This window comes from Zea mays, chromosome 5 (assembly GCF_902167145.1).
Source record: "Zea mays cultivar B73 chromosome 5, Zm-B73-REFERENCE-NAM-5.0, whole genome shotgun sequence".
Taxonomy (NCBI): domain Eukaryota; kingdom Viridiplantae; phylum Streptophyta; class Magnoliopsida; order Poales; family Poaceae; genus Zea; species Zea mays.
The window spans coordinates 14053661-14110025 of record NC_050100.1 but is presented as its reverse complement, the minus strand read 5'-3'; the positions used below and the strand labels follow the sequence as shown (position 1 = coordinate 14110025).

General features: G+C 42.9%; 4 protein-coding genes, 1 long non-coding RNA gene and 1 pseudogene across 7 annotated transcripts; 1 reads left to right on the top strand and 5 right to left on the bottom strand.

Annotated features, from left to right (window-relative positions):
- Nucleotides 1–2094: 2094 nt before the first annotated feature.
- LOC103625986 (E3 ubiquitin-protein ligase UPL7) lies at nt 2095–17484 on the bottom strand. Of its 3 annotated transcripts, none has more exons than XM_008646381.3 (14): nt 17239–17484; nt 17033–17155; nt 14326–14566; nt 12581–13164; nt 10937–11914; nt 10533–10852; nt 5507–5785; nt 5131–5383; nt 4448–4618; nt 4273–4365; nt 3569–3676; nt 2957–3073; nt 2428–2517; nt 2095–2340 (listed from the first exon to the last, which is right to left on the bottom strand). In XM_008646381.3, the coding sequence occupies exons 1-14, from the start codon at nt 17266–17268 to the stop codon at nt 2257–2259; spliced, it is 3471 nt and encodes a 1156-aa protein (XP_008644603.1). In that variant the 5' UTR covers nt 17269–17484; the 3' UTR covers nt 2095–2256. The 3 variants fall into 3 exon arrangements, 2 of the variants coding, with proteins under 2 accessions (XP_008644603.1, XP_008644602.1); XM_008646380.2 differs by having other exon boundaries at nt 15962–17155; nt 17239–17348; XR_552649.4 differs by lacking the exons at nt 17033–17155; nt 17239–17484 and adding an exon at nt 15962–16262 and having other exon boundaries at nt 4273–4382.
- On the top strand, nt 6131–6895 carry LOC118471987 (serine/threonine-protein phosphatase PP2A-1 catalytic subunit-like). Its single transcript, XM_035958952.1, has one exon. It carries the CDS (start codon nt 6539–6541, stop codon nt 6851–6853), a length of 315 nt encoding a protein of 104 aa, XP_035814845.1. The 5' UTR covers nt 6131–6538; the 3' UTR covers nt 6854–6895.
- A 3211-nt stretch (nt 17485–20695) lies between the features above and the next one.
- Nucleotides 20696–22370, bottom strand: LOC109939617 (polyadenylate-binding protein-interacting protein 7-like; annotated as a pseudogene).
- Nucleotides 22371–24562: 2192 nt separating this feature from the next.
- Nucleotides 24563–27756, bottom strand: LOC103625984 (uncharacterized). The gene is made up of 12 exons (XM_035958951.1): nt 27558–27756; nt 27314–27468; nt 27006–27218; nt 26800–26925; nt 26586–26719; nt 26436–26511; nt 25936–26351; nt 25655–25853; nt 25455–25571; nt 25122–25378; nt 24959–25031; nt 24563–24861 (listed from the first exon to the last, which is right to left on the bottom strand). Exons 1-12 carry the CDS (start codon nt 27655–27657, stop codon nt 24739–24741), a joined length of 1989 nt encoding a protein of 662 aa, XP_035814844.1. The 5' UTR covers nt 27658–27756; the 3' UTR covers nt 24563–24738.
- Nucleotides 27757–33171: 5415 nt separating this feature from the next.
- Nucleotides 33172–33621, bottom strand: LOC103625982 (uncharacterized). The gene is made up of 3 exons (XR_002261881.1): nt 33523–33621; nt 33372–33425; nt 33172–33266 (listed from the first exon to the last, which is right to left on the bottom strand). It is a non-coding gene; the product is annotated as an uncharacterized lncRNA (long non-coding RNA).
- A 2314-nt stretch (nt 33622–35935) lies between these two features.
- LOC103628019 (uncharacterized) lies at nt 35936–36923 on the bottom strand. Its single transcript, XM_023300133.1, has 4 exons — nt 36730–36923; nt 36510–36651; nt 36149–36425; nt 35936–36060 (listed from the first exon to the last, which is right to left on the bottom strand). Exons 1-4 carry the CDS (start codon nt 36789–36791, stop codon nt 35936–35938), a joined length of 606 nt encoding a protein of 201 aa, XP_023155901.1. The 5' UTR covers nt 36792–36923.
- Between the last annotated feature and the right edge of the window lie 19442 nt (nt 36924–56365).

The window sequence follows — 56365 nt, the reverse complement described above, 5'->3', positions numbered from 1 at the left end:
GTAGCGCCAATTGAAGAAAAGTTTATTGAACACCGGTTGAGATGGTTTGGGCATGTCCACCGGAGACCCGAGACACCGGTGCATAGAGGCATTATAAGACGGGACAATAATGTGAAGAGAGTGAAAGGTCGACCAAACTTGACATGGGAGGAGGCAATCAAAAGGACTTGAAGGAATGGAATATCCCAATGAAGTTGTGTTTGGATAGAAGTGCTTGTAAAGAAGCTATCCACGTGTCCGAACCGTGATTATGTCTTTTTCCTTTTAGTGCTCTCAAAAGCTTTTCTCCTCCCCTTTCTCTCTCTTTCTCTTTTTTGTGACATCTTGTCGGGTTTCAACTCTAGCCTACCCCAACTTGCTTGGGACTAAAAGGCTACGTTGATGTTGATGAATAATAGATATAAGTGTGATATTGATCAAACCGAACCAGACAAGTGATTGAATAGAATGATTTATAAATGGGGTTTAGTAGCTTGCTAGCAAGCTACGTTCTTGTTGTAGTGATTTCAAGCTAGATAGTTCACACGTTAATTGGGATCACAAGTCAAGCATATAATAAGGACGTTGTAAGCATCACACTAGAGAGATGTTTCGACAAGTCATAATCTTCGACGGTGAACGAGCACAACAATCCCTCACAATCAATTGTTAGAGCTGATAACAATCTTCAATAGCCACTCAATGTTCCCAAAAACTTCAAACAGTCTAGACGACAATAGTCGCCAAGAGTAATAAGAGTATCATCATCTTAAGTCACTTAATTAGTGTCACAAGATACAATAACTATATATGATGTACTAGAAGCTTTCCAACCTCATCCAAACGATGATTCACAAGGTGTAGGTGAGTGGAGTGTATTTCTCCCAAGTGGTGTTCAAAGTATATGAAGTGTAAGGATGTCAGCCAAGATCGGACAAGAGGTCTCCTTATGAAGTCCAATTGCTATGTCTTGGTGGACTAAAATCGAGAGTAACATGTTCGGTGCTCTGCTCTCCTAACGGCTACAATTCCAACGGTTATAAACTAGCTGTTACCATCTTTCAAATATCCGGTGCACATACAGATTCACATTTTATATGCTCTCTCATAGCATCTTCAATAGTTATGTAAATTCAGCACCCTAAAACTATATATTTAAGAAGTTGCTAAAATATTTTATGGAGTAGAAAAATGCATGTGCTCCAACAATTCCCTATTTATTGGTTGCTAGTTTTGAAAGTTGTCTACAACAAAAATTAAGCGAGCATGCTTTCTATTTTTAATTAAGCTGACGGTAGAAATCAATATCATAACTTTCCTGATGTCTTGAGAGGTCGAAGTTATTGATAGAAGACCATATGGTCACGGCGATAGCGTGAAGACATTACAGGATATGCTCTGACGATGACTCGGCATAAGAGAGGTTGTTTAGCAGTGACGTCATCAAGACATCTGGACACTGAAGATGGATTTGTGATCAACATGACAGTGGGACGACACAAAACAGTGGCAAAAGTATAATTTAGTACCAACCAATGATGATTTAGAGAGCCCAACAAGGTTGATAAATGTAGGGATAAAATTAGATTTTGTAGAGAGTTTGTAAATTTAGGAAACTGATTTACATAACTATTAGAGATGAGTTTTTCTCGAAAACTTGTTAAATTCATAGTTAGAAACTTGTTTACGTAACTATTGAAGATGCTCTGCCTTATCCAATGACCTTTAGGGCAAATGACAAAATTACATACTTTCTGAGTTCCATATGATGTGCGTCATCCGGTGTTGCATCAGCCACACCCATCCGATGTACACGAGACTATTGTGGTAGCCTAAAAACTCTCTCTCTCTCTCTCTCTCTCTCTCTCTCTCTCTCTCTCTTTCTCTCTCTCTCTCTCTCTCTCTCTCTCTCTCTCTCTCTCTCTCTCTCTCTCTCTCTCTCCTCCCTCACTCTCTCTCTATCTCCCTCTCCCTCCCCCCCTCCCTCTCTCTCTCTCTCTCTCTCTCTCTCTCTCTCAGCACAATCAATAGAAACACACGTATGGCTGTTTGAATTGCAAACCGGCCTGGTGAACGGAGCTCCCCAGGCGTCGGATTTTGCCTGGGATCGATCCAAACGGCCCCGCCGGCCAAACAAACATTTTTTATGCATTGCGCTACCTTCATAGAAGCTGTTACTCCGATTAATCAAGATGCAATTGTACATCCGATCGAATTTTGCTATACCTCTATTCACAGCAAAACCAAAGCAGGGTTACAAAACCACTGAATATACCTCTACGAGAGTTCAAATCCAGTATTTGAGCTTATGGCGTAAAGCAGCTTGCTCCTTAGCGTGCTTGACCGCTTGTATGTAGGAAGCTGAAGGTAACAGAAAGGATTAGAAAAGGTTAGAAGAGAGCATAAACGACAGTATGAATGTCACTGGTCAGTGCTATACGGTTATACCTTGAGCGTATTGTAGCATGTGGAAGCAGATGGAAGACGATCTACATCTTGGCCTCCAATTGATGCCCAAAGTGTTACATCACATGGAACCTACATCAAGTAACAACGTTAATTATCGTTCTTGCATAAACAAATTTAGAGCACATTATGAGTCTCAAGTTGATATCACTGTAGAAAAACCAAGAACGGAACACTTCAGCCCACATCCTCTTTATCATCTTAAATAGTACTCCCTCCGTCCCAAATTAAAATTCGTTTTGGTTAATTAATGGGTTCGTACAATACTTAATGTATATGCTTTATATATGTGTCTAGTTTCATCTTCATCCATTTGAATACAGACATAAAAACTAAGATCTAAAATGACTACTATTTTGGGACGGAGGGAGTATATTATTTCACATGCAATGGTCTCTTCTCAACTATGCAAGGGCTGAAAAGTTGGTGCACATAAGTAATGCCCTACGTCACCTTAGTCAATCTGTCACATATCAACAAAACAGAAAAAGTTCTTGGAATTTGCTCAAACCTTATGAATTGTGAAAGAAGGTTGCAAGTACTTGAATCCAAGCAGTGGAGCTCGTGAACAGCTTGTCACAAACTTTAAGAGCAAACAACGCTCTGTTGGCTTAAATGCTTTGATGACCTGCATAACGAGTAAAAATGTGTGAACCATACTAATATTTATATTTGCTGTTGGTGAACAAAAATAGTTATTTCACCATCACCAAAATTGGCTGAAATGACAGAGGCAAACAGAAAATCGTTTATATAGCATAGAAAATGAGTGGGCAAGTGCATGCTACACAAGCAAATAGGCCAGAAATGCAGTGCAAGTATGGCATGAGTGTATAAGGCAAGTTTCATCCGTGAGCATGTCAGGATCACAATTCATAATTATATTACAGAAAATCAAATGATATTTTTTCAAAAGTTATTATCACCAGATAAGAAAATACATGAACAACTGCACTGCTCCAGACATTTCCAAATTGGGTATGTAATTGATTGAATATAGGTAACCAAGCTGGTAATCCTAGGACCTTACCAAGTTACATGCACCCCAAAATATATAATGCAAAACAGGAAATAGCAAGAAACCATTAATGCAAAATGAGCAAAACTGTACAGATACATATACCTCCCAGAAGAGTTTAACAGTTCGACTTGACTCAGTATAACCACCAGTATACTTGGTGTTGTTCCGCAAATCATCAACGTCAAAATCCTGTAGTCCGCCTGAAAGTAACTGCATGTGGCCATGATAAATTAGCAGGATTTGAAACAGTGAGTTAACACAGATTCAGCTTTGACATGTTACATGCACTACACTAGTTAATACATTGTATACACTATACAGAACGTTTCTTGAGCTAGTCAAATATTGTTTAATCTGCTCTTCTTAGTGAAATACCGTGGAAGTGGTCTTTCCGTCACTGGTCGAGTTTTTTTTTTAAAAAAATATTGATTAATCTGTTAAGGGAATGCTTGGGTGGTTAGCCATCTATTATTGATTCTCTTCTTTACAAAGAAGTGTGCTGTGGTATCATTATTTTCTGAGGGATCAATGTGGTCTTATTATTCACAAACACAATTCAAATTTCAATTTCTCTTCATTTCAATCACTTACATCACAGTCTCGTTTTAAATTTTTATCAAGAAAATTTTAAGATAGATTTTTCCTTAATTTTAAATATCTGCATTCATTCAAAGTTTTACACATTTATTACTGTTAGATCAAAGCTCATTTCCCACAGTATACCTAGCGTGATGCCAGTTTCAATAGTATAAAAATGGAAAAGAGAATCCTCTAAAGGAAAAATGCAAAAAGGAGAGGGGAGTTACCTGATTAAATTCATTTGCATTAAACAGGCTCAGCCAATATGGTGAAATGAGATCGCTGAGTCCTCTATAAAATGCGTTTGCAAATGGAAGTATCTGCAAGGACAATGGTGCTAACAAAAAACTTTACTGGTACCGAACAAAACCTAGTAAATCAAGAGAAAACAGTGTCACGAACCTGTCGGTTAAGTTTGAAATCTGCCATTGCATGAACATAGTGTAACTTGTTTTCGTTCGTCACTGATATATTTTTACCACCAGGTCTAAGCTCATGGACGATTCTTTTACCACCCAACTCTTCAGTTACAGTAAAATCCAAAAATAGATCCTCAACATCTCCATCATAGTGCTGTTTGGTAGAAAGACAGTGCATCTTATTGTCATAAATCGGTAATAGCATCAAAATTCAAAATGTTACTGTCTTATCATGTTAATGCTAGTAGGAAAAATAAAAGCCAAAATGGTACCATATGCAGTTTTACAGAGGTAGCTGATGAAAAAGCTAACATCAAATATAATCACTACACAGAGAAACGTGATCAATCCCAAAAGTACAATCAGTTTTAACAATGCTTAAAAAATGGCAAGATCCTCTAGAAATTATGAGCAAAAATAGATGCATAAGATTAACTCCTAGTGTCATTGCTAACCTGCGAACACTACAAACGAAGAACATACATTGAAAGATTAATAAGACATCACATATTCATGAATAATATCTCAGGAGAATATATTACAACAAAGGGGTTAAATAATAGCCATCCACCCATCTTATGATCTTTTCAATAGAAAAGATTTTTAAGCAGTAGTTTAACTTGCTTGTATCTGGGAAACTAAACCAAAGCAAAAAATCTGTAGTACCTTTAGTTGCATAAGATTTCTATAAAGCTCGGGATCAAGAGTTGATAGTTCATCCAGAAAATTATACCGTCCAAGAAGTTTCTGCACAAATACTGGTGAGAAAGAATAGTCCAACAGAATCCCCTCATAGAGTGCTTTGCCGACAACTCGACCAAGAAATTCAATCATATCAATTCCGTTATCCAGAAGCTTAGCAGAATTGCTGGGAATTAAGCTAGTATCAGATGCTGATGTTTGTGAAAATAGTCCATACCTATTGAGTGTTGTCAGAAATAGAAGAAAATATTCAGCAAAATCGCCTTCATGAATGAAAGTACTCTCCAGTCTTCATTTTTGATAAAAGATTTAAAAGCTAAAAGTTTAACGGTATGCTTACTCTGGACTAAAAGCGGACTTTGAGAGATCTGTTAGGAACTCTTTTGACAGACCACCATAGTCCAAACCAGCTTCAGGAAGACCGCATTCACTCACAAATGACACGTGAATGCAAGATTTCAACTTTGATCTTAGGCAGTTCAACTGCCTGTATCCATCATCAATTATATGGCCTCGACGAATAACTATCTCAATCGATCCCGGGCCTGGCCCAGAAACTTCACCAGTAACCCTTCTCGATGCTTTGTCTGACTCAATAAATTCTCTAAACATTTGCACTCTGTGTAAAAGCCATAATATGATGTCAAGAAAATTAACACTGCTAGAAATGCTTAAGTAATAAAAAGGTGTGCAGCTTGTTAAAGGAAACTATATGCTACTATAGATCAAACTCATCAACCAAACAAAAAAGTGAACAGAAACTACTGAGATATGTGTCTGTCACACTATAGCAACATAACAAGCGCGTACACAACTACACAAGCAGTGTCACAGTATGACCACTACATGAGTTCCTCCAGCGGATAATGTATGTGTACCATTTCTCTACTAACTATTAAGTACCTATTGTAGACTGCCCCCGCCTCTACGCCCGCCCGCCTGCCTACGCCCGTCCGCCCGCCATCCAGCCGCACGCCGCAATCCCGCCGCGAACGCCGCGAACCGCCATCCCGCCCGCACGCAATCCCAGCCGTGAGAAACTGCGTCCGCTTCCTACGCCCATTTCCTGCTCTCTCCATCCACGAATCGCGTCTGGCGCAATCCTCTCCATCGGCGAATCACGTCCGCTTCCCTGCTCTCCAAGGTTTTCTTCGCCCTCCGCCGGGATCCACAGATTCCCCATCTGCCCTCCACTCGGATCGACAGACGCAATCCGTGCTCTCTCCTCGCCCTCCGCCCGGATCCACAAGTTCCCATCCGCGTCTGTGTCGCGCTCCTCCTCCTCGACTGTTCTGGCTGGGGTTGCGGCGGAGGGAACTAGGTAAGGGGGTAGGAAAGGGGAGGTTTGAGGGAGAGCGCAGCGGCAGCGGCGATGCCATCGCACGCGGATCTGGACCGCCAGATCTCGCAGCTGTGGGATTGCAAGTTCCTGCCTGAGGCGGAGGTCAAAACGCTATGCGAGCAGGCCAAGGCGATCCTCATGGAGGAGTGGAACGTGCAGCCCGTGTGCTGCCCCGTCACTGTCTGCGGCGACATCCACTGCCAGTTCTACGACCTCATCGAGTTCTTCCGCATCGGTCAGTCCCTCCCGCCTATCCTAGCCCCTCTCGACTCGTTCTTGGTTCCGGTCGATCTGTTAATTTGTATGGTGGTTCAATCTGTTTCTCTGGAGATTGTTATTAGCTAGGAGTATTGGTTTCAATATATCGTGCTTGTGAACTGAGGCGCTCAAGCTGATTATGGCTCAGTGGACGGGGTTATTGATGCTAAATGGATTGTTCAAGCTGATTATGCTAAATGGACTGTTCAAGCTGATTATGGCTTCCTCACTATTGCTTTATGGATCACAAAGATTCTTTCTGGCGTTATTACATGATAAGTTTGTTGCTTTATAATAAGTGACTTAAAAACTTCTGCAGACTAGCAATTATTGAATGTTTGTAGTTATTGTATATAAGAAATTGGAAACGTGAACCTTTTTAAATTTTATGGCATAGATATGGATGGTCTACTGATTGTACACTACACTATTGCTCACATTGATTGTACACGTAAAACATTCTTGAAAATTTATAGATGAACTTATGTGCTCATTTTGGAAATGTAGCGGGTCAAAATCTGTGATCGACTGTAGCGCACTTGAAATGCCTAAAATAATTGTAAACCTTTTTGTGTCAATCTGTAAATAATAACAAATTAGTACTACAAACAGTAATAACATAACGAAGATGCAATGTCACTGTTTATTTAAAGATTTTGGCTAATTTAGCCGGTACAATTGTAGAGCATATGAGCAATTTTGGAATTAGAGACCATTGTAGCACTGTAAGGATCATGCACAATAGATGAGTAGAAGATGCTAAAGGGTGTTGCATGAATATGCTAGAAATGCTAATAGGACTAGCAAAATTGTGTTTTATTTTAATAATTGAGAATGATAATGATCTGTTGTTACTTAGCCTGTAAACCTTCCTTGCGCCACTCTATAAATAACAAGACATTAGTACTACAAACATCTTTATCATTTGGTTTTGCTGCAAAGCAATCATTATGAAGTTTTTAAAACGTGCTTCCATCCACATGTTTGATCCTCAAATTGGACTATTGACTGGTTATTTAGGAAGTGCTTAGAGAAGGCCATTTGCATAAGGCTCGTTTTTTCTAGGTAAATCTCAAATACACTCATGCTATGATGGTGTTTTGCTCTTCCCTGATAGTGTGTATATATCATTTTGCTTAATCTGCAAGAGTATGGCGATGTTTGGTTACAAGGCTATATGAATGGTCGAATGGAGTTGTTGATTTATGATAAAAACTAAGGCTTCATGCTTCTATTTCAGTTCAAGGAGCTAGCTCAGGCTTATGAGGTCCTCAGCGACCCTGAAAAGCGAGAGATCTATGACCAGTATGGGGAGGATGCCCTCAAGGAGGGAATGGGAGGCGGTGGTGGGATGCATGATCCCTTCGACATATTCCAGTCATTCTTTGGTGGTGGAAGCCCTTTTGGAGGTATGTTACAAAACAAAAAAACCGATGCAATGCCATTTGATCAAGAATTGCCTACATAGTGGCTCACCCTGTTTGTACTTGTGCAAAGGTGGCAGCAGTAGGGGCAGAATGCTCAAGGTACCATGCCAACAGAATGCTTAGCTTTTACGCACCAGGTGTGTTCTCTTTAGGATTTGAAACTGTCTTGTGATTTCTTTTCAATGAACAAAATTTTGATTTTTCAGACTTCTTTTCTGGATGCTAAGTTGTACATAGAGTAGTTTAGTGCTCGCATGTGTGGTTAATCATACAACATAGGTTCTTCAAGCTCATATTCTGGATGCATGCTATTGTTACTTTGTTAGTGTGTTTCACAGATTTTGTGTTCAGTTGTGCAAATAACCACCTCATAGCCTTATGCCATGCCACACCTGTTTTAGAGAACCTGAAGATAGCTTGCCTCACTTCACAGACTTGTAGATGTTCATAAGCGTAATGTTTTACCCCTAAGTCGTTGTTTGTCTAAACTATTGCTTAGATGTTTTATGCATGTCTATTGGATATCTCAGCTTTTATGACTGGAATAATGGAATCACAATCATGTGTGCTCGCTAGAAACATTCTGTAGCTGTTTAACTAGATGCTGGTTTCTTGCAAAAGTTGTGGTCTGTGTACATATAGAAGTCACTGATGTTTCCTATTTTTCAGGGTCAATGTTATATATTTATTATTAAGAATTGTTCGATGTTTATAATCTTCCTGTTTTTTTACTGTCAAGCGTGTGACGCCATGTGGGAGAAAAGTTGGGAAAATGGATATTGGCGGTGGTCCAGAGGTTTGTGTCTCTGTCTCACACTTAACCCTGTGTGCTCCTGAATGGATTTTTTGTGTGTTTGGCGTATAACCTCCCATTGTGATTATTCCTAATTTCAGTAGTTATCAGTAGCCCCATGATTATATTATTGAATTTGTTGTGTTCAAGTGTACTCCAAATAGTATATCATGATAGAAATTTAAAGCTTGTGCAGTATGTTTCAGTCCTATGGTAGTTATATTTTGCACCAAACCATTTCACCATTTTTCTTTGCTTCATGATATGACTCCCACTCTCTTCGGTCTTTGCTAATTGTTTGACTCAAAAGTGACCCTATGGTTTGGGTGAACTTGTGATGTTGTTCTTTGTTTCAGCTTTCTAATTTCTGTTGTGATTGGTTTGGTATGTCATTTATGCTTTCGTTATTAAACATGCTGCTATCTGAATGATGTTTCCTTTCAGGTCACTCTTATTGGCAGTCTAGAAATGCCAAAGGATGACATATGGCTTGTCACAGCTATCCTATCTGGTCTGATTGAATAATGTGCGAAGATATATGTCACGTAAGTGATTTAATTTATAATACCCAACAAAAAATCACAACAGCTGGTCTTGCTGATTCATGGAAGCAGTGGCTATCAATTTCTGTGAATCAGATCTTTCTTGGCCTCCCATCTTCGTCTCAGGCAGCTGGGAGTGGTTTTATACTCGCTGATGACATCAAGTCTTATGTGCTTCCATTGATCAATAACCCAGGGAATATGGAGGGATCATGATGTGGTTCAAGTACTATGATGATCAAGATGGCTACATTTCTTCAGTGAAGAGTGATGTTTAGGTTGTTGTCTGTGGTGTGTCACAATATCTGTGTGTTACTTGTGTGTATGTGAGAAATTATGTGACTCTGGAGTCTGGATAGTGCAATAAGTATTACTCAAGTATATGATTGAATCTTCTGTCATACTATTCAAATTATGTCATATTATATCTTTTAAGGTATGTAAATATCCACTTTTAGCGATGCTAACAAAAGAATAGAACAACAATTAGTGTTTTTATATAATATATTTTATCATATTAATCCGTAGCAACGCACGGGTATATACCTAGTTTATTCAATAAATCTCAAGATGAAAACGGGTTGAACTTTTATGCCAATTTAAACATTTTCCAAAAAAAAGGTGGATTTTTTGCCATTTGTAAAGGAGTGCACGTGTACCAAATTTTCCTCGACCATCAGACAGAATTACCATGTAAGTTTTGTGAATATCATGTTTCAACAATCAGTGATAACAGCTAAGAAGTATAAGTTTTTGATCCACCAAGAAAAATCAGCACTAAGTGTATCATGGTGTGCAAGTATCTCTTTAGTGGATTTCTACGTGAGAAAAATAACGACAATCAAAGATCCTAATGATAACCAGATACACTGAAAACACAAAATCCACTGCAAGAAGGAGCACATGAAAAAAAGAGAGAAAAAGTTTAAAACATCATTTTTATTAAGTTCACGATGTCAAATTAAAACTATTGGGATTGTTTCGACCTAAATACAGTGAGGTACCTCTCTTCAAATGGATATACATGTGGTAATGTGGTAAGTACAGAGCTCCGATGAGGAATCCCTGGAAAAATACCAAATGCTGCCTCATGAGACCTGGCAGCAGCAGCAATTGGAATTCGGCCATTTCTAGCAGGTGCCAACCACAAGGAAATAGGACAAAACTTATGCCTACTGTCCCTTTCATAGAGTAGATTAAGACATCTGACAGCTACATCCACAAGAGGATTGCTGTAGCTTCCACTATTTTGAATGAAAGAATTGTATACAAATGTATTAAGTGCTGATGCAATCTTCCGCTGCTGCTCTAAAGTAAAAGGAACCTGTGAATTCAGAAGGCAAAGCATGTTATCAAAAATGTGAGTAGACAGAGATATTGAGATGCGTACCGGCACCAAGCATACTACCTGCTTTTCATAAAACTCGATATCATCTAGCACAAGTAATAGGTGTCCATATATAGCACAGAAAAGATACATAATGCACATTAAGTCCTTTCCAATACCCTCAGATGCATGTCTCATGGCTTCAATATCCCATGAAGTTAATGCATCATCATTAGACTCATGAGAAAATAAAATACTATCAGATAAAGTGCCCTCCTCTGAATCATTGGATTTTCCAGTAATCTTCTGGAGCACATTTGACCACCTGTTTGCTGTGTCCTTGGCATTCCTTCTTTGCCTCATGGAGGATACTTGCACACCTGAACTACTTGTAGCCAACTGTTTCTCGTGTCCTGTTTCTTGTGAATTCTGGATAGGTGGACCAAAAATGGGCATTTCTAGTGCCTCCCATAAATCAACTAGAAATCCAGGTGAGAATGCAAGCATGTTGAGAATAGGCATTGCACCGATAGAAGGGTTAAGTGATGAGAAAATTCTAAGCATGTGATAGTAGAAGCATATAACATCTGACAACTTTAGGATTCGAAAGTGAATATTCTTCAAGTTTGGATCATAATCAGTTGCCCTGCGGCATGGAAAATCCTCTTTTGCCAACATCAAAAGTTTTCTAAGGTGCCATTGCTGGTAAATTGGCTTCAGAAGGTCCATAAATAATGTTCTCATTCTGCAGTCGTCATTGGTATCCTCTTCCTCTGCAACAGATGTGTCGGCATGGAAAGTGATATTACCAACATTTTGAGACGTTCCCTTGCTTTTCTCAAAACTTTCCAGTAAGTTTTCAGAAATACAATTAATAACATCAACATATAAGCAGAAATCTAACTCTTGAATGAAACACCCTGAATTGGATAAGTCATCATGATTGGTAGCTAAGTTCACTATATTTCCAAGAGCCCAACCAGAACAAGGAATAATACTAGCTGAAACCTCTGACTGTTCCAGTTTTATTATTTCTTCAAATATTTTATCCTTGGAGATCTGCCGCCACCTGCCATGGCTTGATCAGTTTCACATTTACATATGCCATTGTTAAAGTAATACAACGAGTAAACTGTGATGGTTAAGTAAAATAAAAACCGCTGACTGCTGCAGTAAGTAGCAAAGCAATCAATACGTGCACTACAACACCTAAAGCATATGTAATTTGTCTCCAAGTCATTAAAATCCACAGGCAGCATGTAATTTGTTTGTTTGTTTATTTATTTATTTATTGTCTAAATCTGAAGAAAATAATGAAAAATCTTATAAACACTACAATAACTTGGAGACAAATAGAAAATGGAAGACTAGAATAAGATTGATAGTCTTTTTGTTTACTTACGACTAGGTCATTCCCACAAAATTAGAAAGTTGGTAGCAAGTATTAGTGACAAGGCAGTATCTTGCAATGCTACGCCAACATTTAGAGCAGTATATTGGCACAATCAGTAAAGTAAGATCCTCTGAAAAAACAAACATCACTTTGCAAGTTAACGACTTCAATTACATGAATAAACTCTTGCTATCTTGCCATGTAAACACACAAAGAAAAATTAATATTTGGAAGTTCTGAATCTTTAAAAAGTTACGATTTCATAAAAGTTAATCCAATAACAGGGAAAATACCAGAGAAGATTTTGTCCATATCAACAATAAGACCCTTACCAGTAAAATATTGAGACTCGGTTGCAGCACAGAAAAATGTTTAAGAGCAGGTAACAAAAGAGGTGGCATGCGTTTGCACAGATCTGGTATTGTAAGTATAAGTGTGAAGTATTTCTTTGAAGCACCATTCAGATCAACACCGCCCTTTGCTTTCTTAGAATCGAATGGGCGCAAGGCTAAAGTGACTGCACTAGCAGTAATAAGAAAATCATCATCTGTTGCAGTTGCAGAACTTTTCTTCGCTGAAGTAACATGAGGACCAAGAGACTTTATATATTGCCTAACACAATTATACATGCCACTCTGGCACGTACCAATAAATTCAATCAAACTCTGTACAGAAGCATCTGCAGCGCTAGTGTTCTCACTGTTCAAACTTTTCCATGTTTTGCAATCAGTTAGAGAGACAGCCAATCTCATAGCAATAGCAGTCATGTCGACTATGCTTCCATCCTTGCAACAGGAATGGTCGTACCTGGCAAGAATGGAAGAGCACAGTGAAATCAGCTTTTTGGCCTGATAAAGCCAAATAGATCTCTCTTCTGGTATACCCACAGCAAAGGAGCAGAAGTTTTTCCTTGCATCTACATAAAAAAAGATACAAGTCAGTAAAGGGATGTGTGTTGATCAGAAGAAATAACATGAGGAACCTGCACAACAATTTGGTGTTTTGTTATATGACTAAATCTAATCATGGCTCATAGCCTAATCTATCATATAACTAAGCAAGATTATTGTGGATGGCATCAAATTCCATACTATGATATAATAATGTTCACCTAAGTTTCAACTTTCAAATACTCACAACGGGGATGTTTTTCAAGCCTAGCATGCAGCTGTAGCTGGTTAGACCCATTTCTTCTTCATACAACCAAAATTTGGAATACATATTAACTAAAAGCACTGAACTAAATCAGTTTGAACAATATCATGCAATAAAGTCAGCAGCATAGGAACTGATGCCTGATTGTTAAATTTCATATTAAATATTGTGCAGTACCATAAACAGAATTGCCAAGGTGGGAAATACGATTCAATGTGCCGCTGGCATGTGACCCAGTCTCCACCTGCCAGACTCACGAGTGATGGAACTTCCCAATATAAACATCTTAGTGATAGCACTAAGGTAATTTACTTTATTTAAGAACTCATGCACCATCACTATGGCACCCATAAGGCCAAAACACTTCTGTTATTAGATCACTGACTAGATAGTAGAGTCAAACATATAGTGCCAGAAACAGACCATAAATCATGAGTTGAAGACAAACATTCTAGTCATATGTTTGTTGTCTCATATGGTCACAACTCACAACCATCAGTACCTAAGTACATCAAACAAAACATGTGTGCTCAGTAGTCACCCTGCTAGGCTTTTGTATATTTCTGTTAAAAGTCGGCTAATCTGTTTCTACCATGCTGCTTCAACATAAGCTGCAAACGCTAAGGTTTAATTCCTCTCTTAAGTCTAGAGTGTTGTATTGGCCAAATTCTCGATAGCTTCTTTCTCTTTTCCTTTGCCTCCCTTTGTAACCTTTTTTTAAGATCAAATAAAAGTGTGTTGTAGGGGTTTCCCCTACAGCCTTTCCCCCTCAAAAAAATCTGTTTCTAGCATTCAACCATCTTGTACAGGGTTGAGCAATACGATGATTGCATTCCTAAGAAAGATTGAACCACAAATAATTGAGTAGACCACAAACAACAGAATGGTCAAAGCAAAAGTAATATTACTAGAAAATGCATACCCATTGAATTTATACTATTCAAGATAATCTTGAAGCATGTTAAGATAGATTCCACAGTCTTGCTCCATTGTCCAATATACCAGCTAGAAGGTTGAGTAATGAAGAAAAGAAACGGTCTAAGCATCTTTTTGGATATCCATTGAGTAGTCAAGTCGATGTTAGGCTGGTTCATTAATAGTTCCCAGTCTTCATGGAGCTGTTCTGAAACCATTCTTATCACATGGTACCTTCTCCATATTCGCTGGAACAAAAATATAAAAAGAACAGTGACCACAGTTTGATGAGTGCAAGAAAGCACAACCATTGCACGTTTTCATGCTCATGGAGTTATATAATACATAATTGATATACTCTAGAGTCTAGATCAATAAGTACAGTTTATGCATTAAGTCGTCCAAAAATTGTTTCAAAATTGTTTGAGAAATGATGACCCTCCAAAAATGACATTAAGCCAAGCAAAGGGTCCAAAAATGACATTAAGTCGTCTAGGGGTCTAAACGTGAAATTGTTTCAAAAAAGGACCAAATTGTTTGAGAAATGGTGACCCTCCAATTCTACTTTAAGATCAGTTGTGGCATTTGGAGATTCGTGGAAATTTAAATACTTCATATCTTTGCATTTGAGTATAGAAAAATGTCGCACTATAAAGAAGGATTCAAAGTCATTATCTTGCAGGTGTCCCAATGCTCAAAGAGTAGCCAAATAACTCATTTTAGTTGCCCAAACATCCCTGCAAAAAAGTTCAAGGGATTTTTTTTGTTTTTAAACAGCTAAAACCGGATGTCCGGTTCTGACCGGAGGTCCGGAAAATATCTTTCCACTTTTTCCCAGGCTGGCAGCTCTTACTGGATGTCTAGTGCCATAAACCAGATATCTAGGTTTTATTCAAAATATTTTTTCTAAACACAAATACCTTAACAGGTTGTCCAGTCCGGTTTGCAAACCCGGATGCCCGAGAAATATTCAAATGCTATTTTTTCCTGATCTCGAGCACATGGACCGGATGTCTGATTTCCCAAACCGGATGCCCGATTTCCCAAACCGGATGTCCAGTTCTGCATTAGCCGTTTTCTCGGAACTCTGGTTCCCACTGGATGTCTAGTTTTTGGCATGACTGCTCTCCAATGGTTGAATCTAAGAGGGCGAGTATTTATACTCCTTTCTCCGGCCTTATCTTCTTCACCAACCTCAAGCCGAAAGCACCATGTGCCATTATCCTCCCTCTCTCTCAAACACACTAAACTTTGATTTGAACACTTCTTCTTGTGTGGTTTTGAGAGAGAACTTGCTCAAGACTTGAGATTTGATCCCACGACCTTCACATCCATCCTCTTGAGCAAAAAAATTACAATAATAGCATAAAACAATAAGAACAAGTCGAACACAAGAGACACACGATTTCACCCGAGGTTTTGCCAAACCACAAAGAAATGACTGCGTCCCATTGTTGAGGTGGCCACAAAGGTCAGAGTCTATTTCACCACAGAGGTTGGACATTCAATCCATGTGCTCGGATTCAGGGAAAATAGCTTTTGAATATTCTTGGACATCCGGTTTTGCGAATCAGACATCCGGTCAAGGCGTTCTGGTTCAAAAAAATGTTTTGAATAAAACCTAGATATCCGGTTTAGCGCACCCGACATTCGGTAAGAGTTGTCAATCTGGGTTTGATGTTCAGCGCCATGGCACCACATGATTTATGATGGGTGTAGTGGTCGTGAGAGGATGCTGAATCCAACGTGAAGCCGAGAACCGATGGCTTTGATACCAGGATTAATAGCAACCTCGCAGGAAGAACAGAGGAATAGAGATCAGAGTTCCGGCAGCAGAGTGTCAGTGAGGACATGTTGCGTGTTGGGAAATAAGATAGTTCAGTGTTGGTTACATTTTGCGATTCACGGTCTACTCACTCTCTTTCTGGGTTCTGGCCGACCGGTACATGTTACACACCCGCTCTGGGCGCAGTCCTGGTATGAGCGCTTCTGCAGGCCTTGTCATGGTTGGGTTGGGCTAGAGTGCAAGAAGTGATACAGCAAACACACTAAAATATGAATAACGTTATTTTTAGGGCATCGTATCCTATGCCCAAAGGTGTATGGTGGTCATGTCTACATTTTAAATCTAGGACATTCATCTCGTATCCAATGGTAGCAGATGTGAAGGGTTCTCCATAAAATTTCATATGAATAAGGCTATGAGCAGAACATAGTGCAAAATTGGAACAGAAAAGACATACTCATAATCCATTGCAATCGTCCCTTTCTCTTTAAACAGACATCAAAATCGTGTGTACCATTGAAACGACCCACGAGCTCACAGGCCGATCAAGGCTCTGTTTGAGACTGCTCTACCTCCAGCAAATTTAGTGGAGTTGGTGTCATTCGGTGCTCCATAAAACAGTAGAGCTAAAAGTTGTAGACTTTTAGAAAACATTTACATAAGTCATTTTGTTTATTGTTGAAATTAAGAATATCTTTAAACTATTTAAATTTATATTATAAACTATAGCTCCACAAGCTGAAACGGGAGCAATCCCAGACACTCCCTGAAGTACCCGAAAACTCGAAAGCAAAATCCGTGTTATGCGAGCAAATGGATTTTAGAGCTCAGATAGGAATTGGTAGGTGGCCCGTGGCCGATGGTTAGGTAGGTACACACCGATAGGCGGAGAAAGGGGGTTGGGTGGTGGCGACCTGGTGGGAGGTACCTGGATGGAGAAGGCGGCCGCGGCGGCGCGGCGGAGGTGGCTGCGGAGCTGGCGCTCCTCGGAAACCTTCTGCAGCAGCGCGTCGCGTGTGATCTCCTTCGCGCTCGAGCCCCGCAGGGACACCTGCAGAAGTGAAAAAGGAATAGTGAGCCAGAGTGCGAGCGATGGAGAAGCGGAGGGAGAGGGGAAGGAGACGGGGGAGGTACCTGGCGCTTGCCGGCGGGGGGCACCGACATCGCCGACGGATAGCGGATGCAGGTAGGCGCACGCTTGCGCAGGAAGGGGAGGGCGACGGACGGATCACGGACGCGTCTGCGAGAGCGAGACTGCGACCACGGGCGGGTTGTCGTCACGGCCTCACGGGGCGTGCCGACTGCCGAGTGACCGAGTCGACGCGACTCGCGGAGAGTGGTCAGTGGTCACGCCGGGGCGCCGGGACAAGGAGAATTTTGTCATTACAGACTTTGTTTCGCCGAAATAGAGGCGTACGGAACGGCTTCGACAGTTCGGACACGTAGACAGTGGCGAAGCACGGGTATAAATATGAAAATCACATTAGCTGTTATAGACACCAATTAATCTCCCGCCGTGAGAATAAATGTCCTTGGTCACGCTGTCGTCTTCAACGCATCACCCCAAAAGTGTCGTCGAGATCTCGCTGTCGTCCGCCTGGGAGGAGAGAGCAGACATGTCGGACTCGCCGGCCATGAGTCTCCTCGCTTTTCCTCGACCTACAGCCATGTCATCCTCTGCCCGAAGAACAGCGGTGTGCTCTGCAACCGGTTCATTATTGTCTGGACGAACATAGTGGACTCGACGGGGTTGTTCACGTGGTCGAGGCAGCGGACGCCGCCGGTGGCCGCTTGAGGGGCCGCGAGAAGAAGGTGAATTTCATGACTCCACCTCTACGCTCGGCGGGGCCAGCTTGTTGGCCGCGGCGTGGGAGGCCGCCGCGGGTACTCAGACAGTAGCACGGCGCAATACTCCCATGATACTGCGACAGAAACAGCGTGTCGTCGTCGCCATCGCTATCGGGACAATGCAGCCATGACACAACGTTATTGTCGTCATGGACGAGAAGACCGCCAAGGACACGAGCCTCCACAGCGCTGGGTCGTGGTCCCATAGCAGCTCGACGAGCTCGTTGCCTGGCCCGATCCGGGAGTTCAATCGGGCATTAGCCTCTGGATGGAATCAAGGAGAAAGAGTTGTATTGTGCATTTGGAGATCTCGTGCATTTGGAGAATGAGAGGAGTAGGGGGAAAGAATAGCGCTCGACGACAGAGAGGAGAGAGAGCCAAGAAGAGGAGAACGACGGCACAGCTCCCTGGTACCTCACGGTGTTACCTTAAGCATTTTAATTGGTGTACGCAGTGGCGGAGCTCTATAAAATTAACGTCCCGGGCCACTCTATAAAACTTGAAGGTTACTTTAAGCAGTCCCTAATATATTGTGCGGCTAAATATACCGCTAAAACAATTTATACCTCAAACATAGACTAAGATATTATTTTACTTCAATTCAGCATCTAAAAATACAATAAACTTGATAAAAATATAAAAGTACCTAATTAGAGACGATTTGGTCTTTCCTCGCCTCTAATAACTTCATCAATATTAGTCCATGAATTTGAACCTACACATTGCAAGTTAAATATTTGTATAAAATGAGACATAGAACATGACAATCACAATATAACTAATGAATGCAAAAATGTATAAGTAAGCATAAAAATATACCACTTGAATTTTGTAGAAGTAGTTTTTTTATATAATTCTTCAATTCTTGAAAATGATATAAAATATCATCACTTTGTATTCTTGGAGTGGCCCGAGACGGCGAGACGCAGGGGCTAGCGGCGCTTCCTGCGTGGCTGCAGCACGCAGCAGGCAGCACGACACGCGGCCAGGGGCTCTGGCACGCAGCAGCCAGCAGTGCAGCACGGCACGGGGCACGCCGCACGCGGCCACGCGCGGCTGGCGCCTGGCAGCCTGACAGCACGGGCTGACGGTGCTCGGCAAGGAGTGAGAGTGACCGGTGATTGCAGCCTTGCAGGTAGGGGTGGGCATTCGGGTTACCCGAAAATTTCGGGTCGGGTAATTCGGGTATTTAAAATTTCGGGTTTTGAGAATCGATACCCGAAATTACAACGGGTTTTACAATACCCGAAACTTCGGGTACCCGAAATTTCGGGTTCGGGTTCGGGTATTCCCGAACTACCCGAACTATTGTCTCTACTTCATAAAACACATGCACCCTATTAAATTAGTATAAAAATATAGTTTGAATAATGATATACATGAACATAAAAAACACAAGCAATCTACAATCACAAGTTATGCACAGTTATACATAATTATAGATGCACAAATTAATAATTAAGAATGACATGAGTACATGACACATGAAAGTTCGGGTAATTCGGGTATTTCGGGTACCCGATTATGATACCCGAATTACCCGAAATAATTTCGGGTTTTGCAAGTTGCTACCCGAAATTCTTAAATCAAATTCGGGTTTCGGGTATTTCGGGTTCGGGTTCGGGTATTCCGGGTTCAGGTTTCGGGTTACGGGTTTTTTGCCCACCCCTACTTGCAGGAAGGAAACTGGATGCTGGACGCAGGATTGCAGGAAGGAAGCAAGATGGCACGGCAAGACGGCTCTGCTCTCGTTCCTGGCGGCTGGCGGCTCAGACGGACGCAGGAAGCAGGAAGCAGGAAGCAGAACGGCAGAAGGCTGTTAGGTTTTTTTTCTCAAAATATATACTATACTAGGTGAGTGCCCGTGCGTTGCAACGGAAACATATAATACTATAATAACTTATATATAAATGTGTGTTATATTGTTATAAGAAAAGGTTTCGTAATCCATTTGTGTTCCTAACCATACATAAATTTTGCTATTTTAATTTAGTTCAATGTAAATGATAACCAACTTTCATTAAACCATTTGTACACCTTAAGCCTCAAGACAACATCAACCGCAAGTTCAGTAAAGTACTCCTTATCTTGGGAAAGTATTTTTCAACTAAGAGTAGTCATAGAAATATTCATGAGATCAACTCTAAGCTTATCTGCAGAAGGAAAAGGATATTTTATCATGTGTGGTTATCGTTGTTATTTGCCAAAACATCTCTTCCCCTTTAGTCAGATCCTAGCTCTACTCCTGCACATATGATCACTCGAGTGCGCTGGCAATATTCACAAACTAAGGTAGTGATTTGGTTCAATTAAGATAAAACAGTGACAGATCACTCCGTCCAAATGATTTTAGAGAACCAAATGATTCGGCATTTAAACGTAATTTTCCTTTTGAGTCATTTTATCCTATATTGAATCAATCTAAACAATAATAAATTAGAAACAGAGTGACTCAGTCCTATTATACTCTAGAACCAAACACTACCTCAGGGTTTTTTTATAGCACCTACAGAGGTACTGTAAACTAATTTTTTTAGAGCTACTCTATTGAATTTTGGAACACAGTTTCGGTGGAGTGAAGGCCAACGAAAAAAAGGAATGAAGATGCAGCAGCTGTAGTTCAGTAGCCACAAATGACCCCCAAATGCATCTCGTGTTCAGCAACAAACAATTTTTTTTGTGTGTGTTTTTCTTACAGGGGGGTCCTTTTTCTCTCTCTCCTTGGTGTCTTACCTAAGAGATGTTAGTACAGCATCACTTGGAGCAGACCCGGCTGAGGCTGCGTGTACTGGAGGCCTTCATCTAGGAGGAACTGCTCCACAACGAGAGGCAACCTCGCAGTGCGAGAGCCCCTGGTGTGGTGGCCTGTTCCAATGCAAACCATGACTTGCATCCTCTTCCCTACTGCCCTCGCTGTGCTCTTCAAGGCACTGAGCTCACCCTTCAGGATGTGGATTGCTTCGTTCACATGCAAGCCATGTAAATCAATCAGGCGGTCACCCCCACGTTGCGAAGAAACAAGATTCCTGCACATAAGAAAACGATAGGTAGGAAACTAAATTAGACTTCAAAAAATATATTACACTATCTCCATCCTTAAATAACTGTCTTTCTCCCTTCCGAAAACTCAAACATATTTCAACTTTGACCAAATATATAAAAAATAGTAATATCTACAATGCATAATTAGTATCATTAGATAGATCTTTGGATATGTCTTCATAATAAACTTATTTAGAGAGAGATGTAAATGTTACTAATATTTTATATGAACCTAGTCAAACTTTAAAATTTTTTGACCAATTAACAAGGGACAGATGGAGTAAGCTGCAACAACCAAAAGTCAACATGTAAAAACAGCAATCAGACCTTTGCCGGTAAATAGCTTCTCTAGCTTTCTCATGAGCTGCTTTCATTTGCACATTGTATGTCTGCCCCTTCATGCTCAATTCCGTCGCAACAGCCTTGTTGCCAACCAAGTAAGCCTGTCTAGCCCGTCAAGGGTTTCCTTATGTGAAAACCTTAGCAATTCGTAAGATACCGAACTTTAAAAAAAGTATGTTGCAGATAGTGATCTCTATTCATGAAAAAAATTGAATCTTACTCGAACAAGCAAAATAAATTGCAAGTGTAGGCTTCAGTAACCATATGCGATATTGCTTACCTGCTCAAAACACGCATTTCGAACCCTAGCAAAATCACGGGCTTCTTCCCTTGATTCTGAGTACATACTTGCTGGTGGATTGCATATACAGAGATAAATTAATCAGCAGATAATTGAAGCATAGTAAAGGACCTCAAATGGTAGCATAATTCTCTCTGATTTCTAGCCATTCACGATTTTCACTAAATGAAGGGGGAAAAAAGCAAGAGCAATCCTCATCCAAACATGAAACATAGAGGAGAGAACTGTGCAATAGGGACCAGGAAGACTTCAGAGTATCAGATGAGTATTACCCACTGCATCTCTGGTCTGAAGCCATGGAGCAACTCTTGCACTGCTGATGCTTTGAAACTTGTTCCCAGATGATTGTTTAGTGCCAGAACTGTACTATTTGGGTACAGAAAGAGCTGAAACACCATTACCATATTCAGGACCTTTTTTAAACTTCCACTGGCCAGAATTCTGTGACGCAAATTTGCAAACAGCTGAAACAAAATGACCAGCTCCAGTAGTCATTTCGGATGAGCCGCGCACATTGAACATGCCAAGTACATCCACATTACCCTTATTGAAACCATTTTGGTCCTCGACTGTTGGAAGTGCAGGGAAATCCCCAGTGCTAAAGATCGGTGTGCTCTGGGCCAGATTCACTGTGTGATTGGGTGTAGCATCAACTTGCATCTGAAAAATCGGGAAAAACGTAATTACGGAATATGGATAGTGCCAAAATGTTCTTGATGTACACCAAGCATTTTGAAATCGAATTGCAATTGAAGATGTGAGGATTCAAATTGTCTTTTCATGTAGCATTACTGCTTTAGTAAAGAGTACTCATAAACAGCAGGGTAACAATGTTGTGCAACCAGTCCATGGCATGCTTCATGAGCTCCACAAAAAATCTTATGCTAGTATATGGTTCTTGTCTAACAGGTGGCAACAAGTAACATTTTGATTGACATGGTGGATGATGCATTCCGTTGCGCATCACAATAAAATCTTGCTCTGTTTAACATGGGAAAAATGAGAAGCCTCAAGCTCTAAACAAGAAATTGTCATGTTCAGCAGACCACACAAACATGTGAGGCCTAGCTGTCCTGAGCCTCTCTATTTTGAGACATTTGCTGTAAGTAAATGATGGTATATGTAAAGGGCAGGCAGAAGCAACTCAATGAATAGCATGTCATAACAACTAATGGTTGTTCTTTAAAAGTAAAAACAGATTACTATTTTTCTTCTGCTCAGTTGACAGCAGCGGCTGGTGTTTCCCGTTTCACACATTTATCTCCTGCACACCCTTGGAGCCTAAAGAGGTCTCCCACTCTCCCATTTGAGGCTCAGCTCACTGCAACATGCGGCAAAAGATGGCAACATCCTTTGCAAGACAATTAATTAAAAAAATCAATTCGTTGTTTTAGTTACAACAGAGCAAAATCGCCAAATCGGACTTTCAATTTATGTTTTGTCAAGCATAGGCTTCAAGAATTTCATGTGAATTAGTATTGCAAAGAGTATGATTCCTAACATATAGTGTTCCAATATAGTCAGATCGAGGTTGTGTGTAAATTAAGAAGTGACTTTGAGCTTTTCGATATGGAAGACATGGTTGACAATCCTCCGGTGTGTGGCCCAGAGAATAGAGCTTCTACTTCCCAACACTGGTTATCGTAGCAGATGAACTGCTGCATTAGCCCCACCATGTCTAGGTTATGTACTACTGATGAAAGTCTTTACATTCCATGGTTAACTAATGTGCTGTGTGGATTGTGAATTATAAGTGGAAATATGTATAGTTATGGAGCACTGAACTACAATATAGAACAACTAAACCAACAATGAGCTTATAATTACCAGAAATGTTTAGGTAGGGCTTAACAAAACACTTCTGCTCATCAACATATGTCACATAGAATTGGCAAATGAGCAAGGTAGAAAACCGAACCAATATTATGCCAACCAAATTGAAGAAGAAAAGAAAAACAACAGTCCATGCATAAGCAGTTCACTTAGTAATGACATACCTAGATATCTGTTGTAGTCCACTATATGAGGCTTTGATGAATGATAGTCTGCTGCCAGCTCACAGAAATGTTAGCAATGTCATATGCAACTGGGTTGAACTTGTAATAGTATATTAAGTGTAAACCATACACAAGCAGTGATAAAAAATGGGTGCTCTCAGGATCGAGATAAAATATGACACCCTTTTAGCAGAATAGACAACTCAAATTCACCATAATCTATTGTGACGTTATTTGCATAAAACTAAGGGTTAGAAACCTTAGCACAAGAATCAAACTCAGTTTTAAAATTCCAGTGGGAAAATGTAGAAACAGAAACAAACTGTAGTAGAATTCCTAAATGTATCGGAACTTACTTTTATTCAATGGCTGCAGTAAACTATGTTGGTATTGTTCGTCACTTAGAAATGTTCTTGAGTAATCCAGACAAGGAACCACAGTGTGTTGATTTGTACTCACACTGCTCACAACATGTCTGAAGTAACTGAATATACTTCAGGCTCCATCCACGGAGATGCTTACCTGTGAAGTGATCAGACACAGTGATTAATATATGATACCCAACAGTACCATGGTAAGCATGGTGCCCTTAATATAGCGTGCACCACATTATTTTCTCAACTGGAGCTGAATCTGAAAATTTTGGCCATTATTTTTAAAACTGTCCAAAGTAGGGTTCAAATGGTTGATATCTTGTGCATTGAAATAAACAAGCAGTGGTACACAGTAACTAATAGTAATCCCTCACCTCAACATGTCGTGGCAAGCGGGCCACAACATATGGTTTATGTATAACAACAGAAGCTGGTGTGTCTGACCAAATAATTCTGCCATCGAGAATAAGTTTACCATTTTGATCAACGAATACCCCAATGTTATCCTAAATAAACATACAGTACTATAAAGAACTAACTGAAACTAAATAAGAAAACAAGAATCCTTCAAGAAGCTAGTTAAGTGTTGGGAATCTCAATGGCTTCAAAAGAGATTCATATAAAAACTATTTCATTCAATATCATAGTTTGCACTGATATATTGGAAAACATTATCAATATCACACAAATTAGTTACAGACAAATGTGTCGACAACTGTTCACTAATCAGCTAATCCTTTCTAGCGATATCGACAAGTCTTTGTTGTATGTTTGCAGGGATGGCATATCGGCACGAATTGTCCTCATAACTTAAAAGATCAATCACAAAGTTTCTTCGAAGAGTTTTTGCATCCTACAGACAAAGAGATAAGAGAACAAAATATATTATATTGTAGAACGAGATAGCTAGAATGTAAGTTTTGAACATAAAACAAACGTACTACACTCACCCCAACAAATTTCAGTCGTCTGTCATTCCCCCACATGGCCATAGCTTGTAGAACGAGGTAGCTGGTATTAAACCTATATAATAATATTTGGGCAACTATGTTTTATACAATGATTATCATAGAAAAAATTTAAACTGATGAGAAGGTGGTACGAAGAAAATACCCTCTTAAGTCAATTGGAACACCAGTCTGAATTGTATGTTCCCACTTAAAGATATCCTCCGTCCATCCAGAACGTTTCTTGCTGTAAGCAATCTTATATTTTTTTGAGGCCATGATAATCGCTTCCGCGAACCTCTTGTATGGCATGTGTTTACACCAATCTTGAGTCGGTGTAAAATCGATAAAAGTCACATGCTTTTTAACATGATCTATTACGAAAAGGGCGTGACATCCATTGAATTTCCATGGCATGAGAACCTGCAAAATATCAGTCATTAGGATCCTACAACAGAAGTGTCCTTTATAAATACATTCGAAATGAACACATACTTACATATCTACAACCCGTGATATAATAATTCATTGATGGCCAACAATCTAGTGTTTTGGCCAACTCTTCTGTTGTAGGATCCTGATGGTACTTTGGTATTTTACCAAAACCAACCATTCTCTGGACAGTATATATACATGTACACATGATGATTAGATGTAGATACTATATATTAATACATTAATGATTTGAAACAAACTTACCCAAAAACGCATGTCCATATAATGCTTTCTATTATTTATGATTTCTTCTTTCGGTTTACGTGACTCTTTATTGGCAAGCAGCCGAACAGCCATATCAAAACATCTTAGAATCATATCTTGAGTTGTCGTTAATATGTTTTGCAGGTCTTTGACAGATATTTCTATCTTAAAAGGATTGAAACTTCGCACCCATGTTCTCCTGTAATGTAGCATGACGAAACTCTATATCAAGAATCTAAGTAGTCGATATACATAAAATAAATAAATCAATGAGCACTTACTCTAGTGTCGTATCGTCTTCTATTGCCATGATATAATCACATAAAACATCTATTGAATCGGCTTTGGTCACTGGCATGTCCTTTGTGGAAAGACCAACCATTAAAAAGTCATTGGTGCAACCATCGTTAGAGACTTTTACAGGAGCTCTTTTATCCCAATCATCAACAAACCACCTTTGCAAGTCTGCTTGAGTAATAGGGCCTTCCTCATCTTCAAACACTACTTCGCTATCATCAAGCACGTGGAGTAGTTTCCTCTTATTAGAATCTGTTGGGTTTTCTAATATCTCAACATCAGATGGGCTTCCAGAGTCAACTTCTTTTTCATTTTTGTATAACAGACACCCCCTTCTCTTATTCAGGTCTGAAGATAGTAATATAGCAGCCATTTTTTTCCTAAAGTGTGACATGCCATCCTACAAATAAGAAACAATTATTTAGCATTATATATGTAACACCGACTGTAGATGTCCATATATGTCATAGTAGTAATAATATACCTGGGTAAAACTGTCAGACAGTTCATCCCCTGTCCAGTATTCGATATAGTTCAAAAGAAAGAGGCCACATGAAGAGCTACAATATACATTAATACCAACATAAACATTAGTATGAATGAAGAAATTGGTAAAGAAGATCTTAGGACGTACCTATCTGTCTGCTTTGCATATCCCATGTCTATTTCTCTGAGCGGCCAAGAAGCAACTTGGAGGTCTGGCCACCTGTGGTCTTTTAACTCCTTACGTTGAGATATCATATCTATTTGTCTTTGCAGTCCTTTAATCTTTATATATGGTAAAATAAAATTAGAGATTGGGATAAGTTAATATTGAATTCATAATTGTTTAGTTTGTGCATACTCACAGAGTCAGTGAGGTCTTTGCGGTCTTGTGAAGTACCAAGTGAATCGAGCACTTGTATCTCCATATTTCTTGCATGGATCACAGCAAGATACCAATGCGTCTCTCGGATGTTTATCGGAATAAACACCTACGAAACAATTATAAATACTTGCATAAGAATAAAATACATATAAACACTAACTGTTCAGATTGCAAACTCATATGTACCATGTCATGGTCTAGGTAAAGTAACACCCTTCGTTCAGCGCTACATATGTGTGTCATGTCTTTAATTGGATATAGCTCCTCTGTTTTAATTTCAAGATCACCATCTCGCTTCAGGAAATTGAACTGGAAAGCATTTTCTATGTAAACGCGACCTCCAGATCGGCACTTTAGATGCTTTTGAGCTTTTATCAAATTTATGTAACAGTCTATAACCTGCAAGTGTGTAAGTTGTGGTTAAAAATACCAGGATGAGTAAAAAAACTTATACATAACAACGTCGCCAAATATAAAAACTAAGCATGCATTACCTCGTCACCTAAATATGCGCTCGGCTGAAATAAACACTCCATCCACTTCCTTTCAACAAAGGCATCATCAATAAGAACGACTTCTACCCTTGGTTCACAAGGGATTTCCTTGATAAAATCGATGAGAGCAAGATCACCTTGCGTGCAAATATAGTCTAGGAGCAACCAGTCATGAGATAAAACTAAAATTAGTTATTACAAAAAATACAAATTGATCCATACAGAACTATGAAAATTTTAATACCTTCTCGAACTATTGCGGTTGCCACCGATTTTTTTGGCTTGTTATGAGACAAGCCTACAAATAGAGATTCCATTCTCGCAGGACAAAAACCTACATTCATAACAAATTGTTAGATGCATAAAAATTATTATTGCTAATTTCACAAATGATCCAAAACTCAACAATACTTTAAGATAGTATGCATGCTCTAATAATACACAAACATGTGTGTCTCTAATAAAAACAATTGTAGCATGCAAACATGACTTGATAATACACCAGACCAATCAAACATAAGACAAACATCATCCTATTAGTTTGTTAGCTGAACATGCAACTCTTACCATGGGTCTAATTTGTTAGGACCTCTTTGTAGACGATGTTCTTGGTATATGTCCCACAATCTACGGTGGGGGTTTTCTTTACACCCTTCCTTAACTTTTTCCTCCCATCGACAGCTGGGATGACAAGAATCTTTATGTTCGATCGGGCCGTCGCTCTAGATAGAGCAACATATAGTTGGCCATGAGAGAACACTGGTTCAGGCAAGTATACACCAACATTGGGAATAGTCTGACCCTGTGCTTTGTTAACCGTCATTGCAAAGCTAAGCCGTACAGGAAACTGCTTTCTTTTGAACTGGAAAGGGAACATCTCTTCATCGGAGGGACACAACGGTATACGCGGTAGGAAAATCCGTTTTCCAACGTGTTGACCCAGTACAATCTCTGCGTCAATGCTATTTCTTTGGAAGCCACGAACGACCAGCCTGGTGCCATTGCAAAGTCCATTTGCAGGGTCTATATTCCGTAGCAATATAACAGGACATCCAATCTTGAGCTTCAAAACATGAGGTGGTAGCCCATTAGGCGTCAATGTGTTTAGGAACTCGGGTGGGTAGTAGTTGTGGGGATCATCCACGGCGCTATCGAAACTATGATACACCATATGCTCCCCTTGAAAACGATCAATCATCTTAACATTTATCATATCAACCCAGTCGTTCCGTGTTGACAGTATCGCCCTTGAAGTGATGTAGGTAGAATCAGACATATTTTCGTTGAGATTTGGGAAAGCAAAGTCTATTAGGTTGTCAAGATCGTTGTCACTCCCACTGTAAGGCACACACACATCATCAGGAAGACGAATGTCGCCGTCACTATTTGTTTCCTCAGTTCCACCGCCTACGCGCAGCAAAAACTCCGCAAACCAAGGGTCGTTTTTTGCTCTCATGTTGCTAACAAGCTTTAAGTGGGACATGGACTCCCATAGGTAAGACATTCGTAGCGAAGACGCGACCACTTGAGCCCTTGACCCTTTACGAACAACAGGCAAGACCTGTCTGAAATCTCCACCGAAGACAATGGTTTTACCACCAAATGGTAGTGCGGGGCGACCCATTATATCGCGCATGCTATTGTCCAGTGCCTCCACGGCTTGTCTCTTAGTCATAGAAGCCTCATCCCAGATAATGAGAGATGCTTTCCGTAGCAACTCTGTTGTTCCACTCTGCTTCGTGAAGCTACATACAGCGCCATCGTCAATAGTGAGTGGTATCTTGAAGCGTGAATGGGCGGTTCTTCCTCCAGGCATTATGGAAGCCGCAACGCCAGATGTAGCTGTTGCCACTGCAATCTTGCCCTGGTTGCGTAGCGTCGCGAGCAGTACTCTGTATAGATAAGTCTTCCCGGTGCCACCAGGTCCATCCACAAAGAATAATCCGCCCTGATCGGTGTCAACGGCAGACATAATCTTATCATAGGCGGCCCTCTGTTCCTCGTTAAGAGAGTCTTTAAGAGCCACATCTTCCACTGTCGGTTGGATACTTTCCTCCTCGTAAACCTCTCGAGCAGTACCAATAGCATCGTCATACGCGTCGATCATAGGAGGTAGAGGGAATGTCTTTATGTCCTTTCCCATTGACTGCAGCATGTTCCTAATGTCAATCAATACCATCTGCTCAACATGAGTTTTGTTCTGACTCTTGTGTTGATAGTCCTCTGACATAGAATCTTTGTGTTTCTGCCAGAGTACAGCCACATCGCTTGGCTCACAGTAAACCAGTATTGTGGCAAAAAGCCGTCGCAGCGACGATGGCATCTGGAAAAGCGCACGTTCAGTGAGACACTCATCTAGTGTGTTGTCCGACTCAAGTAGTCCCCTTCTCTCTGCTGCCTCATGAAAAGTCGGTAGGGTGACACCATCAACTGTCCTTAGATCCACATAGGAGGCGGCGCCAGTCACGTGGTTTAGGAGAACACGAAGATAGTAGCGCTCCCCCTCAGCCGGATGAGCAGAGACTATCCTACCGACTTGTCCACCTGTATCTCGTTTCCTCCGTTGCCATACTTTTCCCTTACCACTCTGCCAAGTGTACCACTCAGGGAAGTCACGATATAGGATGCCACGAGCCTCCTTATTAAACCTATTCGCCTCAAAATATGATGTGAGCATCGACCTATCAACACCTGGACGGTTGACGACTCGCTCGACCATTTGCCGCTCGTGAAACGCCACCATGTGCATGTTTGGAAGATGGAGTTGAAGCTGCATAACAGGTGGAGATATCTGACTAAGCTCAAAGCCGTATATCCTCCACAAGGCTTCCGGAGGAGTCACCCACCTTGCATCTCTATACTGCTTGATCTCATCAACATCATCATCTGCCTTGCTCGCATCTCTCATAACAACAGACGCACGATCATGGCCTTTGTATATGTATTTGAACAGGTATTTAACAGCCTTGATGCTCCCACATGCCTCGACATTGATGTGGCAGTTGAAGAGACGAAGGAGGTATGGGTTATAAGGGACAACCCATCTATTGTCCAGTTCGCACCCTCGGACCTTTTCTTTACGGTCATCGTCACGACGTCTATAAATAGGGTACGAATCCTTCCCTTGCAAGGTTGTGTCACTGAAAGGCCGAGGGTAATGATTCTTGCATGATTTACGACCCTTAGTGCATGGGCAGTTAGGGTTTAGCGACCCACACGGGCCATGCATCATATGCTTGATAACCATCTTTCGTAGTTCAGGGTACTTGTTGCTTGGGATCTCGGCTGAGATCAAAAGGTCGTACTGCTCAGGACATGTGAGCTTGTACTTCCTCTGCATTATAAGTAGAAAATGGGCATGCGGCAAACCCCGCTTCTGAAACTCCACGACATAGACGTAGGCTCGGACCTTACCAAGAATATCCTGTTTAGTCAGCCGATGCTTTAACTCTTGTAGCTTCGCATGAAAGACACACACTACAAGATCCGCACGATCTTGCGGTGTCTGCCCAGGGAGAAGCTCCCTCCTTATCTCATCCCAGTTAGGGTTACATGTCATGGTAAGAAATATGTCTGGTTTACCAAACTTCCGCACCAGAGCCATAGCATCCATATACCGACGTCTCATGTCACGAGGACCGCCAATAAACGACGTCGACAGCACAGTTCGCTTGCCAACCTTCTCTCCTCTAATATCTCCATCTAGCATGCTATCCACCAAGCCCTGGTACAGGTCTGCCCTTAACCGATCCTGATTCTTGCGTATGTAATCTAAACGAGAGTTCTCAATCTTTATGTACGTGTCGACCGCGAACTGCTGAAAAAGTCGCTTTCCATGAAGTATAGGATTGAATACCCCGGGGCGAATCTGGAATTTGTAGCAGTAGTAGTCACGTACAGACACACATAAATGGCTAGGAGATTCTGCATACGCAAGGATTATAAAGTGAGTGATGATGAAAAATAGTTAATAATGCGCAAATATTTCAAAATATAAACAAACAACTAACCCGCATCTTCATCATTTGCATTACTTGCCCTATGTGTCGCACGGTATGCATCCACTTCGTCCATGGATACTCCAACCTTTGGGATATTTCCGTGCCAGCCAAGTTCGCCTCTAGGGAAGAACAATGGATATGATAGTGCATCGTAGCATCCATGGTATGAGCGGATGCAGTGGCTTGAACTGTCCTTCCCATGGAGCATAACACTCTTGCTGAACTGGCCTCGCCCTTTGCTCCCTTCGATCCAGACAGCGGCCACCTCCGAAGTGAGAGGTGTGTTATATGTCTTCTGGTTCAACGTCTGGTCTAGGTTCAACGCGATACGATAGTCATCAAGGTTCTCAACGTGACCCATGGTCCTAAGGTGCTCGGAGTACGGATTTCCACGTAGTATGTCGACTATCTGTCGAATAACCTCTTTGTCTTTCTGTTGATGCTCTTCGCGACACTTACGGTACCGATGCTCGAGAGTGGGATCATCATCATAAAAGTAAAGCTCAAGGTGTTTATGCTCTGCCCCACCATCCCTACCAAATGACTTGATATTGTGATACATCATGCCCTGTGCTCGGAACGTGTATATACCAGAATCCCTTACATTAGTTGTCATACTATCGAGGCAACAGTATAGGGAAGTGAAAGAGAAATGGCCATTAAAAAACCTAATGTTATCACGAAAGTGCCTAGCATCAGAGTCTGCACTATCCCACAACCTCTTGAGTTGGGGAGGGGTCTCCAGTGGGGCTAGCTCAACCTTCCCACCACGACAACAAAAACCAGGTGTCTCATACTCAAACTTCTTCGCGGTGCAATAACCGCAGTTGGGAACAGTCTTTAGCATATGGGTTTCTTTAGGGATGTTGCTATACACCTTGTCGTACGGGTCAGGAACATCAATGGCACTCGATTCATCTTGACTACCATCGATCTCTATATCCTCATCGGTATCCTCATCTGATATTTTTTTGGAAACAATGAGTAAGACATATATGTATTTATATAAGCATTTGTATCATATCATAAAAAGATTGAAATTAGTACATTGCCCAGCGAATAGGTATCCCTCGTTCTCATCAGCATCGTCTTCAAATACGACACCGTCATCGTCATCAACTGGAGGGTGAAAATACAAGCCACATAAAATACCTGGGCATTCAGGATAAAAGGGGGGATAAAAATGATAGTAATTACCATTGTTGTTGATCTTTGCAGTCATATGGGGTTGTGTCCGATCATCCCCTTCCTCGGCGTCACTAATGATATCCTCAGCCACAGTAGCCATGTTCCTTGAAATGGATGCTTCAAATTGCCGGTTTCGACGGGCTAAGATAGCTTGTCTTTCACCACGTGGCACATGTTGTTTACGTCTTAGTGGTCTAGTAGACATACGCAGTGAATCGGCATCCTCGGTCTGTGTTGAAGCTGGTAGGAACGGGTTACTGGCGATATCAGGGATAACCCAGTCGCAGGGGGTAAGAGCGGATCCATTAGGTTCAATTGCATCTGTTGTAGGGTGTACAACCTCAGGGGTATATGTTGGGGACTCCATGGCGATGGACTCCTGACTCAATGTGTCAGCCAACAGTGCTCTACGTTTTCTTATGTACTCTATCTATGACCCTTTCCGCTTTGGTGTATTATTATACAACCTAAGGCGTTCACGATTAAGCTCCCTCTCGGCTGGAGTTAAGTTTTTGTACCGCTCTCTAAAGTAGGCAGTCCTTCCCAAATTATGGTTAGGCGTGTTACCAACAGTTTCATGCACACCGCCTGGAATAAGGCATGTATACGTTAAACCGCATGAAATCAGCTGTTTTGCAAAATTAGTTGAGTGAACAGTCACGTACCTGGTGTCAGAAGGTCTCTTGTTGTGAAAACATCGTCTGACTTGAATGTCTCATTCCTATGCAACCAATCGCTATCATCATCTCGATTCACATTTGGAACTACCAAATCAACAGTGGCAAAATGATTTTCATGGCTACAAATCTGTATTTCTGTATTTATAAAACGATCGGTGGAAAAAATTGTGATAGGTATACCCGCAATACCTTGTGTTGCAAAGTTTGTGAAATCAATTGTGCTACAGCCATCTGAAAGACTAACTATGAAACAAAATGAAAACCAAAATAAGATTAATAGACATTCACTAATCCACAAGAGGATCCATTAAAATAATTAGGAATTTAACTTTTTCATCACCTGTAGATCCCTCTGTTTGTATAGGAGGTCCTTTATTTCGTTGGCTTGCTTCACGACGTTTTCTACTTTTCTCGTTTTTTTGTTCAACGGTCATCGCGGCATGTCTTTCCCTTTCCCTTTGCCTCTTACGTTCCTTAGCATCGACATTTGGACCAAGCCTTTTCGATCCATTTTCATCAGCTACAATATAAAATTTAGTATTAGTGTTACCCTTAGTACTACGTTTCAAACGTTAATCGGCACGCGTGTAATAACCTTTACCTATAGTAATGGTGTTTGAGATGTTTGTCAATGGTGTGCGTCCATCATTATTTTCCATCTGATCTGTTTCTGTTGGTTCTCCGTTCTCCATAAAGAAACCCTATCATGGACAGTGGAATGACTTAGTTAAGTTTTCACACAGTACTTGAGTAAGGTCTGATTTGGTGATCAGGGACTTGTGAGGGGATCCATGGAGAGGAATTCCGCTTGCCATTAAATAGCAAGGAGATTCCTCACACATGGATTTGAAAAGCAAGGGATTCACAGCAGTAAATCAATGACCACGCTGTTGCTACCATACAAATTCAGGTCTCACATACATCCATCCTCAGGCGAGCCGAGTGCTTATATAATCTGAACGGTATTGACCTGTGTCTACCTAACCACATTTTACAAGCAACAAAGTGTAATAGTGCATTTGATCTGGTTGTGATTTGTTCCTTCACCCAATTCAAATATTTCTTTTGGTAACATTTCCTTCTTTGTTTTCCAACTTTTCCGATCAGAATTAAAGAGACAAAGGAATCGGTGGCAATACTCTTGTGTGGGACAAGTGGAGGTGGCAAGAAACAGTGCAAGGGTGAGGGGTATTTCATAAAATTGTTTAGTTTATGTTGTTTTCCGTTATTTAGTTATATCTCATTTCTTGTAGCCACTGATTAAAGTCTTCTTCTGCTGTTACCAAAAGAAAACACATGGAACGATTTGGTGTACGTGCAAAGTACATGACTCTAGATCCAGCAAAGAACAGATACATCAAATACATTCGAAATATTAGAGCTATCCAGGAATACCTATGCAACCGAGCTGACAAGCATCTTGTGCCGAAGATCAACAATACCAATGTTGACCAGAGCGTGGCTGCTATACATGCAACAGTCTTCAGCTGTCTTTGCAGGCGAGCAACAATACCAATCTGTGGTATGTCTCACCGACGACAAAGTGAGAATAATTTGAGTTCTTAATGTCACACAAGCATAAAGAACAGCAAGAACAAAGAAACACAGAATCAGAGAAAAAACAAGAGTTTATATATTCACTGTTCTCTCTTTGTTTCTGGAGTTACATATGTTCTTTTCGTTTTTGAGTGACCTCTGATCTTTTTGTTTATTGAGTTACATCTGTAGTCTGTAGAGAGTGTCCTTTTATTTACAGCAAAGGACGCAAGGGTGAATACACATTACTGTGTGTACTTCTCAGTTTCTCCCCTCTAACTAATTTTGCCACCCTCGGAGTCATCTGTTCACATTTTTTTTTATATACTGATTTTACAACACTCTCAGATAGGGCTGTGGTTAGAATGTTTCAAGAGAATTAAACAAAGGGATATGGTTTAGTCAGAAATAAACTGAAAGTTTAAAGAACAGATAGGGGTGATCAGGATTACCTACAGATTTGGAGACTGTTTGCACAAAATATTACGGGAATTCAAATTTTCGCACAAAATATTTAATTATCATTTGCACGGTCAAAAACTTCACAAAATATCTCTTATTAAACCCATGGCATAGGTATTACAAACAAGATTCATAGACATACAAGTTTGCCTCTTGTTGCGTTTGGTGGCTCAATAACAGTACGACACGTATTCTATCAAATCTCTCTACGCCTAAACATAGTCCCAATTATTGCTCTTTGCGAATTTGTAGAATCTATCTACGCCTTTCTTCTTCAAGAAATGTAACAGCAAACTGACGGTTGTTCAGCGCCACCAAAGCTTTTTGGATTGCTGCAATGAATGCCACAATTAATCACATCTACACGTAGTTCATGATATAATAAAAAGAATCACGATTTAATGTAACTATTTTTTTAGAATATACTTACGTCGACAATGATGGGTGTTGTGATGGAACGGATTGAAGTGTATTGCGGTATGATCCGAAGACTCGAGGCACTCTAGAATTACACATTTAAATCTCCGTTACGAATCATTATAAAGCAAAACCTAGTGACAGATGTTTTGAAAGACGTAAAGACATGCTGTACCTTGTCTTCTGAACCGTCTAAACATAGTCCCAATTATTATGCCATAATCCTCCTTAGCCAACGCCCAGCGGAGTGCATTTTTGTTTAGTAGGTCACCTCAAACTTTAATGATATGTAAATATCCCCTACGACATTAATTTTGGTAAGAATAGGTTAGTAATATTTAGACTTGGATATATAACTCGACAATTAACAGAATATACCTAGCATCCATTATAACAATCTTTCTGAAAGGGCCCCACATTGTGCGATGTATTGTATCCAAGTGGACTACAACAGCCATAATGTCTACAAAAATAACAGTTTATAAATGGATTAATACTGAATTTTGTGTAAACGATATATTAATAATATTAAGAGTTCGATATATTCTTACCGACTAAAGTCCTGTTTGGCAACTCGGCAATATCAGCAAGGTTCAATAGTATTTGTTTTGGGAATGGCGCCATCTGAATTGGAACAGTGTATGGCTCCACGATAGTTTGTTGGTCAAGACACAATTCCATGGGACCATTTAGATGACGAAAATTAAATTCACCCGGATGAAGACTGAACTTCACATTATGCATCTTGTAAACATGCTTTTCATGGAGCAAATTGTCGAAATGTTTGACTGTCTCATACATATATGTTATGGCCTCGATCTTGGCTCCCTAATAGTATTTCAGTAGGAGATGAGGCCATGGTATGAATATCGTGTAACTTTGAAAATGAAACTTAAAGAATTGTTGGCTTACATTGATGTCAGACAAAACGAAATGTTGTCTATCACGAAAACGTGGTTCAATCGGGAATTTAACTTCGACCCGAGCGACAATACTGTATTTCCGCGGAAGCCCATAAAAATCTTCATCACGGTAGTCGTCGAACAATCTGAAGCTATATTAAACATACGACTAAATAATGGTCATAACTTTGATAGACAAATTTTGTGTAAATATATTTATAATAACTTACATAGGCATCCGTTTTAGGCGGTCAGCTGCGGCTCTTTCACGGTTCAATACGACCGGTTCCATCAAAACCTTGTAGCCTTTAACATAATTTAAAATTTAAAATTAAATGGAACACATGTCATACTTTCGCGGATCAATATTTTATTGTTGTCTAATGGTTCATGAAAATATATATCATGCCTCGACAGTTGAGAATCAAAATTTAATTCAAACAAATAGTTCACTGAATATTGTGAGTATGGATGAAGCCTTCCCAGGTGAGAATCAAAACTTAATTCAAACAAATAGTTCTCTTAATTCAAACAATTTGTGCAGGTTGTGCTTGTTACTAAAGTCTGCTACACATTAGATTTTGCAGACAGAGGTCTCTTTCAATTATCAGCTACCTGGGTGCATTCTTCAATGCTAGATGTTTGATAACATGTTCGTGGTGTACGGGTCTTTCGGTACAAGTATTTTATTTTAAAGGAGGGAGAGCAAGGATATATAGCCTTGAGACCCCATACAGATAGCTGCACAAATATGCCCTTTACAAAAAAGCATGAATTATTGTTCTGATTTATAGTAGTAGAGATTAGCATCAACCGATATATACCGGAAGAATGCATATAAACTTTATACCCCAATACAAAAGGAGGGAGAGCAAGGATATATAGCCTTGAGATCCCATACAGATAGCTGCACATATGTGTGCACAAAAAACATAAATTATTGTTCTGATTTATAGTAGTAGAGATTAGCATCAACCGATATATACCGGAAGAATGCATATAAACTTTATACCCCAATACAAACCAACAATACACACAAGCATACACGGCATTAACAACATTGCTTGTTAAGAAAAATCAACTGAAACATGATCGAAAAAATGAAACAAAGTGGTATTAACAACATTGTTTGAAAGCTTACCTTGGCCTTAGAAGCTGCGGAAGACGTCGATGCGTTGCAGCGAACCCCCGACGGTGTCCTGCCGTCCGGTCCGGGTCAACCAAACGCCTTATCCCTTCCTTCTTACAGACACCTCGCTAGATGAAACAACAAACTACTACAATGAAACCACGATACACAATTTCAGTAAACAATCTATGATCAATTTCAGTAAACAACAAACTATTTGTTAAGAATGAGTAATTTTGCAAAATAAAACACATAGGATAACTTAAGAGCTCCACTAAGACGATACAGGAACAGTGCCTCAAATACAGGAAAAAATAACTTAAGAGCTCCCCTAAAAAACAGCAAGGAGTACAGCCAGTCTCAAATATAGATTACCTAAACATCCAATGCTGAATCAAAGTGCAAGGTACAACACTTAGGTAATAACTAATCCAGAGACGCAATCCGAATAAACACAGGTAAAGGAATTCGCATTGCAGCAATTATTATATATCAGCAGGAACTGGTAGAACACACGAAAAAATATGAGTAGTTGTTCATCACAAGTTACCTTGGATTTTGCCGTTGAAGGTATAGTTCTTCAAGATCACTTGGGACTTCTTTCGGTACGTTATCAGGATTACTACAAGTAAAAAACTGGTTCAAGAAACAAACTATGAACACGTTTGTAAAGCTGGCATTTTAAAAATTTTGAAACCAAAAGCGATGCCCGAGTAAACAACTAAGAGTTGTCTCAAATACAGGAAAAAATAACTTAAGAGCTCCCCTAAAAAACAGCAAGGACTACAGCAAGACTCAAATATAGATTACCTAAACATCCAATGCAGCAAGCAATAAATAAAATAAGAGTTGCCTCAAATATAGATCATCAAAGTGCAAGGTACAACACTTAGGTAATAACTAATCCAGAGACGCAATCCGAATAAACACAAGTAAAAACTGGTAGAACACACGAAAAAATATGAGTAGTTGTTCAGATTACTACAAGTTACCTTGGATTTCTTTCTGTACACCAAATAGACCAGGTGCAAAACTTTAACCTAAACCATAGATCGAGAGAGTGTAACAATAAATGGATCAGCTACCCAACTCATGTCAGCATGCCACGGCAGGCCCTAGACACGCCGCAATACCAAAATCATAGCCATTAGCTAATCAGGGGCGGACTCAGTAAAGGACATTGGTATACATTAGCTCATCTTGACTATTATATAGACAGTCTGCTAACTCTAAAAGCAACTTTCAGAATTTAAGATATCACTTCTATATTAGAACCAGAAACCATATGTTAATTCAATTGGGTAGCCTTGGCATCGTCAATCTAAAGACTGTTCAGTTGGGCTCTATGTGCTCGATAGTTATGGCTGCAAAAGACAACAACATCAAGACCTTGGAGTGATCTCCCGATCAGAGTACCTCCTAATGCGCAAGCTTTACTCAATGCCATAACTGTCGTTCAGATGGGTAATGGGAAATCAACCAAATTTTAGACAGACCGATGGATGCAAGGCAAAACTGTTGTAGAATGGGCACCTAATCTAGTTCATTTGGTTCGTAAAGGGGCTAAACGGCAGAAAAACTGTGCCCTATAAGGCCTACAAAATCGGAAGTGGCTTTCTGATATAGTAAGGGCTCTAACAGTTATTAGTGGAATATCTACAGCTCTAAAACCTTTTGGATAATTTGCATCTGCAGCAAGACATACCAAACCAGCATTCTCGGCGTCTATCCAAGCATGGGATTTATTCTAGAAAATATGTAGAAACGCATATGGAAGACATGGGCTCCATTGAAATGTACTCTCTTCATCTGGCTGGCTGACAGTTATGGCTAACAGACTTGCAATTGTAACGTGAAAGTTCATAACACTTATAGGAGAACCCTAAAATCTGAAAACATATAGAGTGATATTGTAGCTCTAAATAAAATGAAATCAAGACTAAGCCGCTACAGGAACACTGTTCAAACAAAAACCAAAAAACTTCACAGGACAGTCCAGTCTGATCTGTCCAGTTTCACAATTGATGCAGACAGCCCAAGTCATATACAGCTCAAACAAAAATCAAACACTGCAGTGCTAACAGGACCATATACAGAAAATCTAAAATTGTACAACCAGTACCTCAACAGATATGAACTCAACTACAGCCAATGGACAGATTTTATGTCATCTACTTGCTAACAGACATGAAGTATTGAATTATCAATTCAAAGCAAAGCAAGATATGGCAAAGCAGATAACACTTACCAGGTTATTTCTCTGTGTTGAAGATGTCGTGGGTCTTCTTTCTGCCAGAACCTATATAGTTTGTTGTCAACAGATAACACTTAACAGTTAGATATTTTGTCCTTGATGTTTTTCTAAATCAAATTCCGCAAACCATCATGAAAAAACTATGAACCAAGAGGAAAACAATGCTATAACAAACTAAACCAAGAGGATGGAATAACAAACTAAACCAAGAGGAGTTAAACACTGATATCTCAAACTATAACAAACACTGCTATAACAAACACTGCTATGAACCAGTGATCCGAGATACATAGGAACTGGTACAACACAAGAAAACACTGACCTTCAGCACCGTGTCCACTGGCGACGTGTGGCTTCACTGGCGTATGGATCGATTAGGGGTTTTTAAGAACCGAGAGAATGGAATCGGCAGTGGACGTTCAGAGAGAATGGAGAGGAGATATGGGAATTGAGGGGGCGGGCGCGGTAATGGCGAGAAGAGATCTGGGACCTTCCATCCGCGAGAGCATCCACTGCCGAGATTGATTTGAACGTCAGTGGGCTTTGATGGCGCGGCGGATTCACGATTTGCGGGCGCAGCCTTCCATCCGCGGTCTTTGGTGGCGAGAAGTGTGGGGGCGAAGCGGCCGCGAGGCTGATTTGCGGGAGCGGCGAGGAGCAGCTGTACCTTCGCGGCTGATGCTGATTTGCGGGAGCGGCGATTTGGTGCCGCAACCTTCCATCCGCGGTCGTTGGTGGCGAGAAGTGCGGGGGCGATGCGGGCCGAGCTTGCGGGAGCGGCAACCTTCCATCCGCGGGCGTTGCTGGCGCGGCAACCTTCCATCCGCGCTCGTTGTTGGCGCGGTGTCCGGGGTCGAAGCGGCCGCGAGGACGGCGGCGGGATTTGTGGGAGCAGCGCTGGAGTAAAGGGGAGCTGGCGCGGCGGCAGCCGTTCGCGGGGAGGGAGGCAGAACACTGGAATTGTGCACGCCTACACTGCACTCATATAGAGTAGTAGAGATATATAAAATTGTTTTTGGGCTACGACCCGGGCCACGGCCCAGGTGGCCCAGGGCCCATATCCGCCCCTGGGTGTACGCAGCTGATAATGAGTTCTTTAAGTCCATATCAGCGTTTGGCCGATGTCTGCACCTCCATAGTGTCGAATCTCTTTCCTACACCTCTATTTCGTCGAATCCAACTCTACCATGTTCCATAATGGCAGAAACCTCCCGGGCAAGAGGACATAGCGATTTTATTATTGTTATTTTGTCCTAGGTCACACCGATATATTTGATGTGACATTGACCGTGCTTGGTTCCATCCAAAAGTTTAGGCCAGTTCATCGAATATTTAAATGTTAGTGAGAAATATTAAATATATAAAGTGTTTGAATTTAGAGCTAATAGTTAGTTGTTAAAAATTACTAGTGAAATTAGATAGCAACAAACAGCTAGCTAATTATTAGTTAATTTGCTAAAAATTCCTAATAGTTGAACTATTTATTAGATTGTTTAGATGCCTTTAACTAAATTTTATTAAATTACACATACCCTAATTATAAAACTAATTACACAGACAAGAACTAAATGATAATATGAATCTAAATATTTGTTAATCGTGCATTATTTAGTTTTAATAAATTTGTTTCAATGCTTAGCCTTCAGCTATATATTTAGTTTTATAATTAAACTATGTTAATCCTTGTAATAACTATTCCAATATCCGATCCGATGTGACATGTATTAAACTTCAGTTCTGGAAACCAAACACCCTTAATTTATTCCCTGTCACGTTAAATATTTGAATGATAATTATTGATATTAAATGTAGGCTAATTATAAAACTAATTACACGTACGACTAAAAGATGATAACATATTTATTAAACCTAATTAAGCATGTATTTAATGTATATTTAAACATTGGATGTGATATGAACTAAACTTTAGTCAGTAGAGTGAGAGGAAACTCTAATCCTAATCCTGAGTTGGGAATGTGTTAATAGAAGAGTTAAGTATGCTTGAACCCATTACAATAGGGGTGTACAAGGAAACCCTAACAATATATAGAAAACACTAACATTTACTCTAACACTCCCGCACACAACTCTATCGCAGTGAAAACAATAGACAGGAGCCCCTTGGTGAATATATCAGCGAATTACGAAATGGTCGGGACGCAGAGAACGCAGACATCGCCAATGACAACACATGTCTAATTCGATAGGCCATGAGTGTGTCGTAGGTCGGGGGCGCGCGGAGCATAAATGCGCCACATTCCTAGGGACTTGTAGATCATGAATGCTACGTGGCCCGAGGGGTTCTTAGGTTATGAGTGGGAAGTGGACTGGCGGACGCGGTGTGGCTAGGTGCCAGGCATGGTTACTGCGACCAGTTATTTACAACGTGGTTAGTCTGGGGCCGGGCGTAGGATCCACTCGAGTGGTTCCCTTCCAACACGTCCCCCCCTCCTCGTCAGGTTTCGCCACGCCCGACCCCGGTCTCGGTCCCGTGGAGTTCGGCTGAGTGTGGGCTCTTTCAGGGTTGACGTATCCAGCTCTTCTAGTTGACCAACGAACATCAGCGAATAGGGGCTCTTTCCTCAGCGCGCTCTATGGCCAGCAGGTCTCAGGGACCGAGGATCATTTCCCCGACAAGTGGCTACATTGAAATGATAACTACGTCTAGCAAAATCAATGCACCTATAATCAGTGTCGGTGACGAAATGGGTACTACACCCATGTCTACTATAGGTGCCATGTCAACTTTTTTGGTATGTATTCCTTGTTATAACTAGCAAACTCCTAATGTATTATTTTTTGTCCATTCATGTTCAGCAAGTGGCGGTTCTAGCAAGGACAAACTCCTAATACCATTCGAGCCTACATGCAAATATGTATTGATTAAACTTTTTTCCTGTGTAAACACAACAATTTAGACTAAAGTAAATGAAATAAGTGGTGTTATAACTGCACTTTCACACTTACTAGCGCTTTTGTAGGTGTACATCATTCCTTTTTCTTGGTGAAGTAGGCATATGTTTATTCTGCTTTGCAATACCTTTTCTAAATTTACTAGATAAAACTGCTTTTCTTTTCTTGCAATCCTTTTTGTTGTCTCATAATACTCCAAGCGGGTGATGACCGCTTGCCAGAATCATTACAAAATAGCTTCTAACTCATCAGAACCACCAGATTGGATAGAGATTTGAAAACTTATGATGCGAAGGTTAGAATCTCATGACTTGTCATTGCCAACATTTCAGGTAATATACTGTTGAAGTATTGATAAAATCTCCATTTTTGGCATATAGAGCCTCACGTCGAGCCTCTCTTAGATCTCTGACATGGGATAGGAGCGAACAACAATTTTTTAATTTTATTACGCTAACCAGTATTCGAGTTCATGACATTTGGCTTCGATGACATATTAAAGTGGACACACTAACTAGTTCAACCTAAAAGCCTGAAGTTTTTGGGTTGAACTGGTGTAGGATCTAGGACACGAGCTACAGGGGAGTGAATCGATGGTTTTAACTAAAATCAAAGACACTAGAGAAATTTAATCAATACTATAAGAGATATAAATTCTCTAGCTATGACAAGTAAGTAAATTATGATGAACAATTATGTCAATGCTTGAAATGAGAGGCAATACACAAATTACTAACTACTTGCAAAGTAATAAGTAAGGAGTGAAGAGAATGAGTCTCCTGAAGAGGCGGTGGCCATGGCCTTCTAGCTCAGGTCCCTTCGCTCCTCGCGCTCCCTGCCCCTGGTCTTCTCGTTTCTTCTGGCATGGACCTCGCTCTCCTGGACTTTTGGCCAGGGTTGGCCTTCGAGGATTCCCTCAGGCTCAATTTGGCTTCTTCGGTTTGTCCTGCTCGCCCCCGTCTTCGGTCGTCTTTCTGGCTGGTGGTTTCTTTTGGCAGATGCATCCTCAAGTTGAACCCGGATTCTGTTGGTCACCTCCTCCAGGCGGCCCTTGGCGGGTTCACGTCTGGCTTTGAGGTGCTTCAGCTTGCTGACCGGGTTTTTCGATTTTCGGTTTCTTCGATGGCTATGTGTTTCCATATTTACAATTCCAGATGCATTGATCGTAAGGAATTCAGAGCCTTCTTCAACCTTTGGAATCATGGTGGCCCTAACTGGAAACATGAATTCAAGAATTTTTCGGATAAAGAAGCGGCATCTTGGCAGACGGTCCGGGGCAAGAAGAGTTTATCTTTTGCGGATATTGTTAAGCTCCCTCTCACTGGTGCTAATGCTATTCCGATTCGTAACAACATTAAGTTCTCCGGTGGCCTTGAGCGTCAGGCTCGGGCTAGTACGTCTGTGTTCAGTCGTTTGGGATCTTCTCCTAGTAATCTAGCTCCAGTTCACAGCGATAGGAGGTTCCCCGCTGGAGGGCTTCATCAGTCTCGCCCAAGAATCTCTGCGTTCAATCGTCTGGGCTTGTCGTCTTCTTCCTCTCGGCGGAGAGCTGTGTCCCCTCGGTTTTCGAGCCCTGATCCTATTGGCGAAGTTCATGGCGGTGGAATTCACGACCGTTCCAATTTTCAAAATTCGAATTTTAACCGGTCTCGGCTTCGCAACCTCCATTGGCGCTCTGTTCGGTCTCGGGGCCTGTTGGGCTGCTGGGCCCGTCGGCCTTCCGCTGTCTTTTCTGTAAGGTGCACGGGCACTTGGAATTATTTTGTCCCTCTAAGAAATCTTCTTTTGGTTTTTCGTTGGCCTCATTTCCTGCCTTTGGGAGTCGGGCCATTTTGGTGGGAAATCGAAAATCTCCGGACCACAGTACCTGGTTTCGCTCCCCCGTGGTGTCCCTGACCGGTGGACCGCCTAGTTTCAGTTGCTTCGAGGAGTTCGCCCGGGAGGTATTAAAAAATCTGAATCGTCACCTCTCCAGTCCCTGACGCTTTCTTTGGGTGTCACTTCACCAAAACCCCAAACTTCTCCTTCTCCAGCCGCTGGTTGGCGATCTTCGCTTCCTGTTCCGATGGCGTGTAGGCGTGTTGTTACCGAGCCCTTTCTTCCGCCAGGCTTCAGCGCTTCGGTGGTCCTGCATCAGGAGGTTATGGCCAGGTCAGTGACTCGACGTCTCCCGCCATTGCATGAGGATTGGGCCATCATCAATATTCAACCTTTACCTGATCATGAGGTCACTTTCCCGGCGATGAGGGACGTGGTCAGAGAATATTTGGTGGAGCACCGACGGCTTGGGGTGCGGGATATTCAGCGGTCGCACCTGGGTCAGGTTCTGGTTCAGTTTAGTAGTGTGCTTGAGAGAGACAATCTTGTCCTGCTTGGTCCGCAGCATTACCTAGATGGCACCTTCACCGCTCAGCGGCATAATGATGCCTGGAACCACATAGCCCTTTTCTTTAATTGTGAATGCTGGCTTATGTTGTTGGGATTCCCGCTTGATTATCGTTCATCAGAATATCTGCAGGCTGCCATTGGTTCCTTTGGCAGACTACTCTTATGGGAAGAAGACAGACATAATGTTTACAAGACTATGCTTAGGGTCCGGGTCACGTCTCGCGAGGAGGTCCCGCAGTTCATTGTTTTTTCGGAAGCCGATGGCTTTATTGGTGACTCGTGGACAGTTCAGTGCGAAATCATTCAGCAAACCTTGCTGGGGGGCAGGCCCAAGATGAGGACTCGGTTCCAGTGGCCCCGGAGGATGGTCAACAGCTTCCCCTCGAGTTCTTTGGTCTGGGTCAACCTGTGCCTGCTGCGGGGTGGGATCTCAATTTCCCGCCAGAAGAAAATGCCCCGGTTCAGCCAGTTGATAATATTCAAGGGGATTGGGACCAATTGATTGTCAACGACCCGCCTATGCAGCAGCCCCAGCAGGACCTGCCACCTGACGAGCAACAAGTCAGCAACCCTCATTCAGACCTATCCTCGGATAGTTCTTCTGGTCCCATTCATGGCATTCCGGTGCAGAATGGGCAGATTCTTGCTGACCTGGATGTTGTTGGGCTGGTGCTCCCCTTTAATGCCCCTGCCCTACCTGTTGTGGGTGGTGTTCCTTTGAATGGGCCTCAGGAGATTGACGGGCCACCAATCCATGGAGACCTCCAAGTGCCGGGGGATATTATTATCCCTAATGCCCAGCCTGAGGGGCCTAACATCAATGGCCCCAACAATGTGATGTTGAATTATATATTTACCCAGGATTAGCGGCCAGACCCTGTTCTTCTGAGCCACTTGGAAAGGAAAAGGAATGCCCAATTCTACAGGATCTGGGCCAACTACTTTGCTCCTGTTGGTAATCCTGAGCTCTCTGTGCAGATCCCCAAGAAATGGGCTCCTTTTTTCATGTCTAACCTGCTGCATAAAGATTCCTTCAGTTGGTTGAAATCTTTCTTGTCTTCAGATATTCCCTCTGCTTTGCTGGAGTTTGAGTCTGAGACCCACCCTTTGGCCATCCCCAAGAAATGCCCTGATGGCAAGTTCCTTGAATCTGTTCTCCAGGAAGATTCTACTGGCAACGTCTCTGCTACCTCAGACTCTGCCTCTCTCACCTCCAAGCCTGCGGTTGTGGAGTCTGACCTGAGGAGAAGCAAGAGACTTCGTGATGCTCGGGCTGGGTTCAGGCAGGGTTCCTGCCAGAAAAAGAACTGTTTGATGTGTCAACACAAGTTTGAGGGTCCTCCCTCCATTTCTGCCAAGAACATCAGACGCCTGGGGGAAAGATTTTGCAACCTGTCAGAAGTGGACCTGTTCGATATTGCTCTGAAGAAGAAGAAGAATCCCTCCGGCTGTGTAGGCCCCAGTAAGCCCGGGAAAGGAGACAAGGAGGATGAGAATCAAGATTCCACAGATGAAGACAACTAATTTGATGGTGCTGCTCCGGATGTGGGGATTTTGCAGGACTTCTCTTCGCCAGGCTTTTTGGCTGTTTCGGCCCTGGCGCTTTTGGCTGGTTGTTGTGGCGACAAACTTTGTGGTTTCTGATTGCGCTGTGTCCTGTTCTAACATATACTCTTTTGCCCACCCAGTTATTGGGTTTGGGTTTCTTTTCGTTGACGAACCTGGTCATTACCCCAATGAATAGTTACAATACCGCTACTTTTTCTGATTGGTCCATTTTAAGTTTTAATGTCCGAGGGATCAATTCGGTGGTTAAAGGGAATGGTATTCATTGCGCGATTAGGGATTCCATATGTGATATTGTCTACTTGTAGGAGACCAAGAAGGAGTTTTTTGACAGGGTTGACCTCAGAAAATTTTGTCCCAATTCCTTGGATGCGTTCGCTTTTGTTCCCTCGATGGGAAATTCGGGTGGCTTCATTAATGTTTGGAATAGCTCTAAGTTGGTGGGCACTGTTATTTTTCAGAATGATTATGCTCTCTCGGTTGAATTTTATGCTAATTCGTCCAATGAATCCTGGATTGTCACCAATATTTATGCGCCCTGTACTCCGCATGGGAAAATCGAATTCCTTAACTGGTTCGACGATATAAATATGCCCTCGGAAAAGCTCTGGCTGATTGTTAGGGACTTTAATCTCATTCGTAGGCCTGAAAACAGAAACATTGTGGGGGGACCTTAATCTGATGTTCAAATTTAATGAGGCCATTAGTGAGCTTGACCTGCTGGAAATCCCCCTCCATAGTTGAAAGTTGCCTAGAGGGGGGTGAATAGGCAAGTTAAAACTTTTTCAACAAAAACTAGAAGCAAACTGGGTAAAACTGAATTGATATTGAAATTCACCCAGTTAACTTTGAAAATGAGATGTTCTAAATGATTCACAGGGTTCAAAGTAGTAGATCTGAGAAGGGCACTTCTCAAAATCCACACACCAAAAAGATATAAACAAATCTTCCACGGAATGATGAGAGAACGAAGAACACAAACAAACACAATGAGCAAGAACACAAGAGACACAAGATTTATCCCGAGGTTCGGTCACACCACCAAGGTGCCCTACTTCCTCTTTGAGGCACCCACAAAGAGCCGAGTCTCTTTCAACCCTAATCCTCCCTTTGTCGACCACAAAGGTCAAGCCCACACAATAATCTTTACTCAAACGAGCGGGTAATACAAACTTTCTTGTGGTCTTCCACAAGATTTGGAGACTCACAAGAGACACCTAGTCGTCTAGGAGCTAGAAGCTCCGAGAGTAATGAATCCACAAAGAACTCGATGTAGTACCAAAGCTCGAATGAAGAAGAGCAAGAAGGATTTAGAGATGAAGCACCAAAATCGTAGCTCTTCAATCTCACTCAAAGATTCTCTCCAAAGATTTGAAATGGGAGAGGCAAGAGGTGTGTGAGAGAGAGTGGGAGGTGTTTCTCAGGTTAGAAATGGAGTTTTGTGTGTGCTCTGCTGTGGGGAAGAGTGTGGGAGGTGTATATATAGGTGTCCCCAAAAGCTGGTGGCCGTTGGGGAAATCTGACTGAAAAACGGTTGAACTGGTTCTAAAACCGGTTGAACCGGATTCCACCAGTCGGTTTTCGGTTCACTGGCGGACTCAGCCGGAGACTGGACCGGTCCCAAATTCGGTTGAACCAGATTCAAAATTCGGTTGAACCGGTTTTCCAAAAATCTGCACACGACTTTTTCTGACAGGACTGACTGGCAGTGACAGAGGGGAACAGTGCAGAAACCGGTTGAACTGGTTTTAGGTCCGGTTGAACCGGTTTTTGAACTGTTGCACAGATTCTGAGAAAACCGAAGTGAAACCAGGGTAAAATGGAAGTTTTAGATCAAGGATTTTGAGCTTTAGTACCAACACCAACCTTCTTTTTTGGATCCCCCTTGATAGTACGACGATTCCTATACTTAAGTTAAATAAAATATAATTAAGTAACTCCTTGAGTAATTGGTGTCTCATGTGTGATTTCTCCATGGTGTTGCTTCATAAGGATCACAAACATTCTTGTCTCACCTTTTGAAGCAAACACAAAGCAAACCCTGTGACTTGTACCATTTCACCATATATGAGTTCAAATCATGGCTTCAAGTCACTTTACTGATGCATCAACATATTATAACTCTTCATAGCTGATTAGTTCATCGACTTAGTGCAAGTACTCTCTTCTTCACCTTAGCCATGGTACCTCGGTCCACAAGCCATCGCTTGGCCTTCACCTTCGCTTAGTTCCTCGAAGCCCTTTCCTTGCTATCTTCACCATATCAAGCCATTCTTGAGTCACATCATATTGAGCATCCATTGAGAGAATTATTTCTTCAATATTGTGAATCTTGCTTGAATGTCATCTAGATATAACCGTTAAGATTAATCAAGCTCTAGTTTGATTCTCATAGAAGCATATATGGACTGATAGTAATATGGTCAAGCCAATTCATGATTCCTCATATCTCATTCACTCTGACTTGACCAATCCTATTAATCACTTCAACCTCTATTATGATCATATTTATGCATAGTGATTTCTCAGGACTTGTCCATATATTCAAACCAATATAGAGACCATATTATATCCATTTGTATTGTCTCACTGGTTATTTGACCTTGTGTTGAACCTGAAAGTCGCCTAGAGGGGGGTGAATAAGGCGAAACTGAAATTTACAAAGTTAATCACAACTACAAGCCGGGTTAGCGTTAGAAATATAATCGGGTCCGTGAGAGAGGGTGAAAAACAAATCGCAAGCAAATATGAAGTGTGACACGCGGATTTGTTTTACCGAGGTTCTGTTCTCGCAAACCTACTCCCCGTTGAGGAGGCCACAAAGGCCGGGTCTTTTTCAACCCTTTCCCTCTCTCAAACGGTCCCTCGGACCGAGTGAGCTTTCTCTTCTCAAATCAACCGGGAACAAAACTTCCCCGCAAGGACCACCACACAATTGGTGTCTCTTGCCTTGGTTACAATTGAGTATTGATCACAAGAAAGAATGAGAAAGAAGAAAGCGATCCAAGCGCAAGAGCTCCAAAGAACACAACAAATCACTCTCACTAGTCACTAAAGCTTTTGTGGAATTGGGAGAGGATTTGATCACTTGGGTGTGTCTTGTATTGAATGCCTAGCTCTTGTAAATGGTTGGAAGGTTGAAAACTTGGATGACTTGAATGTGGGGTGGTTGGGGGTATTTATGGCCCCAACCACCAAACTAGCCGTTTGGTGGGGCTGTCTGTCGCATGGTGCACCGGACAGTCCGGTGCACACCGCACATGTCTGGTGCGCCAGCCACGTCACCAAGGTCGTTGGGTTCCGACCATTGGAGCTCTGACTTCTGGGCCCGCCTGAACGTCCGGTGGCGCACCGGACATGCACTGTAGAGTGTCCGGTGCGCCAGCATGGGCGTGCCTGACCCCTACGCGCGTTGGCGCACATTCAATGCGCTGCAGGTAGCCGTTGGCGCCGAAGTATCCGTTGCTTCGCTGTCACACCGGACAGTCCGGTCTGCACCGGACATGTCCGGTGAATTATAGTGGAGCAGCCGTTGCGATTTCCCGAAGCTGGCGAGTTCCAGAGCCGCTCTTCTTTGGGGCACCGGACACTGTCCGGTGTACACCGGACAGTCCGGTGAATTATAGCGGAGCGTCTCTGGATTTTCCCGAAGGTGAAGAGTTCAGCGTGAGGTCCCCTGGTGCACCGGACACTGTCCGGCGGTGCACCGGACACTGTCTGGTGTGCCAAACCAGGGCACACTTCGGTTATCCCTTTGCTCTTTTGTTGAACCCGGTTCTTGGTCTTTTTATTGGCTAAGCGTGAACGTTTAGCACCTGTATAACTTATGCACTAGAGCAAACTAGTTAGTCCAATTTATTTGTGTTGGGCAATTCAACCACCAAAATTATTTAGGAAATAGGTGTAAGCCTAATTCCCTTTCAATCTCCCCCTTTTTGGTGATTGATGCCAACACAAACCAAAGCAAATATAGAAGTGCATAATTGAACTAGCTTGCATAATGTAAGTGCAAAGGTTGCTTGAAATTGAGCCAATATAAATACTTATAAGATATGCATGGATTGTTTCTTCATTTTTTTGACATTTTGGACCACGCTTACACCACATGTTTTATTTTTGCAAATTCTTTTGTAAATCCTTTTCAAAGTTATTTTGCAAATAGTCAAAGGTAAATGAATAAGATTTTGCGAAGCATTTTCAAGATTTGAAATTTTCTCCCCTTGTTTCAAATGCTTTTCCTCTGACTAAACAAAACTCCCCCTAAATGAAATTCTCCTCTTAGTGTTCAAGAGGGTTTTGGTATATCAATTTTGAAATACTACTTTTCTCCCCCTTTTGAACACAATAAGATACCAATTTTAAAATTATCAATTGAGAATCATACCAGTTGAAAAACTTTTTTTAAAAAATTTAGGTGGTGGTGCGGTCCTTTTGCTTTGGGCTAATACTTTCTCCCCCTTTGGCATGAATCGCCAAAAATGGAGTCATTAGAGCCCTTGAATTACTCTCTCCCTCTTTGGTCATAAATAAATGAGTGAAGATTATACCAAAGACGGAGTGCTGCTCGGAGTGATCGCGAAGGATGAGTTACAGAGTGGAAGCCTTTGTCTTCGCCGAAGACTCCAATTTCCTTTCAATACACTTATGATTTGGTTTGAAATAGACTTGAAAACACATTAGTCATAGCATATGAAAGATACATGATCAAAGGTATATAAATGAGCTATGTGTGCAAATCAACAAAAGAAGTTCCTGGAATCAAGAATATTTAGCTCATGCCTAAGTTTGTTAAAAGTTTGTTCATCAAGTGGCTTGGTAAAGATATCGGCTAATTGATCTTTAGTGTTAATATATGAAATCTCGATATCTCCCTTTTGTTGGTGATCCCTTAAAAAGTGATATCGAATGGCTATGTGTTTAGTGCGGCTATGCTCAACGGGATTATCCGACATGCGGATTGCACTCTCATTATCACATAGAAGAGGAACTTTGGTTAATTTGTAACCGTAGTCCCTAAGGGTTTGCCTCATCCAAAGTAGTTGCGCGCAACAATGTCCTGCGACAATGTACTCGGCTTCGGCGGTAGAAAGAGCTACGGAATTTTGCTTCTTTGAAGCCCAAGACACCAAGGATCTTCCCAAGAACTGGCAAGTCCCCGATGTGCTCTTTCTATTGATTTTACACCCCGCCCAATCGGCATCGAAATAACCAGTCAAATCAAAGGTGGATCCCCGAGGGTACCAAAGCCCAAACTTAGAAGTATAAACTAAATATCTCAAGATTCGTTTCACGGCCGTAAGGTGAGCTTCCTTAGGGTCGGCTTGGAATCTTGCACACATGCATACGGAAAGCATAATATCCGGTCGAGATGCACATAAATAGAGTAAAGAACCTATCATCGACCGGTATACCTTTTGATCGACGGATTTACCTCCCTCGTCGAGGTCGAGATGCCCATTGGTTCCCATGGGTGTCTTGATGGGTTTGGCATCCTTCATTCCAAACTTGGTTAGAATATCTTGAGTATACTTTGTTTGGCTAAGGAAGGTGCCCTCTTGGAGTTGCTTCACTTGAGATCCTAAGAAATACTTCAACTCCTCCATCATAGACATCTCGAATTTTTGTGTCATGATCCTACTAAATTCTTCACATGTAGACTCGTTAGTAGACCCAAATATAATATCATCAACATAAATTTGGCATACAAACAAGTCATTTTCAAGAGTTTTAGTGAAGAGTGTAGGATCGGCCTTTCCGACTTTGAATCCATTAGTGATAAGGAAATCCCTAAGGCATTCATACCATGCTCGCGGGGCTTGCTTAAGCCCATAAAGCGCCTTAGAGAGTTTATACACATGGTTAGGGTACTTACTATCTTCAAAGCCGAGAGGTTGCTCAACATAGACCTCTTCCTTGATTGGTCCATTGAGGAAGGCACTCTTCACGTCCATTTGGTAAAGCTTGAAGCCATGGTAAGTAGCATAGGCCAATAATATACGAATTGACTCAAGCCTGGCTACGGGTGCATAGTGTCGGCGTTTTGAGACTGGGGGATCCCTCGGGCCGACGAGTGAGTGTCGCTGCGTGCCCCAGCCCAGATGGGTCGAGCGCGTGGGCGAGCGCGAAGGGGGGAAGGAGCGAGGCGGCCGGTGACCGGCGTGAGAGAGGTAGGAATCTCGCGGCCTTCGTGTTCGTCCCGCGCCCAGGTCGGGTGCGCTTGCAGTAGGGGGTTACAAGCGTCCACGCGGGAGAGGGAAGCGAGCGGCCCCAAGAGAGCGTCTCTCCCGTCCTCGTCCCTGCGCGGCCAACCTTCTCTAAGAGGACCCTGGTCCTTCCTTTTATAGGCGTAAGGAGAGGATCCAGGTGTACAATGGGGGTGTAGCAGAGTGCTACGTGTCTAGCGGGGGAGAGCTAGCGCCCTAAGTACATGCCGATGTGGCAGCCGGAGAGATTTTGGCACCCAGCTGGTGTGATGTCGTGGCCGTCGGAGGAGCGACGGAGCCTGGCGGAGGGACAGCTGTCGGAGCGGTTGAGTCCTTGCTGACGTCCTCTCGCTTCCGTAAGAGAGCTGAGAGCCGCCGTCGTCATAGAGCATGCGGGGCGCCATCATTGCCTATCTGGCGGAGCTAGCCAGATGGGACGCCGGTCTTGTTCTCTGCGGCCCGAGTCAGCTCGGGGTAGGGTGATGATGGCGCTTCCTGTTGACGTGGCTGGCTTGCGCCCTAGGCTGGGCGACGTGGAGGCTCCTCCGAAGCCGAGGTCGAGTCTGTCTTCCATGGCCGAGGCCGAGTCCGAGCCCCCGGGTCGGGCGAGGCGGAGGTCGTTCGGCAGAGGCCAGGGCGGAGTCCGAGCCCTGGGGTCGGGCGAAGCGGAGTTCGTCGTCTTCTGGGGCTGAGCCCGAGTCCGAGCCCTGGGTCGGGCGGAGCGGAGTTCGTCGTCTTCTGGGACTTAGCCCGAGTCCGAGCCCTGGGTCGGGCGGAGCGGAGTTCGCCGTCTTCCGGGACCTAGCCCGAGTCCGAGCCCTGGGTCGGGCGGAGCAGAGTTCGTCGTCTTCCGGGACTTAGCCCGAGTCCGAGCCCTGGGTCGGGCGGAGCGGAGTTCGTCGTCTTCCGGGACTTAGCCCGAGTCCGAGCCCTGGGTCGGGCGGAGCAGAGTTCGCCGTCTTCCGGGACTTAGCCCGAGTCCGAGCCCTGGGTCGGGCGGAGCGGAGTTCGCCGTCTTCCGGGACTTAGCCCGAGTCCGAGCCCTGGGTCGGGCGGAGCGGAGTTCGCCGTCTTCCGGGACTTAGCCCGAGTCCGAGCCCTGGGTCGGGCGGAGCGGAGCTTCCTATGGTGCCTTTGGCAGGGCCTGACTGCCCGTGAGTCTCACTCTGTCAAGCGGCACTGCAGTCGGAGTGGCGCAGGCGGCGCTGTCCTTCTGTCAGGCCGGTCTGTGGAGCGGTGAAGTGACGGCGGTCACTTCGGCTCTGCTGGGGGGCGTGCGTCAGGATAAAAGTGTCAGGCCACCTTTGCGTTAAATGCTCCTGCGATTCGGTCGGTCGGTGCGGCGATTTAGTCAGGGTTGCTTCTTAGCGAAGGCAGGGCCTCGGGCGAGCCGGAGATGTGTCCGCCGTTGGAGGGGGGCCTCGGGTGAGACGGAAATCCTCCGGGGTCGGCTGCCCTTGTCAGAGGCTAGGCTCGGGCGAGGCATGATCGAGTCGCTCGAATGGACTGATCCCTGACTTAATCGCACCCATCAGGCCTTTGCAGCTTTATGCTGATGGGGGTTACCAGCTGAGAATTAGGAGTCTTGAGGGTACCCCTAATTATGGTCCCCGACAGTAGCCCCCGAGCCTCGAAGGGAGTGTTAGCACTCGCTTGGAGGCTTTCGTCGCACTTTTTTGCAAGGGGACCAGCCTTTCTCGGTTGCATTTTGTTCCGGTGGGTGCGCGCGAGCGCACCCGCCGGGTGTAGCCCCCGAGGCCTCGGAGGAGTGGTTTCACTCCTCCGAGGTCTTAATGCCTTGCGTAATGCTTCGGACGGTCTGGTTGTTCCCTCATGCGAACTGGCCGTAGCCCGGGTGTACGGTCGGGGCCCAAGTTCTCGGGCTGGTATGTTGACGCTGTCAACGGTTCGGCCGGAGCCGGGTTTTGCGAGAGCAGCCCCCGAGCCTCCGCACAGGGCGAGAGGGCGATCAGGGACAGACTCGGCTTTTTTACATACGCCCCTGCGTCGCCTTTCCGCAAGGAGGAGGGGGGAAAGCGCCATGTTACCCTCGATGGCGCCGAACATGGTGTCTCCGGTGAGCTGCAAGCGGGTAATCCGAGTGGACGTCCGTGCCCCGTTCGTTAGGGGTCGGCTAGGGGCCCAGAGGCACGCCCAAAAGTACCTGCGGGTGATCTGCCGGACCCGGTCCCCTGGCGACGGGGTCCGAGGGATCGATGCCTCCCTCCGATGGGATTTCGTTACAAGATCGCTCCCGCTGGTCTCGGAAATGTCCTAGGGTACCTCGGGAGCGCAGCCTAAGCCTTGGTTATGTATCGAACGTACCCCTGATCATCCCTCGCTCGGCGTCTGAGGCGGCTGTGAACCCTTCGGGGGCCAGCCTTCGAACCCCTGATCAGTAATGGGCGCGGAGCCCGAGTAGCCTGAGGCGGCCGTGGAACCCTTCGGGGGGCCGGCCTTCGAACCTCTGACCAGTAGTGGGTGTAGGGCCCACGCGATCTGAGGCGGCTGTTGAACCCCTCGGGGGGCCAGCCTTCGAACCTCTGATCAGTAGGGAGGCTCGGAGCCCGGTTCCTTCACGGGGAAGGATCCTTTTCGGGGTATCCCCCTTTCCCGGTCCCTGTTGCAAGAGATAGAGAAAGAGGAAAAAAGGAAAAGGGTACGAAATCGAACGACGTGGCGTACCTTTTTTGGCGCGGTTATTACGGCGAAGGCGAAGCGTCGCCCGCTTCTCCTACCAGAAGCGCCGCCTGTCCCGCCGCGGAGTTAATGCGACGGGGCGAGTGGTTGGCTGGGCGGTCGCCGCGCGTGCGCGAGCCGTTCGAGGAACGGATCACGGGCGCGTTGTCTTCACGCCGTGAGAGGGGGTTCTCTTGCTGCCCCCGGATGGGACGTGAGCTTGGCTGACGACGTGACCGCTGCTCCCGCCCGCCTGCCACCATCATTAGTGCCGGCCCACTTTCGGTCGCATTGACCGCTGCGCCAGGCTGGCGCTGCTGGGTCGTGTGCTGGGTCGCCTCGAGTCGTGGTATTGGTTCCGCAACCGAAGAGGCGCGGTGGTGGCGCAAGTGGCGATGCAGTTGCTTGCACGCAGCATCCGGCGCGCCGGTTGCATGACGCGTGGGCCTGGGCCTTGAGGCTGGGCGCGTTGGGAGTCGGAGAAGCGCGTCCACTTGGCGCGGTTGCATGACGCCTGCATGGCTGCCCGCCTCTTTCGCCCGTTGGTCTGGGCAAAAGCGGAGGGTCACTTGTAACCGCTGGGCGGTTGTGTGCGCCACGCGCGGCGGTTTGGCTTCCTCTGCTCTGAGCCGGTTTGCATGACATGCGGGACCCAGCCCCCGCGTCGCAGGGGAGGGCCTTGGAGCGTGTTGGAGAAGACTCAGCCCGTGACGGTTGGGGGCGCAAGTAGGGAG

Coding starts and splice junctions, on each gene's coding strand:
- LOC118471987 (XM_035958952.1), top strand. CDS start 6,539: ATGCCATCGCACGCGGATCTGGACCGCCAGATCTCGCAGCTGTGGGAT.
- LOC103625986 (XM_008646380.2), bottom strand. CDS start 16,171: ATGTCCTCACTGACACTCTGCTGCCGGAACTCTGATCTCTATTCCTCT. Junction 5,786..10,532: donor GTATATCCATTTGAAGAGAG/GTACCTCACTGT, acceptor GCTTTTACACAG/AGTGCAAATGTTTAGAGAAT. Junction 3,677..4,272: donor ATGCAAATGAATTTAATCAG/GTAACTCCCCTC, acceptor GGCCACATGCAG/TTACTTTCAGGCGGACTACA.
- LOC103625984 (XM_035958951.1), bottom strand. CDS start 27,657: ATGAATGTAGGTTTTTGTCCTGCGAGAATGGAATCTCTATTTGTAGGC. Junction 27,469..27,557: donor AACCGCAATAGTTCGAGAAG/GTATTAAAATTT, acceptor GGTTGCTCCTAG/ACTATATTTGCACGCAAGGT. Junction 25,032..25,121: donor GTTCCAATTGACTTAAGAGG/GTATTTTCTTCG, acceptor ATTATTATATAG/GTTTAATACCAGCTACCTCG.
- LOC103628019 (XM_023300133.1), bottom strand. CDS start 36,791: ATGGAACCGGTCGTATTGAACCGTGAAAGAGCCGCAGCTGACCGCCTA. Junction 36,652..36,729: donor CGCCTAAAACGGATGCCTAT/GTAAGTTATTAT, acceptor TGTTTAATATAG/CTTCAGATTGTTCGACGACT. Junction 36,426..36,509: donor TCGTTTTGTCTGACATCAAT/GTAAGCCAACAA, acceptor AAATACTATTAG/GGAGCCAAGATCGAGGCCAT.